This window comes from Cryptomeria japonica, chromosome 2 (genome assembly GCF_030272615.1).
Source record: "Cryptomeria japonica chromosome 2, Sugi_1.0, whole genome shotgun sequence".
NCBI lineage: Eukaryota > Viridiplantae > Streptophyta > Pinopsida > Cupressales > Cupressaceae > Cryptomeria > Cryptomeria japonica.
In genome coordinates, this window is record NC_081406.1 from 530145301 (window position 1) to 530217389 (window position 72089).

Genomic DNA, 72089 nt, shown 5'->3' on the forward strand with positions numbered 1-72089 from the left:
AATCCTTAACAAAATTTGTTAGAAAAGATTCCTTAACAAAATTTGTTGAATATCATCGTTGAAGAGTTGGTAATGCATTGTGGAATTCAAGGATTAAAATGTTATACCATACACATGTATATGTTCATTAAATACTTGTTTGCAATCAAACAAATCTGAAATGGTGCACTTCAAACCAACATCAATGAAAATAAATGCTAAAGATACAATTTTCACCCTTGACATATATATTGCTTTTATGGCTTTACTTTCAATTGTGAATATGTTGGCTTTTTCTCAAGATATATTTTTTTAAACCTAAGCACTATATAGTTTGACATTTATCCAATCTATTTTCTAACAGTAACAAATGTTCTAACCTGTCATTTTTTCTTTCCAGTGTCTCTATTCTAGTTTAGCGTGTGCCAATCAAATGTTTTTTAAGTTATATTTTGTTCTTCTTAGGCGTTTTCTAGATATATACCAACTCTTTGGTTTAAATGATGTCCAGCACTTTATCGAAATCATCAATTTTCCATGTATTTTATTCAAGTGCATAGTTTTCCATTTTTTTATGCACAACTCCGTGTCCTTCAAAACATTTCGTCATTCTCTCCACCTCTTAGTGTATATATCATTTTTTATCATTGGGTTTAAGGCATTGATATGGAAAGGCATTATAGATGAATCAGTGCCTTGAGCGACACCAGTTTTGCAGGCAGCCTGTTCTTGAGAAATCATGCTACATTTTCTTAGATTCCGGTTATAACCATCCCGAATACTTTGGAGATGAAAATGTCTTTCTAGTTATTTAAGCTTATTTGTTGTCATGTTAAGTACTAAAAATGCTATTTGCTTATAATTTCAAGGTTTTGTTGCCATAGTGAGTACTACAGAGTTGTTTGGCCATGATTTCAGGTTCGTCTGCCATTGCTCTAAGTACTTGTGGTGTTTGCCTCTCTTTTTAAATTTGATTCGTTATCACCCATTGTTATTGTTGCTTTGCATTGTTGTCATCACTTGACTTTCGATTTGTTTTGTTGTCATCCGTTGTGATTGGACCTTTGGTTTGTTGTCATCACTTTACAATTTCGCTTTGTTTTGATGTCATCGTCTATAATCTTGATTTTGTTTTGCTTTTAAGTTATGCACATCACTTTACATGCTTTAACTATGGCACTGATGGTAATTGCCCCAAATATTGGAGATGAAAATGTCATTTTGACAATTTCACAGTGGATACTCAATGTTGTCTGCCCAGATTTCACGCTTCTTTCGTTGCTGTGGCAAATATACTTGGGCTTTGTTTGCCTAAATTTAGGCTTTTTATTGAAGGAATGCCTATTATTTTTATTTTGTTGCATTGAAAGATATACAAATCCTTATAAATGAATTTTAGTAAGCACACAGAAATTTGTGATTCTGCCATAATTTTGAATTTTTGGCCTGGGAGTTGAACATACATGAATGCCTAGATAATCCTCTTTAGATTTAGTCGAAAGCTATGAAGACATAACTATAAGTGCAACAGCCATTATCGTTTTTCTCCAATTTGTAACTGTATGGTTGGGCTAATTGAATACACGGTCTTTTGGAATTACGAAGCTCACATTTTGAAATTACTGACTGGTGATTTTTATAGACGAGATAGAGAGTGGAGCTGGAATATTAAGGCCTCGGGTGGAGTTGTGTACAGCTCATTAATTCAGCACATTAATTTACAAAACAAAAGCATGTGAAAACGGAACCTTCCATAAATTTAAGCTAAAATATATAGAAATTATCTGAAAGTTGATTAACAAACAGCTAAATTCAAAGCCTTCATTCCAAAGGACTGTAAATGAATGAGATTTGTCTGCTAAAAAGTTACAATGACAACAGAAGCTTTGCTTTTGATTATTTCAGTTCTTGTACCATTACATCTTACCTAAGCTGGAAAGACATCTTAATACTTCTGGAACAATAATTTGCCACCTGATTTCCCAGGTATCTCAGAATCCTTTGAAGTTTTCCTCCCTGGTCATTTAACCATGGTTAAATTTCTTATGCCGATCTTTCTCTTGTTAATCTGAAACATCACTCTCACGACACTACAACCGTACTCAAATTGTGCAAAACTACATCCTCGTGCCTCTCTTAACCAAGTCTGTATATTTTGGACTTCTGTTCTGATATTTCAATCATAAACCTTCACTTGTCCTGAAAAGCTTACTTGGATCTAAAGAAACCTACTTCAATATATAGAGAGAATTTCACCTTAGCGAACTGTGTCATGGTTAGTCCAATTTTATAAGGCCAGCGAATATTTGGATTATTTAAAAACTATGCATTAGTTTTCATGTAAAGATTCCATACATAAATGAAAAAGAACTTAAGTTCCATGATGTTAAGAACTTGTGACTATTCTTTGCTGTAAACGTTGACCAAATAATTCATTTAGAATAAAGTTGATGTATGATGTCCCAGTATAAACACTGGAGGTGATGTAGCAAATAACATCAATTGATGATAAAAGTTAAAATCAGACCAAGTAGTCAATTATGTTGTAAATGATATAGGATAAGTTGTCCAATGAAAACTCTCAGGAAATGTGACTTGTCTCATTCCTTCTGAGGTATCCACTAGTCGTTCTGCTTGATTTACAACAAACAGAACTTCTCTAAGCTGTTTCAAACATGTCATAAACTCTGAACGCATGAGAAAGATATTATGTTAATATCCATGAGCAACGAAAATAGGTCAACGTAACAGCCATGGCTAGCTATGATCAAGAGGTTCTTAAGGAAACTGACAATAATCATCATACAAAAAGTAAACTACTAAACAATAATAATAACAATATCCCGATAAATAGATTAGCAACTAGCACTAAATAAGATTAAATGATGATTACTATGAGAATAGGCCAGCCCACTTGACATGGCTGTAACCATCATTTTCCCAGCCAGCAACCATTACATCTGTGCTGTGCCTAGGAAATTCAAAGAGAATCTTTGTTATCCCCAACAACTCATTGAGAGCATGTTGTAGCCAAATTACAATCAAGTTAGAAACAACTGCCACAAACGACTTAAATATGTAATGATTTTTTTATGAACGAGCCGCCCCACTTGGCATTGCTGCAACCTTCCTCGTCAAGCCAGCAACCATAGAATCTGTTTTCAATCTGACTGTATTCAACTCGTGACTCAAGTCCTCATTCTGCTCATTCTCTTCAGGATTCATTGTTGAGTTCCTTTTTTGAGATGCATTAACTGCAGGACTGCATTGTGAAGCACTGATGCTAGCACTCTTTACTAGGCTACGTGTATTTGCAATGGCTTCACTTGCAACACTTGTCAGTGAAACCCCCGAACCAATCACTTCGAATGAATCTGCAGACATGCCAGAGTAACATGACCAATTCAAGTAAAACTGAGTCCTTCAATGTTTTCACCTTTACATGTTTCACAATATTTCCACCATAAAACACTTTCAAGAGAAGTCTCACAATACAAATTGAATTTTACCTTGAACTCTTGGTGGACTGTGTAGCGAAGCCTTTGTTACAGCTGCATTCCCTTTGTCCTGCTTTTCGGACTCCTGCTTTGAAATGTCCTCTCTAAAAACTCGCTCTCTTCCACCAAAAATAAAGACAAAAACGTGTAAGACTTTGCTTTAACTTGACATATAATGTTCACGATAACATTTTGTGTCTGAATTGTACCTTGGCAATGAAGCATGTTGCCTCCCAAGGGGTGTACTGTTTTCTCCTTTACCATAGTGTTCCTCAAGATGAGCAAATTGTCTCTTGAACATGTCTACAGCACTGTTTCAGGCAAGACAATCTAAAATAATCAATCCAAATCAAGAAAATTCTGAAAAAAGAATTGACAAAACACAGTGAACACAAAAAAAATTATTCTAACTAACCTAGAGTCATTAACAATTTTTTATATCCTTTCATAAATTTGGGCATTCAAATATCAACGGTTAAGAATCTTGAGATATTTTTAAAAAGCTACAATTTTAGGTAATATGCGAGTACAAAGATCAATGCCCTCTGCTGGAATATATACATATTTCATACTTATTTGCAAGAAAATATTGACATCAAACAACATACATGCTTTTCACTTTCATATGAAAAACAGATATTCATTGAAGAAATGATGTCTAAACAGATTATCCTGGTTACATGTTTGTATAAGCATTACTAGCTACAGTATTCACTCACTTTTATAGGCGCTTAACCAAATGAATCAGCTGGAAAATCACAAGCCTTTATCCAGACAATGAGCAACTTTACCTTGACTCGTTTTCCTCTACAGTAACTAGTATTTTTGGATGTAATAAAACTTTGAATAAAACTAAGTTTTGATCTAGATATTCACCCTTCTATTCTGTAATGTTATGTAAAAGAGTGGAATGTGAAACATTTCAGTAACATTTTTGCAGAAAAGTTAAAGTTCAAGGCTGAATTGGTGATGCTGAATCCAAAATATTTTGTAACTGACCAAGAGTCCTATCACTAGGGGAAAATTTGTTGGCTGATTTAAATGAAATTTATAAGCTATGTAACTGGGCTCATAGCCTAGAGCCCTGGATCCAAGTCCAGTTAGAACCAAAATTAGATTTTATGTCAATTCAAGCAGGGTTCTTACAAGAGGCATTTTTCAGAGTAAGGATTGTTTTAAATGAACCTCGGTGAATCCATCATAAACCCAAAGAAATTTGTTTAGAACCTCCACCAAAAAAATATTATTTTTTGACTGACTGCAACTAAGAAAGACAAAAACAGATATGTGCAAGTCATATGTGACACCGGAGCTTTTACAGAGGATGTGGCAACACGGAGATAGATTATCCACAATTGACAGAACACAACCCAGCTGGGGTAAGGCCGAATTTCTGCTCTGCATCCCCTCTGGTCTCTCTAACGGCAAGAAAGGGAAAATGATGGGAAATCCAAACATGTCTACACTTTCATTGCCACATTTTACAAGGGTTTTTGCTCTTGCAAATATTACTTCAAATAGTTCCAAGTCCAACAGGCTTTTGTTCTAATATTACTTCAATTCTCAATTAATTAATTAATCCATATTGAATCACATAAGAATTTATTTAAGTTATTACTAATTAATGTTAACTAATTTTTATAATTAATAATATATTAGCATTTATTTATAATTTTATTATTAAATTAAATATTAATATTTAATAATATTGACTTTATTTATAATTTTATTATTCTATGATATATTAACTGTATTAATATTGTGCAAGGCTAATAAACATTTTTGTATACTCAAAATATTAGGAAATTTGAAATATGTAAATTGACTCTAATATTGTCAGCTTTTAGATTACAAATATATATTGACAATTTCTATATATTTGTAATGCAAACGAACCCACGCCTAGAAAATTTTGCCGAATCCACCAACCAAAACCGTCAACTTAGTTCATAAGCATTAAGGGGCATTCTAGAAAGAAAAATCTTAGGATATGTGGTTAAAAGAATGGGGGCATAACACAATTGTACTTGGGCACAAAAAGTGGCAAATGTAATTCTTCAATTCCCTCAAGGTCTAGCAAGTTGTTAGAAGGCATATCTTCTATCAAAGATGAAGCCATTAACTTTTTCAAAAATCTCTTGAAAATTAGGGAAGCGTCTACTTCAGTGAAACAAAATCATTTGCAGTTAAACATTCCTTGCCTTATTTCAAGGATCATAACAAAGAGCTTACGGCTCCCTTTTTGGGGGAAGATATAGGCTTACTTTATTTCAAATGCAAAAGGATAAGGCTACTAGCCCAAATGGATTCCCTACAACTTTCTTTCAATTTTTTGGGGATTTATGGGGAAGGATATTTGGTTGGCAGCTAAAGAGCTCAGAAGGTCAAGGAAAATCCTGAATGATCCAGATTGCACTGTTATAGCTTTCATTCCCAAAAATGCTTCTCCCACTTCCTTTGTTGACTTTCAGCCAACCTACCTATACAATACCATTTACAAAATTATCCCAAAAGCAAATGGCTAACAATTTGAGGTTGCTTCTCTAAATCTAGTTCTATGGAACAATGTGGTTTTGTTCTAGATAAAGCTATCACCAAAGACATTTTGATTTCTCATGAGATGGTTCACTCTAATGTGGCAAATAGATCTAAAATTATATTGATCAAGTTGGATATCAATAAAGCTCGTGATAGAGTGAACCAATTAATTTTAACCAAGATATTTCAAAATTTGGCTTTTGCCTGGAGTGGAGAGCATGGGTATTCAACTACATTTTGGGCCCTAGATTCTCTATTCTCCTTAATGGGAGTCTCATTGGTTTCTTTGAGCGATTTGTGGTAAGGAGATCCTCAATCTCACTTTCTCTTTAATTTGGTGTGCAGAAGCTTTGTGCAGGTCCCTTAAGGCAACAAGAGCAATTGGACACTTGAAGGGAATAACGGCCTTTACTCATCAATTATTTGTGGATGATACAATTTTATTTGTTGAAGCGAACCTAGTGGAGGCATCCAATTTACAAATGTGTTGGGTTTGTATACTACATCTTCTAAGCAGATTATTAATGATGTTAAATCTGAAATTTCCATCGTTGCAATGTCAAATAGGAAAGTTGCTTGGTTTTTGAATAGTTCATTGTCAAGTAAATCTTTGGGAGTTACTTTGTTTGCTAGGATCAATCACTCATTATGGAACCAACTGGTAGATTCTCTTCAGGCTAGATTGAGCTTGTCAAAAGGTAAGTAGTTGTCTCTTGCTCGAAGGATCCTCCTCATTGAATCTATTTTGGTTGCTATGCCAATTTATTTGATGTTTAACTTTACAAATGTTGGCTGACACAATCAAAGTTTGGGAAAAATTATATAGAGCTTCCTTTGATAGGGATCAAAAGATTAAAAAAAAATCTCCCTTCTAGCCTAGGATAAAGTTTGTTATTTGAAGGAAGAGGGTGGTATTTTGAATTAGGTGTTCGGAATGATAGAAATGTCTTCGGAAGCCCAATTGATGTGAGTTGTTTGCTAACCCTTAAGCCAACTGGGGAGCAAACTCGTTTACAAAAAAAATATTTAAGTTTGAAAGATCCAATACTAATTTTCACAACAGAAAATCCTCCTAGAGGGACTAACATATGGAACTTTATACTCCACTGTAGACCAAACCTCACTAATCATCTCTTACGGGAGATTAGATATGTGAGGGAAAAAATAATTAGATTCTTGGAATGGATCCTTTGATGAAGGAGGAGGATATGCAAGGAGTCAAAGATTCTGCCCGAAAAGAATGAATGACAGAGCCCTCTTCTCCGCTAAATGACACCCTTCAGGCAGTGCTCCCAAAGAATACCTTTCCTTGAATAGTCAGGCAGGAAGGGAAGATGACAAAAGTCCCCAAACAAACAAAAAAAAGACCTTCCCTGTCCTTGTAGAATCTTTTTCCTAGGGAGATATTTCTAATCCTCGGTATATTAAACCCACTCATTTCTCTATCTCTCTTCAGGAAGTAAGATATATCCCTCACCCTTCTAGCCCTAGGGAGGGAACTGTATGCTGGCATACCAGAAAACGAGACCCTGACTATATTGTCAATGTTTTGGGTGAAGAAAGTGTGTGATTATATGGGCATTCAAAGAAATAATGGTTTCATATCTGTTGATTAAAGGATTTTATCTACCACAACCATTCCAAATAATCATATACATGTCTTGGGTGCAGAATTGGCAAGGAGAAATGTGAACATTGGGGAGGATGCAGATTTGATTAGGTAAACAAATGTGACATCTAGTAGGCATTCAACTAAGCTTGGTTATAAAGCTGCTTTGCAGTCCCCAACTAGAAGTGACTGGCCAATTTCCAAATGTTAGAACACAGTTTGCCTCCATAAAGCAGGTGCTTTCCCTTGGACAACAATGCATGGGAAAATCTTAACTTTTGAGAGGTTGAAGAATGTAAAAACTACAAGCCATTTCAAGTGTCATAGTTACAAGGCGGAGAAATTAGAGGTTCACTTGTTGATATATTGCCCTTTCATGGCAAAGTATTGGGCATGGTTGTGTGCTTGATTATGTTGATCAAGAGCCCTCCTTGAAACGATGCTTCAATTGTTTATAGGTTGGTTGGTTCTAACACAAGGGCAATCTTTTGTTCCGTTTGGTTGATAAATCCCTGTTTGCCCATCTGGCACAACATTTAGAAAGAACAAAACAAACAACTTTTTTTAGTAACTTTGTGTTGACGATATGATTGTATGACTAGAAGTGACCATTTAAAAGGCAGTCGTGGTACATGCAGTTGAGCTATCTCAGGAAAATAAGGTTTTCTCTTCCTAGGACACTAATGTCTTGAAGACTTGGCATTTGTTTGAAGTCCCTTGCCAGTCATGGGGCTATGCAAGTTAAAACGGGTTCCCAAAGAAAGCATAATGGAATCCTCTTGGTCCCAACTTCAAGTTAAATTTTGATGGATCTTCTAGAGGCAATCTAAGTGCCTCTTGTTGTTGGTTGTGATTCAAGACTGTTGAGGACCCTTTAATTAAAGTTGCTTCCACGCAGTCGATGGAAGGGACGACTAACAAAGTAGATGCTCTCACTTTTTGGTTTTGGCATATTGAAGCTTCATATAAAAAGTGATTATATGCTTGTTTTTAATGCAAAACACAATCGAGGATCTCCTAACTAGAAGAGAGAATATACTTAGAATTGCATGGCGTCTGCTAGACTCCTTTAAATATTTCTCTTTTGGACATTGTATTCCCAAGGCTAATGGAATAACGGATTTATTGGCCAACTATGGTATTGATTTGATTAATAATCTTATTGTTGACAATTCTATTGAAAGATGATATGAACTAGCAGTGAAATGGGATATAGGATCCCTCCCAAGATCCAATTTTCCTAGGTGATCATGTTTTTTTCTTGAAGATACTTATGTTTGACAAGGGCTCTTCCAAAATTATTTCTAGGGGTAATGTTGGCCTACAAACTTGGTCCATGCAAATGTTTATTGGTAATGGTGGCTAGGTGAGAATTTTGTTTTTCCTTTCTTTGTTTTGGAGACAAGTGTCTATGAAATTTAGTATTTTTGGTTGTTGCTTTGTCACTGACGGATCCTGCGTTCTATCTTAATTCAGAGAACTGGAAAATGTCCTTTAGGGGGCCTTTCTTTGAAATAAGAATGGGAATCATTTTCATAGTGCAATCAAGCTTTGTATTGCAGGATAAAGGAGGTGCTAGACTCCAATCATCCAGGAGAAGTTTGTAGCAAAGTCAATTTTAAAATAGCATCTATGTTTAATTAAAATGTTTATATAAAATTGCATCTGCATTTTCTTCATTTTCTGCATTTTCTGCATTCAATACCCCTTAGGTAATCACAAACTTCGACTGCCACACCCTCTCCAGAATCCAATTGTAGACCTTACCACAACCAATCAATGCCCCCAACTTGACATGGAAACTGTCCTCTATAGAAACTCTATGGAAACTCTAGTGAATTTGACACCCATATTAGTTTGTTGGAATTATTGTCATTGACATCAACACGATTGTTGGCTAGCATATTGTCACGGGAAATTGTTAAATAGTCATTGATTTCAAAGGTGAGAAGACATTGTTGTAATTAATGTCAAAAGTATGTGGACAAGATTATCGAGTCAAATGAAGGCTACTACCATCACGATTCAAGTACGTATGAGACAGATTGTTGAATGAGATTTTATTGATGACAAGGAGTTCATGGATTGCAGATTGTTAATGAACAAAATAGTAGCCATCATTGTCATTGGTGTCAAATGAGATCTATGTCAAAGTGCTCTCAAGGAAATTGTCAGAGAAATATAAATATGTATTAACTGCCCTTTTAAGTGATTAATGACTGATGTATATGACAGCAATTGATTTGTTAATATGGCAGGGTTAAATGAGCTAATATAGCAGTGACTATATCAAATAAAGAGCAGCCTTGTGTTAAGAAAGGTATATATAATTAAGACAAAGACATTTTAATTTAATGTTGGCCAACCTCATGATAGAAGCACTGCTTAACTAAGGCTGATCCTCATGCACATTTGCACCTAGATCATGATTTTAATGGACCGACCCCTGGTGAATAAGCCACCCTCCAAAGGGAAAACAAAGCTAAATAAATTTATTAATATGCAGGCCAACCCTCTTATGAAGTCACCTCCCTTTGTGATGAAGTGTCTATTAAAGGATTTGCCTCTCTTGAAATATTTGGGTTTAATAACAAAGGAGATAAAATGGTGATTGGAAAAGCAGGGTTTTTCAATGAAATATCATATAGAATTGAGGCAGATCTTGAGAAAGATTTATTATAGCAGATTGTGTGAAGGAAGAATATGCAGATCTAAATGAAGAGAATATGCAGATTTGAAAGGGAGTATAAGTGAACAATTAAACATCATTTATAAGGCAGAAGATTTAGAGCGGACCTTTAAGGGAGAATTGGAGCAGATTTAAGAGACATATTGGAGCAGATTTGTTAAGTAATTAATGTGATAACCTCCACAATAAGAGCAGATTTATAGCAGAAGTAAATATGAAGAATGTTGTAGATTTGTGAAGCAAAACACAAAGATATATCAGTCCAATTAAGAGAAGACCAAAAATATAAAGTGTGTTGAAGATTTATATTGAAAGAATTTTTTAGCAGATTATGAGTATGAGATTTATGTGACTTGAAAGGGATTGCATCAAACTTGTGGGTGAGAGGATATGTATAATCAGATCTTGTGAAGGCATAGAAAGAGTTTGTCGTCCATTGAAGAAAACATAGTTTGAGAGGGAGAATATTCATTCTTTTGGAAGTTGGTGATTCCCTAAAGTAGAGATTGGTGTCTATTGCTAAGTTGATGCTTAGCTATGGGGGTTGGTGCCTCCAGCAGGTTGATGCCTACAAATTGAGGGGATTGGCATCTCCTGTGGATTGGTACCTACGAAGTTTGTAAGACAAGTTTATATAAGCAATATTTTGCTCGGGTTTTCTCCCATAAGGGTTTCCACATAAATCATGTGTTCTACTTATGTTGCATAATTGTTGCATCTTATGTTATTGATATAAGGCAATTAATGCTACTAAGATTGCTAAGTTGAAAAAGTAAAAGATTGTATTATACCAATACAACCCCCCACCCCTCTTAGTATAATCATGTGCTTGTCATGGTTGTGTAACATTCACAAAGAATATATTGGATCATGCCTAGAAGCAAAAAATAACAAAACTACATTGGTTGTGCTTGTATTGGTTGCCCTACTATTACCTAAACTGTAGCAAAAATACAAAACTATTAAAAGAAGAAAAATTAACACATGTGAATAAATGGGAAGATATTAATGTGGAAGGAGAATCCCCAACAAGGGTGTTGCACTGTATCATATATTGCACCCATGAATTTAAGGTTTACATAATTTTTTGTCCATAACAGTTGAGATGTAACCAAATACAAATTCCACCTTGAAACTACATTTGAATAAAAATAGAACACTACAAAAAGAAGTAAAACTAAGACATGTAAAAATAAATGAGACAATATCAATGTAGAACGAAATCCTCAACAAGGAATGTGCCACTGTAATGTGCTATTGGACCAATAAACCTTAAATAAAGCTTTTGTACCAGTTTGATTCCAGATTTATATAAGTCATTCCATGTGTATTTCCAAATAGAACATAGTGAGGCTACCAGATATTTTAGACAACAGAACTTCACAAAATAGTGTGAGAAAGAAAGAAAGCATTCTATCAATGTCTGCAGATGTAAAATGGAACAATTAGACTCAAAGGTACAACCAGGTATATATAATGTGAATCTCCAAAAAGATGCTACAAGGTACAAGATTAAAGCTAAACTACATGAACCAACAAAATGAATATTATTATTGAAATATCATTGGACAAACCTTGGATACATAAAGTTTGCATTGTTGGCACCACACAGATACTCCTTTAGCATCTGAGGATGATACTCCAAAATCTGTCCAATTTGTGAGAGTAAAATAACAACCAAAGCCAAAGAAACAATTTAAATTTCTGACAAGTATAGTAGGAATAAAAAATATTCAAGATATGACTTCCTTTTATGTATTATATTTACCTCTCGATAGATAAGCTCTCTTACATCATCCTTTGTTAGTCTCCTCCTTTCAAACTCAAATTCCATCTTTGAGATGGGCAGAGTAGAAGGTTCGCGCTCAACTTTTGCCAGACCTTTAAAATACGGATCAGCCAGTGCCTGAAGACCAATTTTTACCCAAATAAAAGTAAGTTGCATCCTGTTTCCAGCATTGATGTTATAATTGAAGATTAAATACAAGGCACAATCCTCACACAAGACTGCTCTCAATATTATCTTTTTCAGAAACATATATCTTCTCACCTCCTCAGCTGTAGGTCGGTCTTTTGGATCAAAGGCAAGCAACCGCTCAAGAAGGCAAAGAGCCAAGGGGTCTGCATTCGGAAACTTCTGTGTTAAGGGGACTGGCTGCTTTTTCCGCATACTACTTAAGTACCTTCTAGCCTTCTCATTGCGAATCTGAAATTTTCACAAACTTAATTATTTAAAGAATTGTTTCAAAAAAATAATGTAAATGCATCTCAGTATGGTATATGCTGTGTCAGGCAGCCAGAAGAAGAACATATAACATATATTGTAAAATACATATGTTGTTAACAGCTATCCTATCACAAGTTTATTTATGACTCCACTATTCACTAAAAATTTAGTGATGGCTCACACTAACAAGCCAAACCTCCATGAGGAATGCCTGACAATCCTTTTAGATAAATCCACAAATATGCTTGCTGGCTGCAAAGGCGATGGGCAAGAAGAGAGAGCCAACCCTGGAAATTGATTCTGTTGAAGGAGTACCAAGCAAATCGGTCATGAGATCCAGCTGATGCACCACATTCTTCCCAGGAAACAAAGGCTTTCCAGTCAGCATTTCAGCAAAGATGCATCCTATGCTCCAGATATCAATGGCTGGAGTATACTGCAACAGAAGAAAATCTTTCAAAAACTAATTATGCACAATCATATATAATTTAAGTGATGAAATAAAATTTAGGTTAATTTTCAATAAATAATAATATAAAGGCATTTTTTATGATTAAATATATTTCACATTTAGGATGCTAAGAAACTATTTGCACTATCTTTGGCAATGAAAGATAATGTCATAATGTCATTATCTTATACAAGTTTCAACCCAATTCATCATGATCCCCAAACAATGAAGTCTGCAAAAATTAAGATCCAGGAATTAAAATTAAGGTATATATTATCCTATTTCAGCTTGCTATCATTAAAACAATTGTTGCAGTATTATACTACCCTATTTAAGATTTGCTATCATTCACAATTAAAAAACTAGAACCTCCAGCATAACAAAAAGGAAGCCATATATAAAGCTTTGATCATTTGGGCTACGGTACAAAAGCATAGGCTCTTAAAGGAACCAAATACAAAAGGAAACTGACATCCAATATCAATGATATCAAAGATAAACACACTAAACTATGCAAATGCCATAGCTAATCACAAGTGCATTTCATAGTCAACTATTGTGACCAAACTTAAACAAAAAAGCTAAGTAGCTGAATCGCCCGTCTCCCACCAATTCCAGGTATATTTTGTACCCAAATTAGAATCCGCTACAAAACGCCTAGGGGTGCATCCATAGTTGAACTACTCGTGACTCGGCTCGACTCGCCAAGCCCCTGAGAAAAAAACTCGGTGAAAACTCGGGAAAAACTCGACAACGTAAAAACACACTTAATTTTAATTAAAAATGCATTTTTTTTGCAAAATTTAATGAGAAGATGCATCCAATGAGTTAATAAATGATAACACAAAAGAAACAAGCTGATTCTAGATATATTTAAATGCAAAGTGTCTACAAAATCGCATCCTCATGAGAAATGCTGATGGCTGGAAGCAAAATAGTAAATAGTTTTTGTAAAACCAAAAGTAAATACAACTTCCTCTTCCCAGCTCTAGCTAAAACTAGTTTCAAACTTTCATCATATTTGAAATTTCATCATTCATACTCATAGTTTCAAACTTTCAACTCTAAAATGTATAATACCAGGATTTCTTCAATGCTAATTATGTTGTTATATGGAGGCTAATAAGACTCGGAGGTTAAATTTTCCCTACTTCCATTAGCACAGTTTCCCCCTATATTTTTCGACGGGGGTTTGGGGGCAACACCCCCAAGTTGGGGTCAAGGGGCATCGCCGAAGGATCCTGAAATTTGACTAAGTCTGGAAAATTGAAGAATCCTCCAAAAACTAAATTTTGCATTACAACTCCTGGAGGTCCGAAACCACTCTCAAACATCCTGACAGTATATATGGAATATAACTTAAAGTATAAAAATGTTATATTCCATATATGAATCCTGACGAACAGACCAAAAAACTCGGCGATTACTTGAGGGCATAGTGGGCTCTCGACGTGGCCCTTCCAAGTGCATTTCCCCCTTCTCAACCCAAAACCATATCGAAAAACAAAAAATGCATGTATTTTTTGCCATTTTCGGCTGTTATGCTAACACGGGCGAGTTTTTCTTTAAAACTCGCTGAGTTTTTGGCAAAAACTCGCTGAGTTTTTGGCAAAAACTCGCTGAGTTTTTGGCAAAAACTCGCAAAAAACTCAGCGAGTTTTCCTGGCAAGTAGAAGTCATTACTACTCGCCAAGTCCAACTCGTCGAGTTTTTGGCGAGTAGTCCATCTATGGGTGCATCCAAGAACCAATTTTTGCATGCCCAAATGGAACCCATGACTGTCATTTTGTTCTCAAACAATTCTACTACTAACATGGCAATTCCAGGCCGACTTGAGGCATTTGAACAATTTTTATGACTTTTTGAGACGCCAAAAAAGGTGAAAACACCCTAAAACACAATGCGAGTCTCCCATTTCATCATTTCGCAACCAGTAGAGCTATGCAATGTAGGAGAACAGAAACACGACGTAGAAAGAAGGTTTAGAGCATTCTTCATTTCGCTAACACTGATTCCAAGTAGGGTTTTGAGCATTTTTCGTTTTTGCAAACCTCCTTCGACTGCACTTTAATCCAAAAAGAAAACCCTTGTTTATTATTTTTTGCTGGTTTTAAAAATTGAACAAAAACCTAAAAAAATTTAAACCATAAATTGTAAAGTTAAACTATTAATAATTTACTGAATATTACAAAATACAAACTATTAATATTTAAATGTTTAATGAATAATAATAAACCTAATTTACTATTAATTTTAACCATTTACTTTAGGTTTATTATCCATGTTTATTAAATTTTTCATTTTAGGTTTTACGTTTAACTTTATTATAGTAAATATTATACTTAATATTAATAATTTATTAGATATAGTTATAGTAAATATTTTCTTGTTTTGATAAGTGAATGATTTTTAGCCTAGTACCACACTAGGTGAGGCCATAATCGAGGGACCTCATCCCCGACATGAAAGTATGGAACAATCCACACCCACAACCACAGTAACTCAACAAGGGAACAAAGCCAGCAAGCACACCAGCCCAACGAGGGAGTGGACCATAGGCATGAACACCTACTAAGTCACCTAGTATGAACACCAAAAGCATCGACACTACAGTTTACAACCGGTAAGGACACTCGACCAATGAAGTCACAAGCCTACAATCACGATAGGCCAGCATAGTAATAACTTAACCATCACCCAATGGGATGAACCCCAATTATAGTAAATATTATATTTAATGTAAATAATTTATTAAATATAATTATATACAAATAAACATAAATATTAATAAATTTAAATATTAAATATCAGGTGGGGGCATGTTTGTGTGCACTTCCTAGAAAGGGAATCAAAACATGTCAAAGAAAAAAAATGCACTTGTACCACCTAGAAATAGCAAAATATATTAACAAGCAAGAGGAAGCAAATGCAAGGATTGAAAATAGAATGGGGCATCTGTTGAATATAGGAAGGGGCTTGCAAAGGCCACCTACTCCATCTCATACACATATTGTTGCTCTTGAAATTGTAGTAGAAAGTCATCCAAATTTGGCTAGAAAAGAAGGTGAGGCTAGTATTCCAAAGACAGCAAAGGTAACATTGGAGAGGGCATTTACTAATGATGTCAAAGATATTGTTTACCAATTCCTTGCTAGATGCCTCTATGCAAATGATTTATCATTCACTGTTGTTCGATCGCCTTATTGGCAAGACATGGTAAGAAAAATAAATGAAGCTACAAAGGAGTACACAAGTCCTAGTTATGAGAAGGTGCCTAGCACTTTATTGTCAAAGGACATCAAACATATAGAAGCTTCATTGCTCCCATTAAGGCCTTATGGAAAGAAACAAGCATGTTTGTTATTTTTTACAGATGGAAAGACGCAAAAAATAGACCATTAATCAATGTGATTGTAGCGTTTCCTAAAGGGGCAATCTTTTTGTAGCATTGTAAATTGCAACCCCTTTCAATTTTACACTACTTTTTGTGTCCCAACTCTCTTCCAAATGTATTTCTAGCCTTTGTACTGCAAAACTAAAGTCATATGTTTATATGGTGATTTGGACCTCTGTCTCGATACTGAGTGCACCTAATTCACACCTTATCCACAGTATTTTGGGTGGACAAGGGCATTTGGTGGACATTATTTTGGGTGCCCTTGTCCTAGACAAGGGCGTTTGGGTATCCTTGTCCCCCAAGTCTGGGCCCAATTTTGAATATGTTAGAACTCAATTCTTGCCAGTTGGTTCTCAATCCCAATACTTCAATACGACCATTGGAGGTTGGCTTAATTTACAAAATACCTTGAGAACCTTATATATAGCATCCTTTCAATTCATTTTCATATCCATCCATCATACACACATCCATCCACATCTCATAAGTATCCGTCAAGCAACATTTCATCCCACCATATCCTTCAAGATCTAAGCATTATGGAGTGCAAGTGGCAACAATCTACATTCAAACATGTTTTCATGATTGACTCATTTACGTCTTGTCAAATCATGTAATGTTATTGCATCAACACTTGTGATCACATTCAAAGAGCATTGCATCATCAGCCATCATCAACTACAACAAGCTTGAGGTTTAACATTTAGCATTCTACTTCATAGCTTTCCTTTTGATTTATCAATTTCATACAAGGGTTAATTCCAACCTAGAATTTGACCTAGGCAAACCCCTATCAAACAACACCATTTTCCCCTGTCGTATGTGCAGGTGACGAAATCTGGAGACAACAAATATAGATATGAAAAAGCAAACAAAGATGCACAGAATCAGCTTTTGTAAAGGCAAAAAAGAAAGGAAAAGGTCACCCAGACACCTTTGTCCAAAACTTTTCCGACAACACTTCAACGAAACACTCAAAACAGCATCTTGATCTTGAAAATATATATGTTGTCCGCATCCAACACTCCTAGACACTAACGCCCAAGAACAATTGTCCCGCATTTACGAGCCTAGATTTCAAACACAAGTCCCTTTCTACTTCCCATTTTCAGATCTATACTTTATGTCTGCATATCTGATCTAAAACTGTCTGTGCATGCTGATCATTGTCAATTTCACATCCTTAACCCTAGCTCTTCAATTCAATTACATCATTTCCATAGCTCATTTTCAATTCAATCAAGGAGAGTGGAATCAAATCTGCATTCAGCCCTCTTTCTTATAGACCTGAGGTTGAATCTATTGATTTCATTCCCCTTAAATGTTAATGTTGGTTGAAAGTGAGTTAATTCTTTGTTTACATAGCTAAACTAGTGGATCCTCATTTCCAACCACCATACGGTTTCTAAAAGCTATGGATGGTGAGATGTAGGTAAAGAATGTATAAATTATTGCTAAAATCCTTATACAATCAATGCATTAAAAAAGTGGGCCCTCAAAATGTTGTCCAAGTTATTCCGATGGATGGAAGAATGCAAAAAATGGAACATCAATTAATGTGATTGCAATGTGTCCTATAGGTGCAATGTTTCTAAAATTTGTGGATTGTGAGGGGCAGGTGTGTCATGCCCTCACCAAAAATAAGATCACAAACTACACCTATAAATAAAAAATCCTAGATCTATCCTGTCCTTAAATAAACCCTAGCCGACTGAATAAATAAAGCCGACCAGAATAGAAGTCACAAAGAAGAAATAATCATAAATAAATAATTAATCAAAACATGGATGATTAATAAATACAAGGCCGACCCAAAAAGTAATAACTATTGACCTTACGGAATGACAGCCGACCCACCATAAATAACAATGATCAATAATTGGCAATAATTATTAAGAGCCAACCTGAAATCTATTATTTTCAAATTCGTATTTAGCCAGAGGCATTGGTGGTTATCAAAGGGCATTGGATGTCAATGAAAGGACAGCAAGTAACGGGTACATAAGAAGAGGAACATCTCTTCAGTTCCAAGGGATGTGACCCTCACATTGTGAAGATATAAGAACAGAAATTTTGATTTATCATCAGCAGAAAAGGATAACCAAGTCAATCGATCCTAACTAGATATCTAATTTCAGAATTAATCAAAGGATAGTCAGCAGACTTTGATAGGTGCTTGGTATGATGCATAATGCATAGAACACTTATCTTGCTGATTTGTTATCATGTCTTCCGGTTAATAATATGTAGGAATGATATGTAATTAACATATTGCTGCTAACATATATTTATATGTTTCAATTCTTGCTACTATGAAATTCATGTATAATAAATTATATTACAGATTCCTTAATACTTTATCCAACCAACCGTCCCATTACGGAGGGGAGAATGAAATACATAATAAGGAAGCAAGTAGCACTGAGTTCCATCAAGTGTGCCCACCCTAGGTGGGGCCAGAAGGCCGAATGGTGGGTGTCATTCCATGCTCATGGGATTTATGGGAAGGGATAAGCTCAAGGCGCCTTATACGATTTTCTCGAGGGACTCCATAGTGTGGATTGGTTGGTAGGGAAACCCTTTGATTGAAACCCATCATGCTCTCAAAGAGGATGAATAAGGAAACATGGATAGGGAGTGCAGATACAAGCATCCCACTAGATAGACCACCCCATGATGGATGTCCAAGGTGCCTACCACTTGGGGCCAAGAGGGTGAGTGTCCACACTTGGGCTTAGTATGAAGATTGCTTCAAGCTGATCCTTTCATGCTCCTTCATTCAAACTCTATTGTGATTAGACCTATCTAAGGAAATATGATAATTATATGAATTTATGCTTATATCCGGCATTACTAACCCTAACGGAAATAATTGATATATATATATATATATTGAATATGGTTGTGGGACTTGAATCAAGGTTTATCTTGTTAAAAGTATTTCAATTGGTAATGTTATACCTCTAACTACCGTACATTTCTTATTTTAATGGAATTTGTGATTTTAGGGCAAGATTTAGGGAAGCCCCAAAAAAGGGACATTACAAGGTGAAGGACGTACAATTTATTGCTGACATCCATACACAATGCATTAACAAAGTGGGCCCTCAAAATGTTGTCCAATTTATAACGGACAATGCAAAGAATTGTACACCTTGGACACAGTTTGAACATATATTTTGGACACCTTGTGTTGTGTATTCACTCAACCTCATGCTACAAACGTTGGGTACAAAAATAGATTAGATCAAACATGTCTATGCTGAAGCTGAAGAGATCCAAATGTTCATAACAAATCACCACATCGCAAGCTATTTATAGATCATTCTCATGACTAGAGATACTAAAGGTAATTCAAATTTTAAACAATAAAATATTTTGATTTTATGTTTTACTTTAATAATTTATTTTAATTTTAAAAAGTTATATACACTCTTCTTTGGTTTTAATTATTTTCAAATAGGTTGTTGTGACTAGATTTTCATCCAACACAACCATCTTGAGACAATTTGTAAAGGCACGAGAGGCACTTTTTGGTATGGTCATTACCCAATCATGGGCCACATGGAGACAATCCAACGCTGAGTGGCCAGCAAATGTAAAGCAAAAGATTCTAGATGACAATTGTCGGGATCGTGTGGAATATCTTCTTAGTTTCACCAAGCCCATCACGAGTATGATCCACTTTACTAACATGGATAAGCCATGCTTGGGGGAGGTCTATGATGGCATAGACTCAATGATTGAGAACATGAAATCCATCATAGGTGCAAAAGAGCAAGATCCTAAAGAAACCTTCTTCAAAGAGGTGCAGTCAATTTGTGTTAAGCAATGGAACAAAATGACCACCCCACTCCATATTCTTGCCTTCACATTGACTCCCAAATATTACAGTAAAGAGATCCTTGCTATGCCATCAAGGGTGCAACCATATCATGATGTAGAAGTCAATGAAGGGTTTAGGAAAGCTCTTACTAAACTCTTCCATGATACTGATATGGAAGATGTAGCTACAACTGAATTTGCTGATACTAAACTCTTGGAAGTACCTCAATGGCCACAAATTGCACCTCCAAGTTCTTGAGATCAAAATTTTATCACAAGTTTATGAATTTTCACCCACTCTCTAAATTTTGTTGTCATTTAAATATTACTATTTTCAAATTTGAAGTTTGATTTACAAAATTGTTGATTTGAAAACTCTAATGAGAGCTCCCTTTGCTTCAATAGGTTGCTAGTTCTTCTTCAGCTAAATAGAATTGGAGTACATACTCCTTCATCTACTCGATAAAGCGCAATCGATTGGCATCAAGCAAAGCAAAGGAGCTAGTTTACATGCATTCTAACTTGCACCTTCTTACTCACAAAAATGAGAAGTATGAGTAAGGGGCAACAAAGTTGTAGGATGTAGAAATAGAGCATAATGACTTGGATATTTATTTTGTTGCACAATCTTCAGTTATTGAGGAGTCAAGTAGCCAACATACTTTTAGAGTGCAAGTGGTAGTGGGGTTCCGTCATCTAATGTTAAGGTTGATGACAATCTTGGTCTTGATGATGAACCATACGATGTTGATTAGCGAACTAGTTGCTAATTGTATTATTTAAATGTTAAACGATGATTTTTTTTATCGGTAATTTGACTATATTTTATTAATATAGTAAAAGTCTTATACATAAAAGATTTCAAAAATAGGGATCAACCCCAGTATCAGGTCTTTGACCACAGACAAACACTACTGTATACTTTAAACCCTACACCAATAGATGCCTTACTGTGCAATCTACAGTCTAAATACAGTGATTTTTCAAACTCCTTACTACACCATTAAAAGTATACTACATCAACAAAATGTGGCTTTAATGCCAACCTTTCTCAATACCGAAAACCCTCCAAAACAAAGCCACGAGTCTTTAAACCATTCGAAAGAACAAAAACAAAAATAGGAACAATTTACAATTTCTTCCTCTTTTTACTCGAGCCATTGATCCAAAAATCTTCAAGTTCGAACTTCATTTTCTTTTCGGCCTCTTTCTTCTTCGCCTCCCTTGCCATCTGCTGCTCCACTTCCTTGTCACGAACAAGCTCCTTCAACGCCTCCCACCCCAAACATGCCTCCTCCATCCGAGCGGCTTTGTCTACACCATCATTCCATAAGATGAAAGGTTCATAACCCGACTCTTCCCCACCTTGCATCATACCCTCTCCAAACTAGCGTTGCAGTCCTTTACCTACTTATGCTCTCTCACAAGAATGGAGGTCATTCCATATGTGTACTGCTCTAGAACACAAGCCCTCACCACCCACAAAACATCCTCCTTGGTGCCAAGCTCTAACCCCCACACAACCAACATGGAGATAATGTCTACATTGGTTCTATAGTGAAATTCAGAATTCATGTAATCATCTCCAAACAGAACATCCAAAATGTGAAGAAAGATGTGGGGTCATCTAATTTAAACAACCCCACGAGCCTTTTCTCAAAACCTTTGACAAAAAAACAAATTATTGTTTCGACGAGTGGAGAGAAAAGTTGGCCTCAATTCCAGCACTTTTCCTACACCCCAAAAATCACATTCTGTCATTTTCACAACACCTCGTCCTGCAAAATAAAGCCCGCCACATACATTTGCGGTTTAATACTAAGAAATACACCCCTTGTCAAATCAACAATAAAGAATCATAAAAACTTCCTCCTTCGGCAACATACGACTCACACGTGATCCAGCTCAACACCTCGATAATCTTCCCACACCGCTTCACCACTCACCTCTTAATCATTTTAATAATCTTGTTAATTTTTCAAGATAAAGCCTCTCCTTTAATAATTGAATTAACTATAATTTGGGAGTGGCCTTCCAAATGCAAACACGGTATTGGCAAACGTTACACCGTCCTCACACCCCACAATGCCACTTGTGCCTTTGCTTCATTGTTTATGCCATCCAATAGTCTCCTTGCCTCAATAGCCAAGATATCTCCTCGCCAATCCTGTGCAACGAATCTCGCACCAGACAGTCCCAGATTGCCCCTTGATGCTCTGTCAAAATTCACTTTAACCCAACCCTCCTTAGGTCTCTGCCAATCCAATTTTTCCACTCACCTTGTTCATTCCCAAATCAACCTAGGAGAGCCCATTAACAGGCCAAATGTTAAACAATGATTAAATTATCATGACTTTCAAGTTTAATCGTTTTGATATTGAAAACTGAATTTAAATTAGTATTTTATGTTTCAAAATTTAAAATTTGTAATGGTTTTGTTTAGCATGTGTATTGGCATATAACATTCTAAACTTAATTATGTTTTTAAGTTGCATATATATATATATATATGAACATACCCAGCCCCACATTATCAGTGTATCATACCCACATACCTGTACCCAACTTGGCAACTTAGCAAAAAAGTATACCAAGAGAAAGGTTATATCTAACAAGGAAGAAAGGATCTTGTCCTCTTACTTGCCTTCATGAACAATCATCACCTTGGCTTAAAACCATAGATGTACATTGTTACAGCAACATACCTTCACCTAACCATGAAGTTCTCAGTGTATCTTCAAATTGATTGAAGACAGTCTCAATGGATAGATCAGGGAATATCTCAGAAGACAAAAGAACACAATACCATCCCCAAAACATCATCCGATAATTTATAAGATCATAAGTCGATTCATGACATCATCATTGAACTTATTTTTAGATTTTAATAGAATGATGTCATCAGAATCAAAGTAGTGTCAATTAGCTTAAAACTCCAATTTTCTCTCTCCTGGCCAACCTGCATTTAATTTTCTAAGGCTGTGCTGAACAACATGACATTGTCCTTGATTGACTAATACTAATTACTATTTATAGGTCAAATAATGACATTCTACAATCCCTCTAGATTCTGTTGATTTCCCCAGGTTTTATTGGATGTATTTTAATGTATATATCTGATTCAATCTGATACTTGCATTCTTGGAATTCTATGTGTTCTCAAATTGAATAACATTATACTATATATATTCCTTTGGAGAGGCATGTCCTTGAACAGACATGTCTCTCCTTTAATTATAATAATTTAATCAATATTATAATGTTTCATCAATCAATTATTAATTTAGAATAATATAATAGATTAATATTGAATATTCAATTTTATATGATTAATAATAATATAATAATATAACATAATAATATATTATTATTAATCAACATATATTATATGTATTCTAAATGATCATTCGACTCAAGCTACAAACATTAACACTCCCTCTTAGCTAGGGAGGATGATCAGACAAAATGTGTAGTGATCTCCCATGTCAACACTTATGGCCCTTACCATTGATACACAAAACATAATTAACACTCCCTCTTAGCTAGGTAAGATGAATGTAGACAATATATTCAAGCATCATAATTTAATAGATAGTGATCATTTTAGTCATTCATGAGAATCATACCATCTAATCATTTGGTATGTAGTATCACCTAAACACATGATCTTGAAGTTGATCACATCAATCTTGCGATTGATAGGATATCACCTAAGCATGTGATAGCAGTATTGCCTACACGCAATACTTAAAGATAATCATATGAGAAAGCTTAATTTCTCACCTTATCCTAGTTGTGATAAGTGCACTAACATTTTATACAAATGTTATATCACCTAAATACATGATATGAAGTATCACCTAGACACATGATACAAATGTCCATCACGTCAATCTTGTGATGACAGGATATCACCTAAGCACGTGATATCAGTATTGCCTAAACACGCAATACTTAAGGATAATCATATGAGAAAGATTTAAATTCTCATCTTATCCAAGTTGTGGTATGTGCATTAACATTTCATATGAATGTTTTACCACAACACAATCATGGCTTCATCCATGATTCACCAGAGATCCACCATGATAAATGGTTTGGACATTATAAGATCGTCACCTTATAATGTCTCCATACAAGTGTTCATTATCTTGAGAGATCGTCACCTCTTAGATATGAACCCAGGGGATAAAATCCAAAAATGTCTTGTCATGACAAAGAAGTTTACACATTAAACATGCAAATACAAATTGCAAAGCAAATTACCTTTCTATCATACCTAAACCTTTTCTGAAGTGATCAACCTTCACTCTGAAAGAGGTTTTTGGTCAGAATATCTGCAGTTTGATCTCCAAGGGAAAACCCCCCTACTCGAGGGAGAAGCACCCAGCATAAAATGTCTTTATATATCAAATAATTCTAGCAATAATGCAAGATACGAGCCCAATATATGTTGCTTCACTCCTTGAAGCAAATTTCACAAGAGCAAATCTAATTGGTTTTCTTCAAAGGATCAATCTGCTCTAACTAATATATAAACTGTTCTTCACATAAATTGAATGGATCAGAGAATGAGTTTGCATCTTCTATATATATGAGGGAGGCACCCTTTCACAAGGGGTCGGTCCTCAATGACACCATTTGTCTCTTCACAAGGGTGACCACTACAACATCAACACTCCCTCTTAGCTAGGGAGGAATCCATGTTAATAATATAGTCATGAAATAACATCCACCATGGCTACTCCTAGAGAGTGGAACACGATTCATCATGGTACTCAACATCATGATATCCATCATGGCTACTCCCATGTATGAGAATGCATATGAAGTATGAACACAAGTGCCCATCACAAAGTTGCTCAACGTGATGTTTTCATCTCATCATGACGTTCACCATGACTACTCCCAAAGGGTGGAACAAGGGCCTTCACCTCAAACTTCTCCCTCACAGAGAAGAGTGTATTAACAAGGGCTTGCTCCTCAAACTTATCTCTCACAGAGAAGAATGCATTAAGCATATTTTCATGATGGTGTGGCTCCCTCTGATATCAACCTTCTGACCTCCTTGTCTAAGGTTGCTTCTGATGAAATGTTAGACTCCCTCTGAATCTGATATCAACCATCTGACCTCCTTGTCTAAGGTTACTTCTGATGAAATATTAGACTCCCTCTGAATCTGATATCAACCATCTGACCTCCTTGTCTAAGGTTTCTTCTAATGAAATGTTAGACTCCCTCTGAATTTGATATCAACCATCTGACCTCCTTGTCTAAGGTTGCTTCTGATGAAATGTTAGACTCCCTCTGAATCTGATATCAACCATCTGACTTCCTTGTCTAAGCTTACTTCTGATGAAATATTAGACTCCCTCTGAATCTGATATGAACCATCTAACCTCCTTGTCTAAGGTTGCTTCTGATGAAATGTTAGACTCCCTCTGAATCTGATATCAACCATCTGACTTCCTTGTCTAAGCTTACTTCTGATGAAATATTAAACTCCCTCTAAATCTGATATCAACCATCTGACCTCCTTGTCTAAGGTTACTTCTGATGAAATATTAGACTCCCTCTGAATCTGATACCAACCATAATTTCATTTATAAGCATCAATTTATTTTTCCCTTTAATTAAATTTTATTGTGCTTTCGTCCTGAAGGTATGTCAGAGAGAGATTACAAATAGCTCATAAACTAAATTATCTCGAACAGAAATACCAATGATAGAAGCATACAAGATTTTACTAGCCAATATTATAGCATAAATTACAAACTCAATAATTCATGGGCCTTAATAAAACATGGAATACTTATCTTAAGTTTAAAACATTTCCTTTCTTAAGGTGAGCCCATATAAGAAATATCACGCATGAATCATCTCTTATCATAATTCCCTTTGAATGATGTAGAACATTTTCATAATTTTGATCAACACTTTCATTATGATCTACCACACACAGTCGTTAATAACTTTTGCAATTTACCAAATTTATCCAATCTCTTCAGTGAGATGTTAGAAAATCTAATTACAAACATTTCCTCCAAGTTATAGCCAGATCCAACGGTTAAAATAGAAGTTATGACATTTTTCCCAAAACTGCTAACCCTAAGTAGGGTTTCAAGTGACCTGCACCAAAGTTGTCATATCTTGCACAAAACTGAATCAAATCAATCAAATTTAACGAGATAAACATATTTGAAAACTAGAAACACAGATCTTTCCATCCATATATTATAGTCCTCATTTTGAGGCCAACCAAGGACCGTGCAATGGCATATTTCAGACTGAAAATTCTAAAAAAAACTGAATTCTCCAACCCTCTCCAACCTCCAAATTAAACTTCACAAGCCTAAGCTCTGATACCATGTTGATTTTCCCAAGGTTTATTGAATGTATTTTAATGTATATATCTGATTCAATCTGATACTTGCATTCTTGGAATTCTATGTGTTCTCAAATTGAATAACATTATACTATATATATTCCTTTGGAGAGGCATGTCCTTGAACAGACATGTCTCTCCTTTAATTATAATAATTTAATCAATATTATAATGTTTCATCAATCAATTATTAATTTAGAATAATATAATAGATTAATATTGAATATTAAATTTTATATGATTAATAATAATATAATAATATAACATAATAATATATTATTATTAATCAACATATATTATATGTATTCTAAATGATCATTCGACTCAAGCTACAAACATTAACAGATTCAGGCAAACAAGGACAGAAAAAACAGTTGATTAGTGAAGTGATAATAGTTAAGGCATTGACCAGATTTTATTTTAGCTTTCACTTTTCAGCAGCATTGACCAGCATTTACTTTAGGAAAAAATAATCTCTTTGAATACTTATTTAAAATTATACCAGCTTATTAAGAAAAAAGGTTTACTTTTTTTGATGAGCTGAAAAAAGTTTGAACAAAAATAGCAACATTGAATGGCAGACTTTCTGCAGCAGCTGATTTTCCGTTTGACTAGCGTTCTGACAGTTTTTTAGATTCTTTAAAGCAATATGATAACCCTGAACATTGTTTGACTAAATAGTTACTTTTCATGTAAAAATCTGAAGGCAGCATTCACACAAGTCACCATTGATGCACTTAGTTGCTATCAGGAGCTTCATCCAAGGACCAATCATCAATGACTCTGTTGAAGCAATACAATGTAACCTGCTTAGTAACTTACATTGGCACCCTGCTATTTGAAGGTTTTCAAATGGGAAATCTGATCAACAACCTAATAACCATACCATAGGACTACTTATGCAGATAATAATCTAAAAAATACATGCTATACATGAGAAATTTATCTAGACATGCATTGATTATATATTTCATCCTGTGATCCCAAAGTTTACAGGATGACGAAAGGCAATAAATATGGTGGAATATATTGTAACTCGCTCCCAATAGATACAGGTAACCATGCCTATTACCTTCCTGTTTGGACTTTCAATGTGCTTTTGCATGGAATGCAGCTAACAAGTGAAACTATAAAACCATAACCGTGTTGGTTGAAAATTTTGTACACTTGGGGAAATATACAAAAGTGTGGTTTCAACCACAGCGTGTGAGTAAAACTCTCCTAATTAAGGGAAGGCTCCCCCTATCTAACTACAACTTTAAAAATAAAATAGGATGGGACAGCAATCTTTCTTCTTCTTTCAAGAAAAACAATATCTTTTTTTCTTCACAAAAAAGTGATAGCGATTTGATATAAAACAGCAATAACAACTTTCGAAATGAAATGAGAGAAAGGAAATGAAATTTCCTGAAAGCTCAAAGACTTTCGTCACTTCCTTCGAGACGGGACAGCAATATCAAGCTCAAAGACTTGATTATGTGAAGTCCTATCTACCCTTTTCTATACTAATGCTATCAAGAACAAATTATAACAGCTCAAAGACTGCAATATCTGATTCTTTTTTACATAAAACAGTGGGAAGTAGTATAAGCTCAAAGACTTACAGCTATTTCTCACAAAATCTGCTCCTAAATTCTATTAAGAATAAGTGCAAGCACAAAGACTTACAGCTCTTCTCAAAAGATTATTTATTCTAATTTATATTAACCTCAAATACTTGCAGCATAAAGACTACAAATCAAATTTGATAAGTTCTTTCAAGAAAAACTTGCAAGAAAGATAATATAGAACACAAACTCAAGTATGTAGCACAAAAACTCAAAGCTTTAGCAAATTCCTTCTATTCCTTTCAATTCTTGAATTCACACATGAAAGCTCAAAGACTTCTTTGCCGTAAATTTGGCAAAGTTTTTGCTTGCTTTCCAAAAAGATAAAAATTACAATAGACCCCTCAAGTATTTATAGAAGAGGAGCCTTGAAAAAAAGGTGGGAAAATCCTAACTAACTTGAGAGATTCTCTCAACCACCAAACTAAGATTTATTCCAACTACAGTCTTAACTGTGAGATTTTACCAAGATCTAGAGGCAATGGAAAGCACAAATTAGAGAGACAAAATATATGATAGGAATAAACTGTATTCTATCAAGATGCAAAATATGATCAACTGGATCATTACAAGATGTTCAATGATTGCTCGTACACATAATGTAGATGAGCCTACTTATATAGCAAGGCTTATGGATATGTGAGCACACAAACATGACATGTGGCTCAATAAGAAATAAGGGTAGGTAGGAAATAGGTGTGGGTAGGTAGGAGAAACAATATAATATTCCACATGAGGTGGAATGTAACAACAAGATAAGATCAACACCATAAAAGGTGGAAATTCTCCTAAACACACTATCCCAATGTGGGACAAACACCCAAGTGTCTCATACCCAAACTACTATTAAATGCATGTACCTAAGTAAACTTAAGTAAAGTGTAATAATATCTAAGATGAATAATTATTTACACCAACACTAACTGAACACAACTTGTAGTTGTCTTACATGTAATTACAAAAGTGCAAATAAAGACTTAACTTGCAATTTACAGATGGCTTTTACATGTAACTTGTCAAAAGAAAAACTACAACTAAAAGATTACAAATCTGCAAAAATACAACTAAGTGTTGAAAAACACTTAAGTTGCAGCACGTGAAGACATGAATCCTTCAAACTTTTGGATGATCATTCGTAGTTCATCAGGATCCGGTTCATAGGTGTTCTTGGCAACAACCATGGTCTTCACAATGGTATCATGGCATCGGAGGAGCATAGAGTTGTTCTTCTCCAAGATGGACTGAATTTCATGCAAAAAGATTTGGTGTTTCATCAAAATTTGAATTGAAGCAGCTAAGAATTGTTCGCTCCTCCATTCATTATGAATCCTCATTTGTAAATCTGCAAGAACTTCTTCTTCTGGTATCAACTCTCCATCCTGACTTATTATGTTGCAAGAGGCATTTTCATAATGAGAAACAATATCTTGGAAAATTGCACCTCGTAATCTCATTGCATCACCAATCTCCTCAATGAGGGATTTAAGAACAAGGGCCTTATTTTCCAGAAGCTCTTCAAATTCCAAATACATGACCCTGGAAGGGATAATGGCATGCTCCTGTAGAACACTCAACTGTTGTTGGGGCATGGTGCGCCACATTGTCAAACTATCTTCAACACTTTCCAGATTCTTCTTAAAAGCGTCGAAGGTATGACTTAATTTCTCTTCAATAGTCTCCAACTTACACATCATCTGAAAAATGTCTTTCAGCACTTGTGCACATAGATCATGAAGCTGATCAACCCAGGAATCCAATGCTTGTACTTTTTGAGAAGCTCTTTCAACTCTATGAATTGATTCTCGTGCCTCGATAGAACTTGAAGGATTACTCACTTCACCAGTATGTTTTGTGATTTTAAGAATAGCTGCAACAAGTTGTCAGTTGTCCTCTTCTATCTTGTCTTTCTTAGCTAGAATTTCATCACACCGTTGTACTAGTGAAGCTACAAAAAATTGGGCATCATGTTTAATCACCTCATGTGTTTGCTTACCCAATTCTATCCTTGTAACTTTGTAATCAGCAGCCGACATCTCTTCAAGTGGCTTATCTGCAAGAGGTTCAACAATTTCAGCTACCTTCCTCTTGTTGTTGTCAACAGTTACTCTGGAGATAGTCTTGGCCTTTTTAGCCACCTTGAGCCTAGACTGTTTCAGTTGCTGATAATCAAAGCCATCAGGTGAGATTTCTTGCTTCTTCCTTTTTGGGGTAAAAGAACTAAGCCATGGAGGTAAAGCCATTAATTCTCCTTCAGTAACAGTTGCAAGCAAAGGAGAAGCAGTTTTTGTTTGAACAACTGTGGTCATCCTAGGAGGAGTATCTGTCTGGATGGCGACCACGGTTTGCTCAGTAACTAATGGGCATGAAGATTGCCTCATAAATTCTTCAAAGCCGGAAGTGGAGGTATCAATCTCTGACACCTGGATACATGCAGGAGTATCTTCAAGAACTTCCAACACACTCTCTTGTTGATGATCAGGAGACCGCTCGTATGCTGAAATAGGAACGACATTCTGAGGAGACTCTTCCACCATTATGTCAAGAGGAGAAAGGGGCGTCTCAATGGAAACTGAGGGAGGGATCTCATGAGGTGAGTCTGAAGCTCGAGACTTAGGAGCATCATCAAATTGTTGTCCTTCTTCTGGATTATCAAGATCGATCACCTGAACATGAAACCATGACTTTTCCTTCCCACGAACTGTCGCCTCCTTAGGAGGAAGCACTATTGCCCAACTAACTCGCAATTTGATCCTGGTGCCAGAAGATGATGGGCCTTCCTTGTTGTAAACCTGAATCTCAGACTTACGTCCAAGAGGCCCCGTAGAATCATCTTCTTTTCCAACCTTGATTTTGATGAGTCTAACACCATTACTTTTCAGCTAAACGTTGGTGTTAGCCAAGATAGGCTGAAATCTCTCAAGAATGGATATGCACTCCTTGTGTGACCATTGGATTAAACGAAGTGGAGCTTCCTCAACCCTTCATGAAATATATTCAAGATCAGGTACATTCCCATCGTCAATCATCCCTTGAGGAATATCCACCAAGTTCAAATCAACAACTTGCTCAACAGTGAGCCTGCAGTAAAATCCATCTTCAGAATTTCCACTTTTGTACGGAGATCTACCCAAATATCCTCAATACGATGCACGTGCGCGAAGGACTTTTTGATCTTTTCCTTCATACCCCGGTAATCAAAATCAGCTCTGGACTTAAACCTTTTGAGCTTAATTTCCTGCATCTTAGTCTCCATAGCCTTGGCTTTGACGGATGTGACAAGAGAATACCGGCCAATTTTCAATGGGTTTGTTGTAGAAATCCCCATTCCAACCTTATGTCTGACAAACTGATGAGCGTGGCCAATCATGATCTGTCTTCCCAACTCCATAAGAATAATCTTATCAGTTGGGTATCTAGGGAGCATGTATGGCTGCCCACTATAGCATCCGACTCTCATATAGATAAAGATCGGGAATTGAAGAAACAAGCACTCATACTCATTCACTCTTTCCCATGCCTCATTTGATACCCTTTTGTTCTTCAGAGTTCTATCAAACTGACACATGAAGTAACCGAAGAATGCATCTTGAACTCTTCTGAAATGCAATTTGTTGGGTCTCAAAGGCAGTTGATCATAGTATTCCCATACCGGTATAAGCGAGCGGTCACCTCTGGTAGAAAAACCAGGGAAATGTCTGAGTGACGCTGCCAAATACACTAAGTATGAATTCATATAGAAAGTCATGGTGGAAGGGACTGCTGCAAGTTGTTCGCACAAGGCATCGCTAATGACTTCTCCCCATGATATATGATGGGACTGCCTTATGAACATGACGAGCTAGTACATCCAGGGCTCAAAAACATTAGAATGTTCAAGACCCATTATCCTGTTGAGGAGAGTAATGATGTCCACAATCTCCCATTTGAAGTCACAGCGGTACAACTTAGCCCACCTTGAGAAAGTGGCTCGTGGCTCGTGAATCCACTTGTTAATATGACGTTTGCAGTCCTTTTTCCCTTTTTACGTAGTACTCAGCTGCACTATCTTTGGAGATTTCCATATAAACAGGTGCAGGTGGTATTTTGAAGACTTTCTCAATTGTGTCTGCATCAAGGCGGATTATTGCTTCACCATCATCATTTCTAATGGTTCTCGTCTCCTTGTCAAAGTGATGGGCGCAAGCGAGAACAAATTCAAGTTCTAGGGCAGCCACTGGAAAAGAAGATGCGTGATGGATATGGCTATCCAACAGCCGCTGCATATTGCTATCCTGCAGATCCTCTACCCTCTTGACAAATTCTGAAATGTTCACATGCCCTATCTCTGTATCTTTTATGCGATCCAAAGGAGAAGAGACTTGAGAAGGTAAAACCTCATTTTGTTACTTATCATATGTATACTTCATTTTCTTCGGAATTGGAGATGACGGTAAATCTGACATTGAAGGACAACCTGGTATACTGCGATGAAGGCTTAAAAGTGTTAAGGCAACATCATAATCAGCTACAACTAACATTTTTCCTTCTTCAAATGAGAAGAACTCCAACCCTTGCACTTCACGATTTTGTGAGAGAAAAAGGGGAAATAAATGGGAAATGCCAAAAATCTTGACTTTGACCAATTTCGGATCTTCGAGAAAATTTTACAAATATACAAGTTTAGAAGAGCGCACATGCAATCGGTTTTTTAAAACCCGAATGCAAGTATACTTGTAAAACGGTAAATGGAGAAATGAGTGAACTGAAAGTACGGATATAGGCGTTATGGGTGGATAAAAATGGAAAAATTTTGGGAATGACATTTTCATGAAAATGGGAAGAAATTTGAACATGCAATCCGGTTCTAAAAACCCGATTTTGGAAGGATGGGCATTTTTCATCTTTGCAACTTGGAATTTCAACAAAAGATGGTTAAAATTTTTGACCGTAAGGGAAGAACAATGATTTTCATTCAACTTGTAATCGGGATTTAAAATCCTGAATACAAGTAAAGAGGGAAAATGGGGAAGATCAATGCAATTCAAAAATTGCTTTTCAAGGGGGAAAATCTCTCTCACAAAACCGATTTTTGGGGAAAAAACAACATATATACAAATTTACAACTAGAAAGGAAAATAAGATAACAAGAAAACAAAAAAATGAAACAAGAAAAGAAAATAAATCATACCTTGTTTCAATCTGAAAATGCCTTTTCAAAAGATGACAAAAAAATGAAACAAGAAAAGAAAATAAATCATACCTTGTTTCAATCTGAAAATGCCTTTTCAAAAGATGATCAATCTTTGGAAGAAAGAAGAATAGCTCTTAAATAGAGATAAACCACAATCAAAAACCCTTGCCTCCTTTTATTAAAAAGCCATAAGCAAAAACGTGGCATCATATACAAGAAAAATGGCCCAAGAAGGGGTCAAATCTCCCTCTAACCTAAACGCCTTACCACACCAAACAAAAAAGACTTAGGAGGTTGAAGATTCGTGGAGTTTAGATCCACCAAAACGTGGGTTTTGGGCAAACACGTGTTTGCTGATTTAGATCAAAAAAAAACAGTAATTATAAACCCCAAATGGCGTGAAATGTGTTTGCAAATGCATGAGAATAGGAAAGAATCCCAAACGCCTCTCCTTCCTAAAAAATCTCCACGAAATTTGCTTGAAATCTTCAACAAAAACGTTTCTCTTTGTTGATCGGGTTTTTTGGAGGAAATAGCAGGTTCGATTTTGCATGTATTTGTGAAAATCAGGTTTCTTGGATGAAATAGCAAGTTTAAAATTGCACTTTTTCATCAACAAGGCAAAATCGGGTTTTGAAAATGCAATTACAAGTTTAAAATTCTCCAAATTGCACTTTATTGAGAAAATCAGGTTTTTGGGGCAAAATAGCAAGGTTTAAATGTCACTTTATTCCATTTCTAAGCAAAATCGGGTTTTGGAAAGAGATATACAAGTTACAAATAACTTGTAAAGGGAAAATAAAATCCCTACAAGTTTTAATAACTTGTACATATGTAATAGAGGTTAAAAATCCCTATTACAAGCAAAAGACATTAAAATAGGGGTTTTTCAAAAGAATTACAAGTTAACTTGTAACTTATCCAAAAAATCCCTATTATAACTTAAATAACCAAAAAGCAACAAGGGGGAAATAAAAAGCAAATTACAAGTTCTTATTTTTCAATAAAGTGCACTTGTAATTAGCCAAAAATTTCCCTACAAAGACCAAAACAAAAGAAATCATTAAAACTTGCAATTCAAGGAAAATTTCCCACCTACAATCAAAGAGAAAAAACCCGAAATTGAAGGAGGAAAGACATAGCAAACGAACCTAGAATGCGACAAAATTCGAAACGTGGTTCGAGGATGGAGTGAGTATTAATCCAGTCCAAGGATTAGGCATAATTCTGCCTTGGGAAGCGTGCCATAGAGTAAAATTTTCATTTTTTGACAAAAATTTCATGTAATGGTCTTTCATTTTTTAAACAAAAATGAGGACAACAAACCACACACCAGCTGAAGCAGGATATTGTAGAATTACTTGCTGCCTTTAACGAATGATAAAGATGAATTTGAAATTTAGGTATTGTGAAGATGGAGAACGTGCAGCATATTGTGTGCATTGATGGTGATAGTATCTTGACCTGTATACAAACTCTTAACTGGGTGATGTCATTATCATGGATGATTTAAATGCTTGCACTGAGACCTATCAGATGGTGATGAGTGTCTTAAGGAGATATATTCTGAAAGAATTTGGTTTATACAAAACCTCATCTGATGGGAAGAATCCTTCCATGCCTTGTGAAGGCATCTTTTCTAGTTGGAGGAATAGCAAATTCTTCATGAACTTGTGAACTTGTGAACAGAAGGGAGGGTAAAGATGCAATAAGGCAAAGATGTAAAAGGCCAAAGCGCATTTTGATAAATGCATATAACTAGTGGCATATATAGGTTGAGACCCTACAACTTTGTTAACTTAGTAATTTCAAATAGATTTTAATTGTCACTATCTAAAATTCTAAATGTTAGCCCTCCTACTTGGTTAACTTAGTAATTAGAATTTAAATAGGTTTAAATGTGACTATCTCAAATGCTCAATGTTAGCCCTGCAACTCAGTTGACTCAGTAATTTAGAAAAGATTTTTCATTTTGAATGTCTCAGTCTACATTTCTAAACATTAGCTCATATCATCCTTGTATTGAAAAATCAAATCACGCATTTATTTACAATAATACCCTTATTAGCAGTATAGGAGTCCCCACCCATAAGAAGGTTATATTTATAGCAACAGATTCAACACCACTTGTAGATTTCATAAAACCAGAAGCACTGTGAAACTAAATATATCCATATTAGAGAAAACGAAATAAATTAGACACCACTTAAAGGACATAAACATAACACTAAACTAGAGCTCAAATGTTCCTTTATTTACTTGCTTCATAATCATAGCCCTATAAATACATGCAATTATCAGTTCCAAATCTTTAACTACCCCACCTGTTAGTGCATAATCTTGAATTTTAAGAACATTACTCTTATAATCATCTATCTTCCCATCGCCACAAACCACAGGTTGTTCACACAACTGCCCAACTGCTATTTACTCCCAACAACATTCATAAATTCCATTGCAATTATCTTCTATCTGAATTTCTAAGATTGAATTCTACTTGAGGTTTTTTGGGTGGGTAAAATTAAAAATACTACCTGTTGGTTAGTATGTGTTATTGACAGTGTCTTCACCCATCCGTGATTATTATTTTCAGAAATGCACTCCTGATGTTTCTACTACTGGATTCCAGAACATGCATATTATGGTCATTCATCATTATTGTTTACTCTTAGGGCAGACATGGTAGAAATAATTGTTAGATACTCCATTGCATGCCACATTATATATCATATCTTTTATTTTGAAATAATGACAGGTGAATGTAGGTTACAGTACCCAATGGTTCAATGTAACTATTTAAGACAGCGTCAAGAAATCAGACAAATGGAAGCATGAGAAGTATAGACGACCAAAGTTTGAGAGGCTTACCTTGGAGAAGAAAGACCCACAAAGTTCAGGGGCTCGATACCACCTCGTTGCCACATAATCCTGCAACCAAAGTGCAAAAATCATCAACATTTCAAAAAATAGCATTTCTTTCATGATCAACTTGATTAGTTCGATGTGTTATATAATATCAACGTTAAAATTACTAATTTTCCTGACGTAAGGCAAAGCAGATGCATAACTTGGTCGCAAAATTTCCTGAAAAGTTGTCAACTTGCAGGCATTTGCACACATCAATGGGCCATATACTAACGCAAAGAATATATGACACCTGAGAAATGGCTCCTCACACAGAAAAGCCAATCTCGCTGCAATTTGAGTTTTCCTTCCTCTCCTATGGTGATGACATGTTTGTAAGAATTACACCAGTGAGAAAACAAGCACTACTCTCTTCAGGAAGACAATTGAATCCAGATTGGAGCCACAGCTCCATTAACATGGCTAGACGCAAAAATTTCTCTCCTATTCAACCTTAACCAAGGTGAGTAAAGTTACCGTCCAAAAAATTGCTGAAGGAGCATCATTGAATGAGACACGTGCAAGCCCAAAGTCGCATATTTTCAGTTTACAATCCGCATTTGCCAGGATATTTTTTGGCTTCAAATCACGATGAAATACATTTGCTGCCAGGAAAATCAAGAAATTTTATCGAGTGAAAACAACAAGAATATCAAAGCTGTGAAGCCCTAAAAACAAATCCATTATCATTTGTTATGGAACAAGCAGAAAATATTTCCACACCTGTGTGTATGTACTTCAAAGCTCTAAGAAGCTGATACAGGAAAAACTGATAGTGCTGAGGAGTGAGATCATCATTTGCTTTGATAACTTGATGCAGATCAGATTCCATCAACTCAAACACAACATATATATCTTTGAATTCTCTTCGCGATGGAGGAAGCATAATGTGCTTAATCTCAACTATGTCCGGATGACGAAGCAGCCTAAGGAGCTTGATTTCTCTCAGAATGCGAGTCGCATCAGAGACATGTTCAAATACATCATTAATCTTCTTAATTGCCACTCTCTCGCCTGTATGAGTATCAATTGCAGAACCTACTATGCCATAACTTCCTTTCCCTACAACCTCTTGTATCTGGTACCTATTGGCTTCACCATATTCTGTGAAAAAATCTGTATCCAGCAAGTTCTGGAACAAGGTAAGCAACATTAGCATCTGATATTAGTATTGGTTATATGTTCTAGCTATTTATCCATAGAAAAAGGTCCATAGTATCTCATATTAGTATTGGTTATCTGTTCAAGCTAATTATCCAGAGAAAGATCTAGAGCATATTGAAACATGATAAGAGCATATTGAAACATGATAATAAAATGTCACTTTCATTTATTCTTCAAGAAAGCAACTCTTCAAAGAGCTGACCAGACAAGAATGTCACAAAGAGTTCTGGTTTTTTTATTTTTAAACTCCAGCTTTGTTTAACTTTATATAGCAATCAAGCATAGCCCTGCATATTTGTAGGATAAGATTTAAAAGTAAGGCATTCCCCACTAAGCAAATCAATCTATTCAAGCCATTATTATTTTTGTTATTATCCTCGAAAGTAGATTACTTATGGTGCTTATCCTTTATTATTCTCTTTATTGGATAAGCAGAATGCTTTCCACTTTTTCTGCACATCATCTACCTCAATTTTTGTTGCCAAAATCCTTTCCAGCCCTTTTCACTATCTGTTGAATATTTCAGTTATGCATTTGCAGCATACCATGGTCCCATTCTTTCATCTTTCTTATATGATGGCATATTGAAATCCTAGAAAAGAGTATAATACATGATAATAAAGTTTAAATTTATAAATAAAGGGTGGATTGACAATTATGAAGCATAAAACGACCTAAATAGAGTATGAAGACTGTCAACAGAAAAGAAACAATAAACCTCAGCTATTGTGGGGCTCATACAACTAACAGCTTTTAAGTGGACTGTAGGGTACTAGGGAGAGCCTAAAACAAGAAATTTTGATTGAGTACTTCAGTTATGCATTTGAAGCATTATCATGGTCCCATACTTTATTCTTTCTTATATGATAGCATATTGAAATCCTAGAAAAAAGCATAATACATGATAATAAAGGATAAGTTTATAAATCAGGGGTGGATTGACAATTTTTAAACATAAAACAACCTAATTAGAGTATGCAGACTGTCAACAGAAAAGAAACAATAAACCTTAGCTATTGTGGGGCTTATATGACTTGAGAGTTTTTAAGCGGACTGTGGGGAGGGCCTATAACAACAAATTCTGATTATTTGTTCTGTGTGAATGAGAGAATTTGACACTGAAATTTGTAATGACCTAAGGATGTTAGTTACTAACTTCCATGTGGACTACATGATAAATGATAAGTTGCATAAAACAATGTACCATTAAAAACTTTCGTAGGGAGGGTTTCCATCTTTGAAAACAGAAGATAAAAGATAACACTCATTACAGAAGAGAAGCCAAATGTTCTAATAAACATTGTTTGATTATGAAGGACAAAAACATATTGGAGACCATAAAAGCAAACAACTCAAAGGAGAAAAGATTGTATAGAACTTCGAAGCTAATAATGCAAGCTTTAGGTTGTTTCCGTACCCATATTGCCAATTAAGATCTTTGGCAAACAAGTTACAAGGAGTTAAAGCAACTATCTCAGCATTATTTTCTTATTTATCATTTTCCTTTGACAATCTGATTATCACTTTGAGAATCTGGATCAAATGCTAAATAATCCTTCACAACAGCCAGGGAAAATAATCTGCTCTGCTTCCCTCCACCACTTCACATACCAGTTTTTTACTTCTAATTGAATACATCTGAAAACAGAGAATGCAATTAAGTCGGCAGTACAAGCATGCCTTATCACTTCCAGGGAGGATTAGTAAAGTAAATCAGGAGGTACTTTAATAACATACATATTTTAGCCAAATTTACCAAAAATTGCCCATTTCAAAACCATACGTATTTTACACAATTTCACAAAAAAATCATTCTTTAACAGAAAGCTCTAACATGTGTCTCACCCAACCATCGTGTGTGAAAATCCTCTAATGTAACTGTAATGGTGAAATTAGCATAAACATACCATTTCTTATTTAGTTTTGTGCCCATCTTGATGAGAATGCTTTAATGCAATAACATATCAACAAGTGGCATACTCTCATGTTAGATTTAGCTTATGACCTCATCCCTTTCCATCTTCATTTCACCCCCATCGGCACTCATTTCCATCCATTTGCCCCATACCTTGAGATCGCCACCTTATCTCTATAGATCATTTCCTTGTATTTCAAGATTGATCCAAGTCAATCCCAAGGAACACAAGAATGATCACCAAATTCCAGAGTTCCAAATTCAAATTTAAGCTTGCCCATCTCCTTATATTATAATACTAATTGTTATAAGCTGACCTACCACACATGTAACATGTTGCTATGTTATAGTCTTTAAAGACATTCATTGCACACTAAAACACATGACAGAATAACACAAGGCATTGGATAATTAATTAAGCATTTGCTTTTGAATGCAAGGGCATTAAAGAAATCAAATCTGCATCATCATATTGGCCATCTGTGTGTCTATTATGAATGTTGTCTTTAATCTCCTTCATCACCATTACTTCAGTCAACCAAGGATTTGACCTGGGAAAACCCATTCACCTATTAAATTGGCAATCTCATCAAGGTGACTTTAGACACCACCTGACGAAGTGAGATAGCAGAAATAGTTCTCCTCAGATGCATTTTTTTGTCAAATCCATCTTGTGCAGCTCATATCATTTTTTGCACGTCAGATCAAGCTTGCAGAAGTCAAGATCAAACTAGCAGGACTTGGAATCAATCTGCATCTTTTCCTACAACAATTTAGACTCTCCGACATTCATCAAAATTAATTTTCTTACAGTAGTAAATCATTTCAGAGCAGCATGAATCTATCACTGATCCTAGAGCTGAGTACACCTAATCTGCTTAATTATTTTTTGTACATTTATTTCAATAATCTGCCCCGGCTTTGGTTATCTACGTTAATTTGTGCTCAATTCATTGTATTTATTTAATTATCCTACATAATGTGTAAAGCATTTTTTCTTTACATTTTTTGTGAACCCAACATTCTCACACCACCCTAGGGCTTGGCCTTGGGGTTATTCAGATCTGATTTTTCTGATTATCTATCCTCTATCAAAGATCTGATTAGGGTTTGGATCCACCCCTATTCGTGCATCACTAATTTATCTATATTAGGGCTTGGATTTTTATTGTATGATATCTTTTAAATCCATACCCACCAACCCACAAATTATTTTGGCCTTTGGGGATTGCATTTCACACTTGTTTCAGATCCAATTATTAACTGAATTTTTAGATTTATATCAGCCCTTAGGTCATTTTTATCATTTCTTTTATCCTTTAGGACATCTCTTGCTTTATAGCCTCCCTATCGCCCTAAGAGATTTGTACATCATTTACCATGGATTCTCGTAGTCCATTGCTTTTAGCTTCTATGCATAATGCTCTTACTGATTTTGACCCAATAATTCAATTTACCATATTTGATCCTTCCATCCTCAATGCTTTCATGGATTTCTATCAATTATCAAACGAATGGCATTGTCTTATCTATGGAGATATTGTTTCATCATGTGAATTATCTTTCCTCCATCATAAATCATATTATTGCCCTTCCTTCTCTTTTAGACACATTCACCTCACTTGTCCATGAATCTCATGTTACCTATATTTTTCTTATGAATAGTGCTAGAAATGTGCTTGAGCCTAGTGATGTTTTACCTTTGAGCACATTTCCCTCCATCTCAAGATGATATCCCTCATACATTGGATGGTACTCTTAGAAATGGTTATTTACAAAATAATAATGTATCATTTTTAGTCTCTCATGACATTGTTGTTGCCTGTGATGTTATTCCATCTACATCTAATGACACATTATATATACTCCTACCATGTTATCTACATGCTATAGCACAAATGCTCACACAACTAGACATCAATTCCATAGCACACAATCTTGTGTGCAACTGCCTGCATCATGTGCCTTGTACACAGTGCCAAGAACCATGCTGCACTACTCAAAAGCAACTCCCCAACTTGTGCATTGTGCTTTACATCATGCATCATCTGCAAAAATTTACGGAACATGCTGCTCAACATTGTAAACAATTTTTTCTACAACATACACCAAATATGCATTCCCGCATACATTCACGGCATGCAATACAAATCTCAAGACAACATTGTGCAAAATCTCATAGCATAATGCAATAGTCCAATGCATTTTTTAGAGACATTTCATGACATGCCACTTATCAACAAAATGCATAACCAAAATCCTAATCATTGGAAGATGAAGAGTCAAGCATGGAAGACCAACCAATCCAATTTCCATTACAATCACCTCCTCTAAAATAATGTCAAATATAACTATACATCTATAACATAACAAGGAGAAAGATTTAGCAAACAAATATTTGTAAATATAAATACACAACCACAAGTTTCTAAAAGAGTTTGCCATGTACAAAACAAGCAAATTAATAAAACATCTTGTTCCTCTTTATCTCCATATTTGCACACGCTTACAATACATCTAGGCCCTAGCCTAGAAGGATGTCCCCTAAACCACCTAGGATTCAAATCATTGGTATTTGAGTGATTCGTTTTGCATATCCTACCAAACAAGATCAAAGTATTTGAGCTTGAACACCAAACCACAAGATACGTCAAATTACCTTCCAAGTCATTTCAAAAATGATAGAGGAGCAAGATGCAATCCACACAATGATCAAAGATGAAATTACAAAGACTCTTAAAGAACAACAAGCCCTTATGTTCTACTAATTTGTAAAAGTCCTTGAAGGGGTGGGTACATCGACACAATCATCTAGTAAATCTTTTAATGGCTAAATCCCCCATAGATTCCAAATGAACTTAGAATTTTTGTGTTTGAGGGTAAAATAGATGTCGATGTTGTAGATAATTGATTACATCAATTAGAGTCATGTTTCTCTATAAATGACTTTTCTAATGAGGATAAGATCGAGATTGTGCTTCTAAAAGTTTATTCACCCATCAAGAAGTGTTGGCAATCCCATGTGCATTGGGAGGAAAACCAAACAAGAGGATAATTTGAGCATACCTTACAAATTTTCCTCAAGCCTGCAAGGATGAATATCATCTTGAAGATGTCCATGATGACCACTCCATTTAATGGCAACAATTGTACCAAGGACATGACCAATTAATTTGTGCCTATGCTAATGCAAAATGACCTCTATGCTAAGCTGGCCATATTCAAGTTAGACAAACATAAAATCCTCAAGTATAGCAACAGGATGCACCCCTTCATTTAGTCAAAACTAAAACTAGTGAAGATCAAGACAAAGGGAAAAGCCTATCACTATGTAATTTTCATTATGGACTAGGTGAAAATGAAGGACAAATAGGAAAAAATCCCATGCCAAAAAAAACATTGCCTTAAGACCAAACTATCCAAGACAAGTAAATAGTGCAACAAACATAAATACAACCACCTCTCCAACACAAAGTCCTATGTGTACAAGAATTTGTTCTTTTGCATAGAAGCAAGGGTTCCCACGAGCTAGACCCTAAAGGTACCTATCTTCATGCAACAATCATAACATTAACGATAGATGCAAAAGCAAAGCACATACTCCATTCGCATATGTGAGTGCAAGGGGGTAGCCAATAGCCATTGGCTTTTCTAGTTGATGGCAATAGCAAAAAGAATTTGATTTCTAAAACTATTGGCGTGCATCTAAATTTGTCAACCATGCCTCATTCATAGTCTTACAATTGGGGATGGATCAATTCCTACAACACCAAAGATATGCATGTCATCCATCAACATTGCTTCTCATATTTTATTCATCGTTTCTGTAAGGTGCTAGTATGTGAAATCGCAACAATTGATTTCAATGACATAATCCTTGGGCATCCCAATCTACAGTGTCACCAAAGTATCTCCACGATGAATCCTCAAAGCATCACGATTTTAGCAAGTGGTAAGAGATATTAGATTCCACAAGTCAAAAATGTCATGTAGTCTTCGCATCAACTCAAAAAAGGGAGAATGATCTAGGCATGCCATTGGACATCAAATCCATAGAGCACAATCATGTGCATAGCTCCTTGCATCATGCACCATGAAAAAAGAGCTGAGAAGAATGTAGCGCAATGCAAAAGCCACTCCTCGACTCGTGTGTAAGCCCTTTCCATCATGTGCTTGCTATCTACACAACGTTAAGGATCATGTTGCATGGCATTGTCGATGACTCTATATATGCTTTGTGCCACACTTGAATTCCCAAACACTCATGAAGTGCAATACAAAGCTCATCACAAAACATTATGTAACATCCCATGGCAATGCACAATGGTCCAATACATCTTTGGCATTTCATGACATGCAACTCATTAGCATCCTCAAAGCATCACCATTTTACCGAGTGGCAAGAGATATTAGATTCCAAAAGTGATTCCACAAGTCAAACATGCCATGTAGTCTTCGCATCAACTTGCACAAGTTTCCTTCAACACAATTAGGATGACTATCTTTCAAAAAGGGGAGAATGATCTAGGGATGCCACTGGACATCAGTTCAAAAGAGCACAATCATGTGCATAGCTCCTTGCATCATGCACCATGAACAAAGAGCTGAGAAGAATGTAGCACAATGCAAAAGCCACTCCTCAGCTCATGTGTAAGCACATCATGTGCCTATTATCTACACAAAGTTAAGGATCATGTTGCATAGCATTGTTGATAACTTTTATATGTGCTTTGTGCCACACTTGAATCCCCAAACACTCATGAAGTGCAATACAAAGCTTATAACAAAATATTATGTGACATCCCATGGCAATGCACAATGGTCCAATACATCTTTGGCATTTCATGACATGCAACTCATTAGCAACTTAGCATAGCATGACAACAAATTTTGAATCATCAAATGATGAAGCATCACACACAAAATGCCATCCAATTCAACTTCCATAACAACCTTCTTCACAATCATGTAGAATAAGAATGTACATCTATAACATAACAAGGAGAGGCACTTAGCAACTAGACATTGTAAATACATATTCACACATCTCCATGGGAGTGTGCCAGGTACAAAATGCATAGATTAATAAAATGGTTTGTCCAATTATTGTATTCTTCTTTGTCTAATGCTTTCACACACTCACAACATGTCCAAGCCATTGCCTAGAACATTGTCCCTCAAACCACCTAGAATTCAAATCACTATGCATATGGCTTATACATATACAATACCTCCATTTCATGTTTTGTCATCACCATTGCATGCTTCCATTCCTACACAAACCACTACTAGATTTAGGCCACATGGATGTCTCACATACTCCACCTAAACATGCCACGCATGGTTGGACAAGCTTACTTCAAAGATACACTCTCGATCTACTTGCACTATCATGTTTGATTCTTTAGAGCTTGTACATCCTAAGATAATTCTTTGAGGCTTGCTAGGTACTATTCTACTTTTAGATACTTTTCTCAACGATGAAGCTCTAACTGAATTCTTCAAAATATGAGAATTTGCACAATTTCCATCATGATAGAGGATTTTTGTATGCTATTGAGGCTTGTTCTTATTTGAGGGAAACCTCTTCTTTGCTAGGCAATCCTCCCAATTTATTTAACGTTTTTCCCACAAGACCCTTTATTGAGAATAGAAATATGGTTCTCATTGGCAATACTTTTGAAATTTAGATGGCACACTTGCTGAAAACTCGACAAGTGACAAAAACTCGTCGAGTTTTTCGACCTGGCAAGTAGTAATGACTTCTACTCGCCAGGAAAAATTGCCGAGTTTTTGGCGAATTTTAAAGAAAAACTCGCCCGCGTTAGCATAACAGCCGAAAACGGCAAAAAATACATGCATTTTTTGTTTTTCGATATGGTTTTGGGCTGAGAAGGGGGAAACTCACTTGGAAGGGCCACGCCGAGAGCCCACTATGCCCTCAAGTAATCGTCGAGTTTTTTGGTTTGTCCGTCAGGATTCATATATGGAATATAACATTTAAGTATAAGATCTTTCTTATACTTTAAGTTATATTCCATATATACTATCAGGATGTTTGAGAGTGGTTTCGGACCTCCAGGAGTTCTAATGCAAAATCTAGTTTTTGGAGGATTCTTCAATTTTCCAGATAGTCAAATTTCAGGATCCTTCGACGATGCCCCTTGACCCCAACTTGGGGGCGCTGCCCCCAAACCCCTGTCGAAAAATATAGGGGGAAACTGCGCTGATGGAAGTAGGGAAAATTTAACCTCCGAGTCTGATTAGGCTCCATATAACAACATAATAAATCCTGGTATTATACATTTTAGAGTTGAAAGTTTGAAACTATGAGTATGAATGATGAAATTTCAAATATGATGAAAGTTTGAAACTAGTTTTAGCTAAAGTTGGGAAGAGGAAGTTGTATTTACTTTTGGTTTTACAAAAATTATTTACTATTTTGCTTCCAGCCATCAGCATTTCTCATGAGGATGCGATTTTGTAGACACTTTGCATTTAAATATATCTAGAATTAGCTTGTTTCTTTTGTGTTATCATTTATTGACTCATTGGATGCATCTTCTCATTAAATTTTGCAAAAAAAATGCATTTTTTATTAAAATTAAGCGTGTTTTTACGTTGCCGAGTTTTTTGCCGAGTTTTTTCGAGTTTTTCTCGAGTTTTCGCCAACTTTTTTTCTCAGGGGCTTGGCAAGTCGAGCCGAGTCGCGAGTAGTTCAACTATGCTTTTGATGTTGAAAAGGAAAAAACTAACAAATAAAAGGTCTTAAAGATAGGTGAATCCTTAGATGATCATGGATGTTATAACATGTCATGTACACTACATGATTACAATTATGCATATGCTTGGGCTTATGAGTGCATGCTTGACATCTCTAATATTATTGTCATGCATAACATTGTCTTAGACTTCATGCCAAAATTGTCAAATAGAAATATCAAAAATGCATCCTAAAGTGGCACTCATGGTCAAAGATGAAATTGAGAAAATGCTAAAGCTGGTTTCATACATCCAATTGACTATTCCCCTTGTACTAAATTAAATCGACACATATGCATATTCACTAAATATCCTTCATGGACAATTTTTCTAGTTATAATCAAATATTTATCAATCCTCAAGATCAACATAAGACTACCTTTACAACAACACCATGGGAGAACTATTTGTATGTTGTACCTTTTGGTTTAAAGAAAGCTAGCTACAATAATCAACGAACCATGACTAAATGCACAATATTCTAAAAGACTATAGATGATATCTTTGGGAAATCAAAGCAATACAAGGCATTGAAACAGATACTAAAAAGATTGATCATATTATAAGCATTCCTTTACCTCAAATTCTTACACAGCTTCAAATCTCACAAGGGAAGATCCAAGCCATTTAACACTTTATTTCACAATTAATAGATGACAAATTGCCTTTATGATGCAAGAGCATCCAAGGGTGTAAGGGCAATCTTGCATCACCCAAAAATATTTTTATTTTATTATAGTTGGTGTAAATGTTATTCAAATTTATATTCAAATCTAAGTTGTAGGAGGTTTGATATTCTTTTAATGTTATTGACTGTTGCTTCTTATGTTTCAGATTGTTGTAGATGACATTGATTAATTTCTATATATCTACAGCACTTCACACGGCATCTACTTATATGCGATGCCCACCGATCAAGGCATGCCTTGACCGGACATGTCTCTTGACATGCTCGATCAAGACATGTCTTGATTGGTTCATAGGCATCGCTTCAATGAAGCACTTTACCGATAACTATCGGGTTTAAAACAAATGCTATTTAATGTTTGACAACTGATACCAAATCGGTTCACATCAAATGCTATTACATTAATCAACCGATAACAAATCGGTTCACGTCAAATGCTATTACAATAACAACCGATAACAAATTGATATGATGAGATTAATACGATATGATAACATCAATCGATGCTATCATATGATAACTATGATAGTTATCATAAATCGGATCTGTTCTATTGCAATATTGAATTTATAATAACTATTATAGTTATCATATGATAACATCAATCGATGCTATCATATGATAACTATGATAGTTATCATAAATTCGATCTGTTCTATTGCAATCATAGTATATGAAATATGGTCATAGCACGATCAATTACATTTGGTAATGATGTCCACATATCGAATTGTGTAATCCGATGTTTGGATTGTGGAATGCATATAATAAGTCTACCATTAGCTTGTAGTTATATCGATAAGGTAGATGATTGAATGAGAGATAAATGAAGTTTCTCATTCAATCATTTATCTTACCGAAGCTACTTAGTTTCAACACTCCCTCTTAGCTAGGGAAGATAACTAGAGACTTATGTAAACATTGAAATAAGCATCACATTTCTCATAATAGAATGTATTACATGACCTCGTAATACAAAGGATCATATCACATATACTTGTGACATGATATATCACATAATAAGTGACACAGGAATATATCACATCATCTCGTGATATAGATATCACATAACACGTGATATCAGCACGCATAACACGTGATACCTTGGGTATACAATACTTGAGAATGTTGAATTCCCTTATATCCAAGTTATGGTATGTGCACTGACATTACATCACATAGTGTCTACCATAACATATCATGGCACATCCATGAGTCAGAATGATATCAAGTCAGCATGATATCAACATTACAAGATCGTCACCTTATAATGTTTAATACAAGTGTTCATTGTCTAAAAGATCGTCACCTTTTAGAAATGTACACAGCGGGTGGAGCCCATAAAGTCATAACACGACAAAAGAAGTTTACACATTAAACATCTCATATATTAGTATAGATTACAAAACTAATTATAACTCAATCATACCAAGACCTTTCTTGAAGTGTTCAACTTTCACTCTAGATAGAGGCTTGGTCAGTATGTCTGTTGTCTGGTCTCCTGTACTAATATACTACAACTGAATCACATTCCTATCCACCATATCTCTCACATAGTGATAAGGAATCTTTGTGTTTGGATCTATCATGAAATACAGGGTTCACAGAGAGTTTTATACAACTCTGATTATCACAATGAATTATAGTAGGCTTCAGTGGTTCTCTAAATAATCCCACAAGTAGTTTCCGTAGCCATACAACTTCTCGTGCAGCCATGGAAGTTGCGATATATTCGGCCTTTGTAGAACTCTGAGCTACTGAAGATTGTTTCCTGCTAATCCAAGATATCATGGCTGAACCCAAGCTGAAGCAACACCCTGAGGTGCTTTTCCTATCAGTCACACTTCCAGCGCAATTTGAATCAGTGAACCCGTGAAGATCCAAAACAATATTCTCATACTTGAGTCCATAGTTAAGAGTGCCTTGAAGGTATCTCATGATATGTTTTACAGCCATAAGATGAATCTCCTTAGGTTCACACATAAACTGACTCGAGACATTTACTGGATAACAAATATTAGGTCTAGTATTGACCAAGTACATTAATGATCCAATCATCTGTCTGTAGAGAGTAGGATCTACAAATGGGGAATCTGGTGCTGCCTCCTTCAATTTGTGAAGATTAGTTTCCATAGGAGAAGTCATGGGTCTGCAGTTCACCATACCAAATCTCTTCAATATGTCTAAGATGTATTTTCCTTGATTAAGTATTAATACTGTTAGAGTTTTGCCAAACTTCCAATCCAAGAAAGTAATGTAGAAGGCCTAAATCCTTCAAATCAAACTCTTTTTCAAGGTCTTTCTTACATTGACCAATAAGGTGATCTTCTCCTGTAATCAGAAGATCATCAACATATAAGATCAATATCAACATATCACCTTTGACTTTCTTGAAGTAAAGATTCGGATTTGCATCATTCTTTGAGAATCCCAATCCCAGGAGATAACTGTCAATTCTTTCATACCAGGCCCTGGGAGCCTATTTTAGACCATATAGAGCTTTCTTTAATCTGCACACGTGTCTCTGCATTGTGGATCTCAAACCCTTCTGGTTGTTCTTAGTAGACTTCCTCCTCAATTTTACCATTCAAAAAAGCGGTTTTCACATCCATCTGATGGACTTTCCAACCTTTGGCTGCTGCAATGGCCAGTACTGTTCTGACAAAGGTGTATCTAGCAACTGGAGCAAATGTCTCATCATAGTCTATTCCTTCTTTTTGTGAGAACCCCCGAGCAACAAATCCAGATTTATGTTTCTCTATGCTACTATCTGCAGCGTGTTTGATTTTGAATAGCCACTTGGATGAGACAACGGATTTCCCTTTTGGCCTAGGAACAATTTCCCATACATCATTGTTTAGGATGGATTTATATTCTTCCGACATGGCATCTTTCCAAACTTGATGTTTAAGAGCTTCTGGTGCACTAGAGGGTTCTGATTTGGAGAGATCATTCATTAAGGCTACATAGCTAGTGAATCTTTGAGGCCTCTTACTTTCTCTAAAAGTCCCTGAAGGAGCTACAAAGTCCCTTGCATCTTACATTGTTTTGTGAGCTCATAGAGGTATTTTCTTAGGGATTTCTTGGGGAGGAATTTGTACTTCATTTTCTTCTGAACACTCCCTTTGAATCTCGGGAGTGGGATCCTCTTCTATGTCTGAAGATGGAGCATAGATTTCTGACTCAATAGAGTATTTGGCCCTTTTGAAGGCTATGTCTTCTTCAAATATTACATCTCTACCAAGTTCAATATTGCTATGTCCAGGCACAAATATTTTGTAGGCTTTAGAGGTTTCACTATATCCAACAAAGATTCCTTTTCTTCCAGAGGGTTCTAGTTTTGTTCTTTTCTCTTTAGGTATATGAAAGTAAACAGGGCATCCAAATATCCTAAAGTGAGTGATATCGGGTTTTATCCCTGTGAAAACTTCTTCAGGAGTTTTATCTTCAATGTGGGAGTGAGGACATCTATTTTGTAGGTATACAGCAGTGTTGGAGGCTTCTGCCCAAAGATGAGTTTCTAAGTTTTGATCAAGAAGCATGGCTTTGGATGCTTCTACAATGGTTCTATTTTTCCTCTCAACAACCCCATTTTGTTGGGGGTTGTAAGGGACAATGAACTCCCTCTTAATCCTAGCTTCTTTACAAAATTCCCTTAAAATGTCTGAGATATATTCCCTCCCATTATCAGTCCTTAGGATTTTTATTTTCTTTCCGGAAGAGTTTTCAGAGAGAGATTTGAATTCCTTAAATCTCTTGAGCATCTCTTCAGATTCGTTATGTTTAAGAAAGTAGATCCAAGTCTTCCTGGAGAAGTCATCAATGAATATTACATAATAAAGGAACCCTCCTAATGATGGTACAGACATTGGCCCACATAGGTCAGAGTGAACTAGTTCTAAAACATTGCTTGTTTTCCTAGAACTATTCTAAAAGGAACTCTTAGTATTTTTGCCTAAGGCACACCCCTTACATGTACCAGAATGGTATTGTTTTAACTTAGGCAAACCAATTACTAATTTTTCCATTGAACATAAAGCTGGAAAGTTTAAATGACCTAATCTTCTATGCCAAATTTCATTAGAATCTGCAATCTCATGAAGTAGGGCTAGGTTAGATTCAGTACATACCTCGTACAAATAGCCTTTTCCATGTCCTAGGGTTATAGCCTTCTTGATGGAAGAGTTTTGTGGCCATACTAGAACTTTACCATTCATGAAGGTTATTCTGTACCCATCATCTTCAAGTGCAGATATGGAGATTAAGTTCCTCTTGATGCCAGGAACGAATAGGACTCCAGTGAGTTGGAGAGACATGCCTATCTTCAGCTTAATGGTGCAGGTACCGACGCCTTTCACCGGATGTGCAGAGTCATCACGAATGGTTACTTCTTCATCAATTTCTTCTAACATGGAATCCAATAATTCTCTATACCCAGTGATGTGTCTTAAAGACCCACTGTCAATGATCCAAGTGTTAGATTTATTGGATACTTGACTAGAGAGGGCAAAGTAGAATACATGCTTCTCGGAGTCATTCTTCCCTTTTCACTTTTGCAAATGTAACTTGTTGTTTGATTCTATCAGGACATTTTGCTGCATAGTGTCCATATTGATCACACCTAAAGCACTGAATGTGAGAGTTGTCTTTCTTAGATGACCTTTTCTCATGTTGGTTCTTTCTCTTCTTGAAATGTTTCTTCTTGCTTTTCTTGTTGGAGTTGGTATTTAGAACATGGAGATCTTCATCTATGTTCTTTTGCTTGATCTCCTTCTTATTTAACCTTGACTCCTCTTGAAGACAATCTGCTCTTAGCCTATCAAATTTCGGATATTTAGCCCTTGCACTAATGCCTTGGACGAATGTTTCCCATGTATTAGGCAACCCATCTAGAGCAATGAGCGTTAGGTCTTTGCTTTGGATCTCATATCCAAGCGTTGTCAGTTCATCCCTTAGAGCTGATATCCACATAAAGTATCCATTGATTGAGTCTCCTTTGTTCATATTTATATGATTTATTTCCCTTTTTAGAGCTAGGGTTCTACTTGCGTTGTTTATCTCGAATGCACTTTCAAGTGCTTTGAACATATGGTAGGCAGTCTCATGCCTTGTTATTATTGGCATAATGTGATTTCTCACTCCATCAACAATGATCTTCAAGGCTTTTTCATTTCCCTCAATCCATGTCGATTTGTCAGGTTCATTCTCTGGTTCTTTAGATTCAACTCTTACAAATGATTCAACTTTATTCTCTTTTAGAATCATCTTAATTATGAATTTCCATGCTGAGAAATTATCGCCTCCTTCAAGTTTGTCCTCAAATCTGATAGCATTAGCCATGGAAAATGTGATGTTTATATCTTTGATTTGAACTTCTCAAATTTGAATGCCTTAGGTTCGATCAGCAAGGCTCTGGTACCATGTAAATGTTATTCAAATTTATATTCAAATCTAAGTTGTAGGAGGTTTGATATTCTTTTAATGTTATTGACTGTTGCTTCTTATGTTTCAGATTGCTATAGATGACATTGATTAATTTCTATATATCTACAGCACTTCACACGGCATCTACTTATATGTGATGCCCATCGATCAAGGCATGCCTTGACCGGACATGTCTCTTGACATGCCCGATCAAGACATGTCTTGATCGGTTCATAGGCATCGCTTCAATGAAGCGCTTTACCAATAACTATGGGGTTTAAAACAAATGCTATTTAATGTTTGACAACCGATACCAAATCGGTTCACGTCAAATGTTATTACATTAATCAACCGATAACAAATCGGTTCACGTCAAATGCTATTACAATAACAACCGATAACAAATCGATATGATGAGATTAATACGATAACTATTTATAGTTATCATATGATAACATCAATCGATGCTATCATATGATAACTATGATAGTTATCATAAATGCGATCTGTTCCATTGCAATCATAGCATATGAAATATGGTCATAGCACGATCGATTACATTTGGTAATGATGTCCACATATCGAATTGTGTAATCCAATGTTTGGACTATGGAATGCATATAATCATTAAGTCTGCCATTAGCTTGTAGTTATATCAATAAGGTAGATGATTGAACGAGAGATAAATGAAGTCTCTCATTCAATCATTTATCTTACCGAAGCTACTTAGTTTCAACAGTTGGTAATGTTTTAGGTGAATAAATTGATGTAATAAGGCCTAATATTTAATTAAATATTCAGCCAAATCCTAAGGTTTCAGTTTAATTGTGAAATGAACACATGTCGGTGGCATCTACAAGGCATATGCTCAGAATATTCTATTTTGATGTCCAAAATGGGAGTGGGAAGAAACTTTCCTTCCATGATCCTTCATGTTGAAACTTGCCATTTTAAGCATTTCAAATTTATGCACCCAAGTACACTTGCCTATTCCGGGTACTGGGAAAGTTATGGAAGTTTCTAATTTGACTGATTGAGAAGGAGGTGACCATGTGCAGTTCAAGTGGAGCAATTAATGCAATTTTCTATGTTTAGGGGCAGCCTCCATATCTTGGTGTGGGAATTTGGAACTGTTTTCAAAATCATGGTTTTAGGAAACAATAGTTGTTTTCCCTCCATTACATCTCTATAAATTGGGAGCCAGAGTTAGCAATTATAAATTTTTGCAAGTTGGAGTTCAACAAGAAAATTAAAGAGCAGAAATCAGATTTGAGTATGGTGTTGCTGTTATAGTTCTCTCTTGCAGGTGTTGCTCATTTTTGTATGACGCCCATGAGGCTAAATTTTATGTGATTTTCAGAGCAACTTTGTAATTACTAATTTCACTTTACAAAAATCAATCGAAAGCAAGTCATTTTTTCTTGTATTTTCTTGTTGTAGGTTGGTTGTGTAAGGGAGAGTCTCCCTGCATCACTTTACCAAACCCTTAAAAGAAAAATACAATGATAATGATTAACAAAAGACATTTGAAAACATGAAACAACACTTAATGAATCCACCAACTCTCATGTCAATCATTCATGGAAAACCTCTATTGCTATATGTTTCAGCGACAAAATGTGTCGCTAGAAGCTTATCAACTCAAAATTAACACACTTATAGTAACATATTGCTTCAGTATCTTGACATCAATGACATTGACGAATCCATTGTTCTTCAAGAGGACCATGAAGGCATTTGTAGGGAACATGTAAGTGCCAAGTTATTAGTTCAAAAGATTTTACTAATGGATTACTATTGGTGTCCCATGGAAAACAATTCTCATTGACTCATTAAGAAATGTTCAAATTGCCAAACTCAATAATTTGAAACATGTCGCTACTAACAAATTGCATCCATTCACCTCTCATTGGCCTTTCTCTACTTGGGAATTAGATTTTGTGGGCAAGATTTGCCCAACATATTTTGTTAAACACAATTTTATTGTTACTAGCACAAATTATTTAACCATATGGGTTGAAGCTATTCCACTCAAATCTACAACGACATCCAACATTTGCACTTTTATCACAAATAATCTTCTCTCAGAACAAAATACCAATTACCATTGTTACTAATAATGGTAGTTCTTTTAAGGATCAAAAAGTGAAAAAATGTTTAGATAGACTCCATTTTCAACAATGCTTCTCTACTTCATATTACCCATAAGGTAATGGCCAAGTTGAGGCTACAAATAACACCATTGAGCAACTATTGCACAATACAATTAATAAACATGGTACACATTAGCACACATAGCTTATCCCTACTTCGGGCTCATTGTACTATTGTGTGTACACCTACAAGTTACACACCATATAAATCAAATTATGGGATTCAGGCCATTATGCCCCTTGAGCTTGAAATTAACTATTTGCAAGTTTTTCTACTGAGTATTCTTGATGACATTACCTATAGAGAACAAAAGTTACAAGAGTGCAAAACATTAGATGAATGAAGAGTCAATTCCTTAGAAAACCTTAGTGTATATAAACACCAATTCAAGAATACTAATAACAAAGGTCATGTTCACAAAGATTTTCAATTGCATAACTTTGTCATTCATGCTAATCTTAAGCATTGTTCAACGACTCGCTGAGTACTTGGCAAGACTCTTGGGACTTGCAAGTCCAGGAGCTCGCCAAGGACTCACAAGCCAAGTCACAAAGAGTCCTAGCGAGTACTCGGTTGAGTCTCATGCAAGGACTCACCAAGTCCCAAGCTCAAACTCACTAGTCCTAGGGTCGAACTCTTGGGTCTGTTTGGGAGCAAAGAAGACAAGCATATGGGGCAAGAATATAAGGGCTTCAATCCAAACAAAATTGGAAAAATGGTCCAAAAAAGTCATAATTTTTCCCTATAAATGTATTTTTTTCCATTTATGCTTCATCTTTTCAATCATCCAAAAAAAAATCCTGCACCCCCTCCATCATTAGGTTTTTCTCACATCTCACACCGTGTGTAGCTTATCATTGCTGCCCCTCAAACCCATTAGTGTCTCCACTCCCAAACCCCCACTAGTTATTAGGATCTCTTGTCATATAAGAAACTTGATTAGAATGGGGGGGTCTGAGAGGGAACCACACAAATGAGGCTTAAGTTGTCAACTAATTTCCTTTTTTTTGTGTAATTCTACGAGGGGTTTTTGCAGAGTTTTTTGCTCAGTCTAAGTCAAAACTTTGATCTTAAGAACCTCGATGATAAAAAAGAATTAAGACACAAATTTCATCCTACTTTGTTGGGACCCTTTTGTCATGCCACTCAATTTTGTTATTGGTGCCTTTGATTTATTTATATATGGATGGCAAGGCAATAAAAGATCCAATTTACATCATGCATCTATGAAGATACTATTATTGTTATCCGCTTGGTTGTTGTATTACATGAGTCATTTTCTAAGCATCACGACTCCTTCTTGGGCCATTTGCTCCTTTATCTACTTTCTTACTTCATCGAGCTCACTTGCTATACCTTTTTGATTCACTGCTCACAATCATATCTTGCTTGATGTTGTTCTTACACATTTGTCATCTATCCAATGCTTATCCATCTACCATGTGTCATTTTGAGCCTACGTGATTTATTAAAAGACATGATGGTTGCCTAACCATTGGGGGCAACATTGAAGGCATCTTCTCAACTATTTTATATGCTTATTTGATTATTATTCAATACTCACTATGTATTTGTTAAATACACTTATTCATAAGAGTCATTACATGTTCTTTATGCAATTATCTTTTCCAACTCTCCTCCAATTCCTTGTATTGATTGGATGCAACCGATTATAGGGGGACATATATTATTGCTTTATCTTCTCATGGTTGAGATGTCAAATGGCATCTTGTGCTAGATAAATAGTTGCCATTGTATCTAAACAAAGTTATACCGTTTTGTAATGTCATGCCCATATCGCGTGGAGTTTAATCACATCATGTGGAATTTTATCAAATGGCAGCATCACACAAACTTTTATCATATCACATGCATCGCATGGAGTTTTATCAAATTGATTCCCCAAATTGCATACACTTTTATTGCATTGCCACATCACATTGCTCTCAATGTGGAAGTCTAATCACATCTCATTACCAAATGACTTGGTGTTTTATCATATAGCTGAATCACATGGATCATTATCGCATTTCCACATCATTTAAAGTTTTTCATACCACATTTTGAATAGGAAAAAATTTCTACCCTTCTTTATTCTTTTGACTTTTCCTAGACAATTAGAGCAACTTGTAGTTTGCATTTATTTTGATTATGTGACAAAAACTACAAATAGCACACTCCTGCTATTTAGTATGTTTTGTTAAAGCACTCATACCAAGTAGAGTACAAGAAGAACCTTTGTATTCATTTTCCAAAATATCATCGTTTAAGAGTGACTGAATATTTATACTTATAGTATACTTTGAGATGGATGCTCATGTTAGATGCACGCACTCATGTTAGATTCACGCACACATCAACACAGAAGCAAAATGGAATGGTGAAAATAGCATTTCCCATTGAGACTTGTGCACACCTTGATGGGAATGTCTCAATGCAATAACATATCAACAAGTGGCAAACTCTCATGTTAGGTTTGGTGAATTACCCATCCTTATCCATCTTCATTTCACCCCCATTGGCATTAATTTCCATATATTTGCATCCTATCTCAAGATCACCGCCTTATCCACGTAAATCATTTTTGCATGACATGTTCAATTTAGCTCGTGACCCCACCCTCATTTCACCCCCATTGGCATTAATTTCCATACACTCACCCGCTACCTTGAGATCACCATCTTATCCCTATGAATTGGATAATTAATAGCATATTTAGATTTGAATTCAAGGGAATTAAAGGAATCAAATCTGCAGCACCATAAAGTCCATCTGCGTGCCTACAAATTGTTGTGTTCAATCTTTCTCATCAATGTTAATTTGGTCTGCCAAAGGATTTGACCTAGAACTCATTCGCCTATCTAATCAGTAAGCTCCTCATTGATGTCTCCAGACAGTACCTTGAGAGAGTCAGATATCTCGAAGACAAATGCAAATAGATCTTCAGGCGCATTTTCTGTCAGATCAATCCTGTGCAACTGAGATCATTTCTGCACGTCAGATAAGGTTCACAGTAGTTGGGATCAAATTCAAGGGGCTCAGGATCAATCTTTAACATTTCCTGCAACAGGTCAGACTAAAAGACAGTCATTAGAAGCAACTGGTTTTCTGATAGTAGCAAATCACTTCAGTGTAGCATCAGCACATTTATCTATCAACAATCCAAGAGCTGAGTACACCTAACGTGCTTTTTAATTTCCATACATTAATTTCAATAATTTGTCCCAGCTCTGTTATCTAGGTCAATTTGTGCTCAATTGGTCAGATTTATTTAATTAGCCTCAATAATTTATGTATAGTATTTTATTTTACTTACTGTACTAAATACATACAAAACAAAGGGAATCAAAGCACCCTACCAGAGAGAGAAAACTTATGGCCAACAAAAGAAGACGAGGGATTAAAAACCTATTTATGTCTATGAAACCAAAAGAGTACAAGGGATGTAAAACCAAATAGTCCAAGAGACACAAAGCAGCAACGACATTATGATACATGTTTGCAAGATTGTGAGTACACAAAAAATTTGTATAAGGCCAGCAGATGTAATTATAAGCCAATGCAGATTCTTGCTGGAGACTGGATCTTCTATTGTCAATTTTGTTCAGAATTGCATAAATTATCCCTTATATAATTATATCAAATAAGAAAGCTCCAATATCTATTTCACCAAACTGGCATGTGCGAAAATACTATACGGTAATGAATACATTTAAATCAAATGGAGTGAGAGGACAATGCCATAGAGATAAAGCTAATGGCCAACAAAATGATGACGAATTAAAATTCTATTTAATAAAAACCAAATGGTGTAGGGAACACAAAGCAGCGGTAACATTCTGATAGATACTTGAAAGAGTGAGACAAAGACAGAGAACTTTTGACGTGCAGCAAGCCTACATATGATCCATTGCAGCTTTTTCTGGAGGTTCGATCTTTTCTAGTTAAATTTGGTCAGAATTCTACAAAATCAGCTTTTATCAGAAAGCTCCAAAATCCATCTAAGCTAAACTGGCATGAGCAAAAAGGCAATAATTTAATAAATAATGTAAAACGAATGGATTGAGAGCACCCTGCCACGGATAAAGATTGTGGCTAATAAAAGAAGACAAGAAATAAGAATTTTATTTTTTCAACGAGAGCAAACAGTCTAAGGGGTAAAAAGTAACAACAACATTCTGAATCCCGATACATGTTTACAAGAATAAGACAGTACATGTCAAATTATACAAGGACAGCCAGCCTAAATACAAGCTACTGCAGATTCTTTCTAGAGGTTGAATCTTCTCTTGTTAATTTTGGTCAAAATCTGTTTTTACTGATCTCTCTTGTTCAAAGAAGCTATATGAAGACCTCAACCCTCAAAGTGTTGGTCAATCTAACCCAGATGTTACTATAGTTTGTGAACTGTCCCATAAAGATCACTGTTCATACATGAATGTAAAAATCAATTCTTGTCATAAAACCCAACAGCATATGGTTTCAAGGAAATTACAATACAGTTCAGTATGCAGGCAGCTAAAACGCAAGGGCAGATCTGAAAAGTAGAAACAAAACTATGTTATTTACAACCACGACACTAAAATAGCTCCATGGGGCCACAAGGCAACAACAACATTCTGAAACATGTTTACCATACTGACAGTAAAGAGAAATTTGTAAAAGGCCAGAAAGCCTAGACAGGCGCCATTAACGCTTCTTTATGGTAGGTTGCTCTTCAGTATTAATTTGGGTCAGAAATTCCTGTCTTTGTTAACCTTGCAAGACTCAATCTTGTAGGTGCCAAGGTGCCGGGGTACCTAGCTCAGATGTCCCATAAAATTCAACAGCTTAGGGCTTCAAAGAGGAAAACAAGTCTTCATGTATGGAATCAATTCAATTGGTACATCATCGGGCGTTCATAATGCAGACCCATTGTCAAATTCTCTGAACACATGTTAAATGTTTGAATATTGAAATAGGTCAACCACTGCATCCAATTTTGGGTCTAGTGTACCCAAAAGACAAGGTCAGGAAATCCTACGGGAATTTGACCAAATGAGATACCCTTTAGTCTTGGCATCTGCGCTGAAAGACACCGGACAAGGAGATATTAATTTTCCGAAGCAAAAGATGTGGAAGGCAGCTAAAAAGATTAGACTCGCCTAAAAGAAAACGCAGATTTGGAAAGAAGAAAAAGATGAATAGCTCTATTTGCGTCCATAATTTTAAAATAGTCTTGAGAAAACACAAAGCAGCAGCAACATTCTAAAAGATGAATAGCTCTATTTGCGTCCATAATTCTAAAATAGTCTTGAGAAAACACAAAGCAGCAGCAATGGTGAAAAACGAAAGCAAGCCAGGAAAAAATGAAGTAAAATGCAGCTCTATGAAAGCTAAATACAGCTCCATGAAAGCTAAATACAGCTCGGTATGAATCATCGGTTGTAAATTCTGACAAGAATTTTTCTATTTTAAATTCTTTGAAGTTAAATAGAGAAAAAGAGAGCTACTTTTCTATGGCGGTCAGGTGCGGCCATTGCGCTCCTGAACTGCACCCGCACAGGCTTTAATCCACTTATTCCCGCTGCTTCAGACGAAGAATAGCTGTTATTTTCACTATTAGTACTTGTTTGTTTATCTAGTTCAGCTGGCGCAGAGGTGGAGGGGTTCCAGCGACGATGGCACCACCGTCGGAAGCTATCCACAAGAGCTCCTCCCATATGTACGCCGCTCCTCCTCCTCTGCTCGCATTTCCCCACTAGAGTTTATAGTTCTTTTTCAGCTGCTGAGATTCGAACCTGGATCTATAAGTAAACGGAGATTGATCCTTCCACCTCACGCTATGCTGTCTCACGCGTAATGCAGGTGAAGAAAAATGATGAGAAGACAAAGTGCTCATTTTAAATCCACCTGGGCCGGGGTTCGAACCCTGGGTTAGTTGTCGTAACCTGGCGCCTTGATCATCGATGTGATTGATAGAGATGGATGAGTTCGAGGGAGGCGTCATTTGATCTTTTCTTTTCTTTATTGTATTTTTTTTCTTGACACGACGGATGCATTGATTTTTTGAAGATTTTAGGGGCTTTAATACTCCATTGACTACTTATTTTAGGGGCTTTAATACTCCATTGACTACTTATTTTCTAGTTAGCCATTTGATTTTAAAAAAATTGACGGCATGTTTTCAATACAAATTTTTGTGAAATTTTTAGGAGTTAAATTTTTATATTTTGTATTCTCATTGTTGTTAAACCACAAAAAATCTGATGAAAAAAATGTTGTATTTTGCAGATTTGGGAGGTTTTTGGGAGTGTTTTTTTTGTGGAGATTAACCAATAAAAGATGAGTACTCAAAAATTGTAAAAGACAACAAATTTCTGCGAAATTTTTAGGACTTAAATCTTCATGCTCCCCCTTAATGTTAAACACAAAAAAATCAATAAAAAAACGTAGTAGTTTTATAGATCTTGAAGATTGTGTTATTTTGGGTCGAGATTAGCTTGTAAAACCCGTGTTTTCCAACTTAACATAACAAAAATAGTTTTTGACAAGGATTGTAAGTTTTAATTAGATCTTTGAGAAGGTAAATAGAAAATTGAATTGTTGTAGGATTTTAAGGATGTAGATAGAAATGGGAGTACAATAAAGTCATTTGAATGGCTAGGATTACAATTTCTTGTTTGTATGTTGTTGCACAGTCTTGATTTGGTTACAATGGGTGAAGATAATAAGAAAGAATAAATCTTTGCATGTATAGTTGTATTTTAATAGGGTGTTTGAATGAAATGTAAATTGGAGTTAGATATAGACAAATTGCATTTCATGCATATACAATTTTTCAAGATAAGCTTATTAACATTTATGCTAACAATCTATGTTTTGATGGACATTCACACCCTATTCCAAAGCTCCAATATTGACGTGAATTGGGAGTATGTTAACAAATATGTAGTTGCCCACTTCCACATTTGACATAGATGTTAATAAGCTTATCTTTCAAAATTCCTCAAATAAATGTGATGTCACATGGAAAGCCATGATTGTAGGATATGTTTGATGTGTGTTTGCTAAAAGGGGTTTGGAAAATTTTAAATAGTGTATGGGCATGGATTAAAGCATGATTGAAAGTGGAATTTGTCAAACGTACTATATATTGAGAGGCACTTTCAATAGACCTATTAATGGGCCTCCTTGGGTTGATCTAGATATTATTGGTTTGTCGAACGAGGTCTGGTAGAAGTAGGAAGAGGGATGAATTAAAATCAACTTTGATAAGGCCTCAAAAGAAAATCTAGATCTTTTGAATGTTGAAATTGTAGCGTAACGTAAACATTGTTGCATTTGGAGTCAAAAAATTGAGAGAAGGGACAAACAATAAAGTTGTCTTTAACAGTTAAAATGGCAAATGGTCTCTCGATCAAAAAAACTCCACCTTAAAAGGGGATTCACTGAGTATTATTAATACTATTAACAAAGGTGTGGCAAATGCTTGGGGATTAAATAAACATATCAATTTTATAGGGGTGAGTTGGCAAAATTGGACAAGTTCAAAATAACCCACAACAAGGCAAGCAAGGAATGACGTGGCAAATATTCTTTCAAAATGGGCCATTAGATTGAATGATGATCACATGAATGTGATATGGAAAGATCTGTAGGGTTTAAATTTTGATGAGGAGGTGGACGTGATAGGAGCACCGTATGCCTCCAAACCAAATGAGCATTTATAAGATTTAATGCTCATTGCATGTACAGGATGACATCGAAGGAAGTGATTAAAAGATGGCAGGTTGTTTATTCTTTCTAAGCGATGTTTGGTGAGAGCAAAAAGAGGTGAAGTGGAAATCTCTACAAACACCATATATGGAGGCAAATTTTACCCTGCTCGCTTGCAGACAACAGTTGGCATTCTTGGGTGTGATATCTCAAGATCATCTCAAGAACGTCTTCAAGATTGAAGACCCCAAATTCCTATAGATGGCAGAATTTGAAGCCCCTCTACAGGCCCTTTCTACTATGGAACACGGACAACGATAAAGAGGAGCACTGGGTGGATGCTCGGGTGGGGTGGGAATATATCAAAGAGTACCGTCGCAATAGGGAACGTGTTGAGCAAGTGTTTGGCCCTGAGGTGGAGCAAAAATCAAAGAAGCAAATAATTAAGAAAGGAGATTGTTGGCTTAGCATGCCATGGCCTGATGTGAAGAAACCGTAGTTTTCTGGTTATGGAGGCAGCTTCAATCCTTTCAGGTCATTGCAAATTGATATTTGTATATCTATAGCATATCTCTGTGGGGTTGTCATAGAAGATTTTTTTGCAGTATTATTGTCAAAGGGTGCATAGTTGTTTTTACAAACTTTCTAATATGCTCTCTTTATACAATTTGCAAATGATGTATGGGATGGGATGATGTAGTAAGGAGTAAGGGTTGTCTGGTTTTTTGAATAGTTATCTTTAGAAGTATCAGTGAGCGAAAGTTACAAACTTTTACTAGTTTTTGTAATATCTTAAATATTAATAAAATTTAAACTTATTGTTGATAAAACAAAAAGAGGCACTGTCAATCACCATAGCATTTAGAAGAGAAAAATTTATGGAAAATAAATTTTACATATATTTTCATCTCGGATTTCCTTCATGCATGATGGCACCTACTTGATATTTTGTGCATTGTTAATTATATGTGCATAAGCATGTAAAGGTTATTATGTGAAATAATTATTGAATTATATTAGTAATGCAATGTTATGGTAACTAAATATGTATCATTAGTTGTAGATAAATTAAATTATAACTTACTTTTCATTTGGTATCTTCCTTTAGTACCTTCTTATCTTGGCTAGTGGACAAAAAAGACTAAGTGGCTAGAAATCAAAATCAATCTTTTTTTGTTCAAGTGTCATGTGTTGGGTGCTAAGGTTACCTTCGTGCTTATTATTAGTAGGCAAATAAGTATAGTGGTGAATCCAAACTGTCTACCAATTTACTTCACTCCTTGCACCCAATCTATTAATGATTATCCCTTCCCTATGTTTTCTATTGCCATCTCTTTACCATCACATGTTTGAACTCTAACTCCATTTAAAGCATGATATATGTGCATATCCCTTACATGAGCTAGTGGCTAAATTAACTATAGAGGCAAATTTAAATGTTGTGTATTTGTTTCTCTCATTGAAGTGTTTCCACTACCAACTTGACTTAACCTTTGTCTCACCATCCAATCACTTTTATATTTATGAGGCTTGATTTTCATAATTTAATCTATTCAATAGCATGTATCTCATGAAGAAGACAATTTTTTTTCATTTTCTTATGATATTAGTGGAGATGATTATACAAACCCTAATAAGAACTACTTTTGCTTATCTATCACTCAAGGTTTTCTACTTAGACTTGATTTGGAGCTCGATAAGGCAAACATTGGAGTAGTCGTTATGTTATGCATGCAATTATTTTGCTAAGTTGTTGGGGTCCTATTCAAAGAAACTCATTTATCTACTCAGATTTCATAAATTATCTCTCCAAAGTACACTTCATTTCAATTAGACAAGTTGGTTTCCCAAACCTCATAAACTAGAAATCTAATAGTTACTACTTCAGTGTTTTACATGATGCCTTGCAAAAATCCTCAAGTGTCAAAATGTGTGGTGAGCCTTGATTGGAGGGTAGGCAAAAGGTCCTCAGTAGCCAAATTAAATGTTGCACATCCAATATTGGCTTTTGACCCATGCATTATGTTGATCTCAATATTCATGTGCATTTAACATCTAATCAGTTGTGACCTAGGTGGCAACTTTGGCTCCATCTATGTGACTATTATTGATGTTTTGTATATTTGTACAATGATGAGCATAGTCCATCAATTTTCATCCTAATTGTTTCACACTTGTCTCTATCATTTGAAGTTTGTATTCATCATGTTTAACATGTTTTGTTTCTCCAATCTTGACATAATGACGTGAAGAAATGTGACACCATTAAATGCCATAATTGCAAGATATGTTCAATATTGAAAATACCAAAAAATTAATACACACAATTAAATAGTGTAAATCTAGACTAGTCAATCTCTAATAGCAACTTTTTGGGCTCTACTTATTTTTTTTTAAGATGTGGTAGATGTAGAATATGAAATATAGATTGATGTGATTTGATTGAAAAATTACACATATTGCAACATTGTCATTAGTATAAAAAAATTCCTAAACATGCTCAAGTAAACGTTGCATGCAATGATGAGTGAGCACTCCACACTTTCTAGATGCACACCAAGACTTCTAAAATTAATTAATTCTTCACGTTATCTAATTATTTGATCTCGTTTAGTAAATAGATTTAGTAAACTACCCACATATTTCTTTGAAACATCAACATGCCTACTAATAAAAGTCTTTATCAAATGGTGTGTGTAGTAATTCAAGAAATTATTCCTTCTGAGCTTAGCTCCACTATTAATAATTCATCTAGTTGCATTCTATGATACACTATAATGCAAGTGTACAATAATTAAAAATGAATAAGAGTCTTTAGGAGGTTGTGAGCAATAAGAATAATGTGGAGTGCCTCACTCAATTGCCTTCTCTACACAATGTTATGAGATCAAATTGAGTAGTGGATGGAAATTGCATTTTATCGTTGAATTTGGAGTGTGAAAAATGTGCAATGTTGGTATACATTCAACACACAATGACATTGTTATTGTTAATCTTGACAACATTTTCACTTTCACTAATTTATATTTCCCTATTCCATGTGGTGATTATAAGTCTAAATAAATAATTTCTTTGAGACCAAAGTGCTCTCCTTTAATAGAGGAAAATGTTTAGTGCATAATCCAAGCCTTTGAAATAATTTGTTTCTAGAATTTAAAGGGCATAATACGTCATTCTAAGTAGATTTTGATTTTTTTCTAATGGTTATTTTATTACAAATTAGCAAACAAACAAAATTCACTTCATGGTTTAAATTTGATGGTAAACCTTACTTATTAAATTAATTATCAATTGATAATGTCCTAAAAAAATTATCATAAACCATGAATTTTATGTATTAAGTGAAGTTGAGAAACATAGTACATGATTTTATTTTATATTTATAGGTGTTTTTTTAACTTATTTTCACTATTTGGTAATGTGGACCATGTTATTAGCTTTGTAAAATTTGATGCATGGAATGCAATGCAAATCACTACTTATATATTGTTGTCGGTGCTTGCCAAAAGCTTAATTTATGACAATATGGATGTTTCATCTTATTGATTTGATGAGATCTGCATATAAATGAAATGAAATTTGAAGGATAAGCTGAAGAATGGGAAAAAATAATAGATTTCTAACAATTACCCTTAGCATTTCATGTATCTCTTTTATTTGGATTAATTATATTATCTTTGCACTATGTTTAACTATCTATTTGAAACTAAAATATTCATAACTACATTTGCATGGCTATGTGCATATAATTAATAAGGTTGAAAATAATTTAATTGCATAGGCATAATCTATTGGGGATAAAAAAATTATTGTAGACAATATAGTGTGATCTATAATTAGCATACATGTCTCATAATTGATTAACCAACATAAATCTTATTTTAGAAATTTGTTAAAGAAAATTAAGTATTTTAGGTTAAGTTGGTTTAATTATCATGATCATGGCCTAGTAAGATGTATTGTGTTATAATGAAGTATGACAAATGCATAACGTGTGTATGTGCTCCTACAAAGAAAAAACAATGATCCATACATGACTACAAAATCTTATTGAAAGTGATGGTTATAAAATAGCCCTAACAATACACCAACAACAACAAAAAAACCTTTGTAAATAAATAAATATGTGCTAGATTCAAATTAACTAAGTTTTTACACTTAAATACATCTGTATGTAGGAGATGCAAACTCTAAGGTTACCTACAAAAATAAAGATGCCTCCCACAAGAGAGAGTGCAAAAAATGAGTTTGCTTTATTATTGAGATATGGGATATGGGATATGGGATGTGTTACAAATGTACAATGACCTTGTTTACAAAGACAAGGTGTGATGTAGTATGACCAACTAACATGACGCATACATCAAATATCCTAGGACAAGAAGTAGATAAAACAAAAACAAAAAGAAGATAATATATGGATAAGATCTTATCTAGACAACTAAGATTTCTAGAAATAACACCTATGACTTAACTTAACATGTGAATAAGTCCACACTATGAATTTACTAGGTACGCGACATTATTCACACTAAGAAGCTAGTTATTCCATTAAGAATAATGCCCCCATCTAAATATGCATTTTCTATTTTTTACCAATAAAAATATGTAAAAGATAACTTAATAAAATTTCTTAAACAAAAATGTAATGTTTTTTTATATTTTTTTTAAAAAGCAAGTCAATTTTAACATTAAATATTACTATGTACAAATAAGAACAAGTTAAAACGTAAATATGTCAATTTTTACTACACTACAAGGTCTGTAGAAATTAATATACTCCTACATACACATTTACAAGAGTAGATTAATGACAAGACTACAGGCAATAATAAGTTACCTAGGAGAGTAAAAATATTAGAATAAAGGCATTGTATACATAGGGAATATCCTTGGAATTGACTACTTACGAAGTGTGCAATACAATTGAACCACATCCTTACATCCCACTTTCAATTATATGCTTTGATTGATGTCCATATACACTAAACATGTCCTAATATCGTGTCATTCCACTAGACAACATTTCTTTGACGAATTTTATCAAGCAATTCATAGCATGGCAACATATATTAAGTAAGTAATCAAGGGTACATGTGTAACCAAATTGGTGTGAAGGCAAGTCGTGACGCGTAGTGTTAGGCTAACGATCTCTAGGGAATACTCACGAGCATTTAAATGGTAAATGGACTCCACCAGAAGAAGGGTGGATCGAGGCAAATTTTGATGGGGCCTCAAAACGAAATTTGAGAGAATCTAGTGCAGGGGTGGTGTTCCAGGATTGGAATAGTAACATTGTTGCATGGGGTGCCAAAAGTTTGGAGAGGGGCATGAACAATGAGATTGAGGTGCAAGCGGCACTCTTGGCAGTTGAGTGGGGATTAAAACTTGATTTCAAAAGATTACATTTGGAGGGTGATTCATTGATCATAATCAATGCAATTATTAAGGGGGAAATTCAGGCTTGGTTGTTAAATAAGTTTGTTTAGAAAATCAAATGCGACTTGAACCGTTTTAATGACTTCAAAGTCACTCATGTGCGTAGAGAAGGAAACTGAGAGGTAGATGCTTTATCTAAATGGGCTAGCATGTTTGAAGGTGTACACGAATATCAATTGGAAGATACTCGTAAGCTATTAAATGATGACGTGGGTGAAGATACGATGCATATGGTAAACCCGAGAATGTTGGATGGTTGAAGCAATAGTTGAAGGACATGATATTTGGCACGATTTAGAGGTGAAGTTAATGTGGCATCATACAGACAATATGAAAAGAAAAGTTTGAACAAAATATTTATGGAAGTGCATTGATGATCCAAACCTTTGGCGGCGATGTAGAGCGTTAGTGTCAGGCGGAATGAATGTTGTTTTGAATGTTATATGGTATTTTGGTGGCTATGCTTGTCACTTTGTCATTTTGGTTTTTTCTGAAATCAATTTGCAGAGAGATGGAATACGAACTCAGAGGTGACGACACTGCAGTAGGATTGAAAATGGAAGCGAACTTCACCTTCAAAATGGGGAAGAAATTAGTGCCAATTGTGGGCAAAGCTTTGAATAGGCCCATACAGGGTATTTTCCTATACAAGGATGAAAGGCTTTTGGAGGTAGTTAAACTAATGCTGGGAGAAGATATTGTGCATATTAGTCATAAATACGGGACTAATATGGAGATTTATTCATTAATTGTTGCTTGAGGCTTAGAATTTGAAGATGTAGTGGATAAGGTTTGACAGGTGTTTAAGGAATTAATTGCAAATGAATTTCTGGGAGACATGAAATCAATACTTGAATGGATTGTCTTGGGTGTTGGCATTCATATCTTTGAAGGGATGGAGGAACCTGTGAACCCCATTCCTATTGCTCTCTAGTCAAAGAATGATTTAAAAGTGAGGTGCAGAGCGTCGGCATGGTGTGGTTGGGAGACTTTTTAAGACTTTTGCAGGATTGATGCGGGTTGAAGCGGCTCTCAATGTGGCGCATGAATTGGTGAGGGTGGAGAGGGGCCGTGATTTGCGACTGAGGGCACGCACAGAGAAGGTGATGAGAGTCCTGGCCAAGTTCAATGAGGAGCATGAAAATGATAGTTAGTAGTTTAGTTTTCTATAGCTTATGTTTAGTTTTGTGGTGTCTTGGGTAGTGATATAGATATCATTCGCTATGTTTTTTGATAACTGTTGGGCAAAAAATGTGCCCGTTAAACTATTTCGTACTGTCTTTCCATATTTTGCAGTGGTTAATGGGTTGTTATAGGGAGATTATTTTGTGTTAGTTTCGATGGGTGGCTTTCTGTATAAGATTTTTGGGTTGATGGTTTTCTGAACTATGTACATTTTGTTGATTTAAATCAATACAAAAATCTATTACCGACCAAAAAAATAAACATATATTAATCATGTTAAAGAATTACCAACTGCACTTGTTGAAACATGTAACTAGTAACATTCAAGTACTTGACATTCTTGTAGTTTTAAATCTAGTTTATTTCATTTAAAGAAATAGCAAGTACTTCATGTTTTTTAATAAGGATCGAACAGGTATTGAGGGGACCCAAAACCCCATACAACAAGTTTTGAAGGGATCTGAAACCCTCATATTTTGCACAGATCTGAAACCCAAAGAAGAATGTTGTCATAAGATATAACATAGACAACCAATAGCCCAACATCAGCCTAACATCAAAGTAAAGTCATTGAAGAACTAGATGAAAAAAGAAGGTCAAAGCCATTCTCCAGAAAATTCAATCAACCATAACCATAGTGTTAGACAGTTCAAATAACCGGAAGACAACTGAGGGGGGGGGGGGGGGGGGCGAATCAGTTTTCACTAGATTACTGAGACATTAAGCAATTAAAACTTTAATACCGGAACCCAAAAGATCAATACAAGAATGCTTAAACCAAATATCGAAATAGTAGATAAACCAATTAAGCATAAATAACAATCAGAGAATAAATACCATCCACATGACACCAAGAATTATACGTGGAAAACCCGATAAAGGGAAAAACCACGGTGGGAATCCTACCTACAGTTAGATAATACTTCTGCAGCAAGTATGTGAAATAAAATTGAGGGGCCTGCACTTGTAGGAAGGCCAACAGCCTAGAGCACACTGCTCATCACAAAAGGAGTCTCACGGACTACATGAAAATCCATACTACTTCTGGAGAAATGAATGAACTACAAAGATAACATCTCCTATGTCTGAGTACAGTTCTGGTTAATCTCAATACCGAAGGACTAAATCCTCTTACATAAACCCAACTTGATCACCAATGATCAACCAAATCCTCTGCCTGAATGATTATTGCATTATTCTATCCTTACATGTCCATACCATTCCTATATGATCTACAATGAGATCTTACATCATATATATACAAACCCTCGACCACAAACAATAAGGTCGGCCACCAGACAATAAACCAATTACATAATTACAAAACATGTTGTCTGGAGACCAAACAAATAATATCCAACCCATAAGACATCATGGAAACACATCGAGAGGTCCAATCTACATGTTACATTAAGTTGGTCCATAACCTAGATACACTGGGACCCAATTTAGGTCCACGCATGCTAAAGAAATGATTTCAATCTGCCAAGTCTTGAACATGATCACCATCAGCATCCTGAATCCATACTAGAAGCCGCACAACACCACTTATGCAATTCATCAAAGCTTTGTCGATGAAACCCTCTTCGGAACCACAAACCAAGCTTTCTAGCAAATAGGATAGCATCCGACCAGAACAAAACCAGCTGATTGAACATGAACATGAGTAGCATGAATAAGACAATTCCATAACCCAAACATATCGGAGCATACCGGATCATACCAGATCAAATCCAACCACAATTCAAACAACCTACCAAGACCAGAAGGGTGCCAATAAAGCATCCAAAATAGCTAGTGTTGACATCAATGACAAAACATCGATGCAACACATAATCAATTCCTCTAAATGGCCAAAACATAGGGGTTTTCCATCCCCCTCAACCTTAACAATGGGTTTTAACAAGGCTCCCATAACCTTAAACTTAAACTTGAGAATGAACAACATTAAGATCATCATACCCTCCAAGCTCTCAACCTCAATAGGAGATAAAGGAAAGAGATCAGTAAAATGACCAGTCTTAGTTCCCATATAGCCAAGAGATAGCACACCATTAGCTCCCCAACAACACCTCCCAACATCAACCACAACATCCACCTCCACCTCAATATAAGATAGGTCATTTCTAGCACCAACCATCTCCACCTCAAAAGAAGATAGAGTCACCTCCATAGGAAGAATCAGAGAAAACCAAGGATGCTAAGACAAAAGCAAAACAAGAAGAGGGAAGCCACCAAAAGGGCCAAAAAATATAAAGACATCCATTACAACCCATAGGGAAGGCACCTCCAATAATAGAGCAACAACTTTGGGAACAAGATGGATATCTCCAACTTCCCAAAGCTCCACCTCAATAGCAGTCGCAAAGACAACAATGAAGGCACCACTAGAACAAAGGGAATCAACAACCCATTACCGCAAAACACATCTTCTCCTGCCAAACTTGTCTCCACCTCAATATGAACCAGGACTACCTCAAAAGGAAGATCAAAAGAAGAATCCTTAAAAAGCTATCAAACAACAAATAATCCCACCAACTCACTCTCCACCTCAAAAGGAGATGCAAGGGTGAGATCATTGGAGAACAAAAAAACCTCCTTGTGGTAGCGCCGGAAGATAAAATCACTGATAATCAGGGAATCCTCCAAAATAGTGCTCCTAAAATAGACATAATTAACCAAAAACAAGTTAGAGAAGCCATGCCCACAACCAACATTAAAAGATTTGGAGCACACCAATGCCAAAATAGTCACCAAAAACCCATGGAAAAAAAAAAGCCATTGTAGAAAAGAGAGGTATCTACTCATAGAGAGGACACTAAAAAGGGTCCTCCTCATGAGCAGGACTGCAACCCATCTAATGAAAAAGAAAACACTACTCTCAGAAGGGCCCAAATGAGCATATCTAACAACTCCCTTTAGAGCGAAAGCAACAAAGGTCTCCATGACAAAAAGATAGAGATAACTAGCACCAAGAGCCCTGAAGACAGTTGGGCAAAAGAATAAGTTACTGTAGACACCCAAAATTGTCATGTCTAATTAAATAAATATTTTATTTATTTAATTATCTAAGCCTAATTCTTCTATTAATTAAATAAATCTTTATTTATTTAATTAATTCATTTATCTTCTTCTAGCCTTATTTCTCATTTAAATAAATACATTTATTTATTTAAATTATCCCTTTCCTAAATTAAATAAATATTTTATTTATTTAATTGTCCTACTTCTTCTATTAATTAAATAAATCTTTATTTATTTAATTAATTCATTATCTTTTTCTACACATAACACATGTCATTCATCTCTTATTTCCTACACTACCTACCTCTTTCATTATTTTGGTATTTCTTATACCTACCCTCTAATCCTAGCCGACCTC

At 35.5% G+C, this 72089-nt stretch overlaps 1 protein-coding gene across 1 annotated transcript; it reads right to left on the reverse strand.

Annotated features, from left to right (window-relative positions):
• Nucleotides 1-2806: 2806 nt before the first annotated feature.
• Nucleotides 2807-60244, reverse strand: LOC131052199 (mitogen-activated protein kinase 9). The gene is made up of 11 exons (XM_057986818.2): nucleotides 59878-60244; nucleotides 37002-37410; nucleotides 36756-36883; nucleotides 36243-36302; nucleotides 12826-12975; nucleotides 12363-12518; nucleotides 12081-12218; nucleotides 11887-11960; nucleotides 3686-3787; nucleotides 3489-3595; nucleotides 2807-3353 (listed from the first exon to the last, which is right to left on the reverse strand). Exons 1-11 carry the CDS (start codon nucleotides 60085-60087, stop codon nucleotides 3070-3072), a joined length of 1818 nt encoding a protein of 605 aa, XP_057842801.2. The 5' UTR covers nucleotides 60088-60244; the 3' UTR covers nucleotides 2807-3069.
• Between the last annotated feature and the right edge of the window lie 11845 nt (nucleotides 60245-72089).

Bases quoted from the DNA above. Each gene is read 5' to 3' on its own strand.
- LOC131052199 (XM_057986818.2), bottom strand. From the start codon at position 60,087: ATGGGAGGAGCTCTTGTGGATAGCTTCCGACGGTGGTGCCATCGTCGC. The intron at 12,219-12,362 runs GTGAGAAGATAT...ATTGGTCTTCAG, and splicing joins ACCGACCTACAGCTGAGGAG to GCACTGGCTGATCCGTATTT. The intron at 11,961-12,080 runs GTAAATATAATA...CAAATTGGACAG, and splicing joins GAGAGCTTATCTATCGAGAG to ATTTTGGAGTATCATCCTCA.